The sequence below is a fragment of the Scomber japonicus genome, chromosome 23, assembly GCF_027409825.1.
Source record: "Scomber japonicus isolate fScoJap1 chromosome 23, fScoJap1.pri, whole genome shotgun sequence".
Lineage (NCBI taxonomy): Eukaryota > Metazoa > Chordata > Actinopteri > Scombriformes > Scombridae > Scomber > Scomber japonicus.
In genome coordinates this window covers 13,551,147-13,613,042 of record NC_070600.1, presented here as the reverse complement: position 1 = coordinate 13,613,042, position 61,896 = coordinate 13,551,147, and the positions used below count along the sequence as shown (strand labels likewise).

General features: G+C 40.2%; 2 protein-coding genes and 1 non-coding gene across 5 annotated transcripts; all 3 read right to left on the bottom strand.

The window, feature by feature from the left end:
• Nucleotides 1-1,302: 1,302 nt before the first annotated feature.
• Nucleotides 1,303-29,451, bottom strand: adipor2 (adiponectin receptor 2). Of its 3 annotated transcripts, XM_053344083.1 has the most exons (9): nt 29,358-29,451; nt 16,485-16,544; nt 16,109-16,410; nt 5,578-5,754; nt 4,242-4,413; nt 2,627-2,813; nt 2,333-2,520; nt 2,034-2,227; nt 1,303-1,932 (listed from the first exon to the last, which is right to left on the bottom strand). In XM_053344083.1, the coding sequence occupies exons 3-9, from the start codon at nt 16,193-16,195 to the stop codon at nt 1,804-1,806; spliced, it is 1,134 nt and encodes a 377-aa protein (XP_053200058.1). In that variant the 5' UTR covers nt 16,196-16,410; nt 16,485-16,544; nt 29,358-29,451; the 3' UTR covers nt 1,303-1,803. The 3 variants fall into 3 exon arrangements, with proteins under 3 accessions (XP_053200058.1, XP_053200056.1, XP_053200057.1); XM_053344081.1 differs by having other exon boundaries at nt 2,034-2,520; XM_053344082.1 differs by lacking the exon at nt 29,358-29,451 and adding an exon at nt 24,371-24,603 and having other exon boundaries at nt 2,034-2,520.
• A 10,801-nt stretch (nt 29,452-40,252) lies between these two features.
• wnt5b (wingless-type MMTV integration site family, member 5b) lies at nt 40,253-52,037 on the bottom strand. Its single transcript, XM_053344085.1, has 6 exons — nt 51,862-52,037; nt 50,570-50,657; nt 50,002-50,161; nt 46,035-46,327; nt 40,683-40,841; nt 40,253-40,552 (listed from the first exon to the last, which is right to left on the bottom strand). Exons 1-6 carry the CDS (start codon nt 52,035-52,037, stop codon nt 40,253-40,255), a joined length of 1,176 nt encoding a protein of 391 aa, XP_053200060.1.
• Nucleotides 52,038-55,783: 3,746 nt separating this feature from the next.
• trnal-caa (transfer RNA leucine (anticodon CAA)) lies at nt 55,784-55,894 on the bottom strand. Its single transcript has 2 exons — nt 55,857-55,894; nt 55,784-55,829 (listed from the first exon to the last, which is right to left on the bottom strand). It is a non-coding gene; the product is annotated as a tRNA-Leu (tRNA).
• Between the last annotated feature and the right edge of the window lie 6,002 nt (nt 55,895-61,896).

Sequence of the window (61,896 nt, the reverse complement as noted above, 5' to 3'; positions counted from 1 at the left end):
TCACTGTGTAGTCATCTTAAAGTGAAGTCTCAGTTTCTGTTGATGTGCCTTTAAATTACTCTTGAGAACATCTCCAGGTGTTTTAAGGAGACTTCATGTTGTGTTTTTAGAGTAAGAGGTACCAGATACACCTCACATGATCGCTGAACAGGATATATAACGGATGAGAGAAATTAAAGCTTCAATGAAAATAATAATAATAATAATAATAATGATGATGATAATAATAATAATACCAAAAACATTGGTGGATAAAACAAAACCACAATCCATACCAATCAAAAAGAAAAGCATGTTTTTAGACATCATCGGTCTGTGAGGAGGTGAAACATATCAATCGCCACAGATTACGAAGACTACAATGAACTGAATGAGTTATGTATTGATAACTGCCGATTTGGGGCCTTTTTTTTTTAATAGAAAATATCATTTAGTCATCCTTGGTGTGATTTAGCGAATAAAAAAGAATAAACTTGTATCGGTGGCATAGAAGTTAGGTTCATCTTTACACGTCAGACAATTTACAGTAAAAAGAGAAAATGAAAACGGCTACATATTAGGATGATTCTTTTATATCATCATAGCTTTGACTTAAGATTTGGTTTCAAGCACAAATGTTCACATGAGAACGTGTTTATTCATGAGGCCCATGAGTCTTTTTTTTAGAGAGATTTTAAAATAAGCGATGCTTGACGAGCACGAGGCCACAGGTTCAAGACAAAAGTGAGAAAAAAAAGAACTCTTGTTTGGAGGTCAGAAAAGTGACATTAAGCTCACTTCACACCTGCACTGGAGACAACATAAGATCCAGATGTTGTGCCTTATATTTCCTCCTTATCGCTTATCTTTGCATATTCAGACTAAATTAAGTTGTTTGAAGTGTTTCCCTCCAATTTCAGAACATATTATTCTGTCCACTGCACCTCTCCTCCTCTTCTTTAATTGATTTATTAACTAACATATTTATTTATTCAGTATCTTGCCATCATCGTATAACATCTTTTTTTTGTTCTTTTTTTTATATATATTTCATACAAATCTATAACCCAAAATTTAGAAATCTTATTTACATGGAAAAGTTTTTTTTTCTTTTAAAAGTGACTATTAAGCCCCCCCACACAACCCAAACATCATCCCCAACAAGTCCCCGCATTTCCCCCTTGAAACCTTCACAATCATGTAAAGAAAGACATTTTCCACTTCATTCTTTTTCTTTCTTTTCTTTCTTTCTTTCTTGTGTTTGAATGCTCTGAAGTGTGACTTGGAAAACAGCATTCAACAAGGAAACACCCCAAAAATGTCTTTCTTTTTTTTTTCATAGCCACAATTACGCTTCCTCTTCAAATCAAACCATGAAAAAGTCAGAACTCAACACAGAAGAAAATGAAGAATTATTGAAGGGAGGTTTTGAGCGCCTCCCGAACAAACGGAGATATTTTCCCGGAAAGAGTCTCGAAAACTGCTTTAGAAAAACATGTCGCCTTTAAATTGGATTCATAATAGGAGCAAAAGAGCCACAGGAGGTGGGGATGGACAGACAGATAGACAGACAGACGGAGGGACAGAAAGAGAACAAAAACCCTTGTCAGTCAGTTTTAATAGCGCCCCCTGGGAGGCCATCCTGTGTATTACGCACACAGACACACACCGGACAAGCTGCTTCGGCCTTCAGTTTGGGGTGGAGAGCATGTGTGTGCCTGTTTAAAGAGCATGTGTGTGTAACTCTGTGCATATTATTAGAACCAGTGCCTCCCTGTAAAATGTGTGTGAGTGAATGAGTGAGTCAGTGTGTGTGCATGCGTGTTAAAGAGTGCCGTCCTCAGCGCAGCCCGCTCCCGCCGTGTAGCGAAACTCCTGCAAGTTGGAGACTCCGTGGAAATGAACGAATGCCCCGGCAACCACCAAGATGTGGAACAACTGGTGAGAGTGGAACTATAAAGAAAAGAGAAAGGTAAAGTCAGTCAGTGAGTGTTTTAGATTTAACAAAGGCAACAAATACAAGATAACAGCGTCCACTTTAAAGTTGCACCCACCCAGATGTCGCACTTTCCGGGGAAGAACCTCTCGGGGATGCGAGCGGCGTACAAACAGGCTCCAGTGATGTAGAGTGTTGCCATCAGCAACAGCCAGCCCATCTGACCCATGGTGGTCGCTTTGATCAGACCCTCGCTGATGACAAAATGCAGGGTGGGAACAACGCCGCTCAGACCCAGACCCACAAAAACACCTGAACAGGAAGAGAGGCGGTGAATACTGAAACCTAAACATCTGAACGCCTGATGTAAAGCTTTAAAAGAAAATAAATACTGATCCCATCGCTGTCTCACTGTACCTGCTCTGACTCCTCTGTACTGTGGTGTGGCGAAGAAGTCACACTGGGAGACGGTGATGGCAGACAGTCCCAGGATACACACCACCATCAAGTAGATGAAGCAGGGCTGAGGAGAACAGTAGAAGGAGTAGTAGAGCCAGGGCACGAATGAGCCCATGATCAGGAAGGCGATCCCACTGTAGTCCAACCTGAACACAGAAAACAAGCAGTGAGCATTTATCAGTGTTTTCTCTTGTCCCTCAACCAGCCTATTATTTTGTGTTTTTGTGTTCTAAAGTTTCTCTTTTGTCTTACTTGGAGAAGATTCTGGACACGCCCTCGGAGTGGCAGTAGACTGTGTGAAAGAGCCAGGAGAAGGAGAGGCAGAGGATGGCTCCCATGAAAAAAATACCAATCACCACCTTCTCCTGGACCGGCGCCACGAACGACATGTTGGGCCTGAACATGTACATCAGACCCAGACAGAGGAAAAACAGACAGCCTGACAGAGAGACAGAAGGGGAGACAAAAAGAAGAATGAGGGCACGCATGAATGAGGGTCCTTTGCTGCTGTCACAACCCCCTCTCTCTCTCCCATGTTTCCTGTCTGTCCACTGCTAAATAAAGGCGTCTATGCCAACAAATTTATTAAAAAAAAAAAGAAGAATGAATGAGTAGTAAATATCTTAATCTAGATAAGTAATTCTAAACACATCGCTCCTCCAGTGACAATTGTAGGAAAATGTTATGTAATTTGGTAGTATGTAAGGAATGTGCTCAATATGGAGTATTTAAGAAAGAAGTTGAACATATGTAGAATATATTGAGTAGGGAGTTCTTCCCTTAGATGCGAGGTGATTGGCCCCCTACGGCAGCAGCTATAACCCCCCACAGTCCGTGGTGATAATACTTCATTGTACAGTTTTGCAGCAGTTATATATTTTAACAATTTGAACACTCTCAAAAGGTTTTTATGTAAGAATCATTTGGATGGGGAGGAGTGGTGGCATTTTACACAAGTGAAGTTTCCATTCACATGATGAGAATGAAATGAAATAGATTTTTTTTTTTTTTTTTTTTTTTTTTTTTTTAAAGGTATTGAATGAAGTACTTGGTATTGGTATCACTTTAAGGGTATGTACCAATTAAACCAATACTTTCTTTCAGTTTTTTAATATAATTTGTGCCAAATTGCATCACCCTCTCTGTAACATAAAATATCTGCAAATTTCCCTGAAATAAGTATAACATCAAAGGTAAATTAAAGTGTTACTCAAACTCAAAAAGAAGGGAAAAACACATTAATGTTTAAAGTTCCTCCTATCAAAACAACATAAATATCATTAATAGTATTCACTGTTCCCACAACCTCACTAAGATCAAAGACATTTTAGTTGCAGTATCTCTGTTTAACCACTAGGTGGGAGCAGAAAATCACAAAGTTATCTCCAATTGAAGAGAAACTTTACGGAAGAAAAAAAGATGCTTTGGTACATGTAGAACCGAATTATTTTCTAAAATGGGACAAAACCCAATGTTAGCAAATCCAAATCCAACTAATACCAAGCAGTTCACTAAAAAGGTCAGAAATAACACCCTCTTACACCAACATGAGCTCAGCTTTCGACACGGCAGTGCTTACAAAAGCTAATAAGCTGGAATCTGTTGCCTGCCTCTGTGATATATTACAGAAGTATGTATTATGTAACTCTTGTGGTTTAACACAAAGGTTAAGTAAAGGATAAAAACATAGATTTATAAATACAGTGACACATGACAGGTCCAACTTTTAACTTTATTACTTCATTCAGATATTAGAGTCCTTAATCCAGGCTGTAATACAGTGTGTGTGTGTGTATATGTGTGTGTGTGTGTGTGTGTGTGTGTTTGTTCTTGTGCACCTGTCGTTAAGTTTGACTGTGTGTCCTACCTAGCAGGTGTGTCCAGATGTTTCCTGTCTCTGTGTGGATTCTGAAGATGCTCTTGAAGCAGGCGCGGAAAGAAGGCATGGGTGGCCTGTGGCCGTGGAGCAGGTAGTCGTTGTCCTTCAGCCAGTCAGGGAGCACGTCGTGAGGTATGACACGCCACCGGCCCTCCCACATCTGATTGGTTGATAAAAAAATCAACATCATATTCAAATTTGGAATGGGAAATGTGGAAAATGTGAATAAATAAAAATGACTTTTAATAACATTCAACTCAAAAGCAGGTGGTTGTTTACTGGAATGGGAGGTGTGTGTGTGTGTGTGTGTGTATGTGTGTGTTGTACAGTATGTGATCATAAGTATGTGTAGCAGGTGTCAGTGTCAAATGAATAGCATCGGGGTCAAGTGATGTAAATAAATAAGCTGAAGTCCGATATGGCAGATCCCCCTGACTGAGAGAGAAGTGAGAGAATCTTTTGACAGTTTCTCTCCACAGTGATTAATTTGTAATTTACAACCTGCTGGTTGCAATTTCAGCAGACTCCCTGTGTGTGTGTGTATGTGTGTGTGTGTGTGTGTGTGTGTGTGTGTGTGTGTGTGTGTGTGTGTGTGTGTGTGTGTGTGTGTGTGTGTGTGTGTGTGTGTGTGTGTTTATTATTCCAAGCTGGTGTGCTCTGAGTTCATGAGTGCACATTCCAGTTCAACAGTGTCATCTTATAAGATACCAGTTTAACTCTCCATGTCTACTTGTCATTTTAAATGAATTACACAGATTTGACTAAAAGAAGAGGACATAAACTCGCCTCTCAGAAGTTGTTGTGAAATCATACAGTTAGAGTTCCTCAGAACAGCAGAAGGGGACACCTATTTTTTTTAATAGACCTTTACCCCAACACAATACACTTTTATCACAAATGAACAGATTATTTTTAGTGTGTTTTGGACAGTTTCCAGTCTAACTTGCCTAATGAAACTCGTTCTGCTTTTAATACAACATGAAAAATGGTAAACTTAAGCATGTGAGGTTTGCCTTAGGATAACATTCTGTAACCACTCTGTGTTTTTATGGTTTCATTGGTTTCTTTCACTGTGAAAGAAACAAAACAAAAACAAAGACATCACTATTTGGAAGATAAGAAATGTTATAAGTGGTAGAATTAAAGGCGTGGTGCTCCACAACGTCTGTACAGAATAGATAAGTTTCCATTTTATCTGTTTATGAAAGGGGAAAAATAAATTGACTGTGTGTGTGTGTGTGTGTGTGTGTGTGTGTGTGTGTGTGTGTGTGTGTGTGTGTGTGTGTGTGTGTGTGTGTGTGTGTGTGTGTCTGTGTGTGTTTACCTTATGTACAAATTCCTCCATCCTCTCCATGGCATGGTGAGCCTGCAGCAGCGGAGTCATTCCCATGAAACCTTCATCACTGCTCCTCTCATCCTCTTCCACCTCCTGGACCTCTCCTTCTCTTCCTCTGTCGTCCTTTTCATTTTTTCTTCTCTCGTCATCGCACTCTGGGACACCCTAAAAAAACCCCCAAAAAACAGAAAGCCACAATGTTAAAGACAGCAATTTTAGAGGGATGACACCTGACACATTTTTATCAAGACAAAAGAAGAGCCAACAGGAGTTTTAAAGCTCACAAAAACAGTCTCATATTTAATTTATGAGGGCTTTTCCACTTTAGTAGATGAATGAAATGGAGAGCGACCGGAAAACAGAGGTGACATTTAATCTGAGCCCGCTGTGATTACATGGTGCCCACTTCAGACATGTGTGAGACTTTATTGATCCCAGCTTACATCATCCTCTTTTCAATTGCAAATGAAATTCAACACAACAACAGAACTGTCATCCAGCTTCATCACTCATCACACAGCCGCTGAGCCTCACAACACAAACACAACATGCATCAACAATCATCATCAATTTTGTGCCCATGTTATTGAATCCAAATCATTCTAAAGTGACAGCTGCGCGCCCGCTATCAGTAATTTGCATATTACCACGCCCCCATTTCTCTATATAAGGGAAGCTTTGTTGGAGCAGAGAGAGCCGTCACTCACTGCAAAGAGGACTGTGATGGTAAAAATGTAGAAAAACGTGTACTGCTGGTCAAATGCAAATAATAAATTCACAATTAGAAGCTTGAAAGGCAGATTTGGCTGATAATTATGTCATTGGCACAGCTGTTTGGAGCACGATTGTGAATCCTACCACGCAGTACGGCCATAACAATATAAAACTTTGGTAAATGTGTAGATTAGTGGAGTTGATCTGAATAAATCTCTACTACTGTGCCAGGAGTGTATCGTGTTTAATCTCTGTCCACAACAGACCGTGATTTATCTTGCCAGCCCTGCGGTGTCCCGACCCCCAGGTTGAGACGATGAAGACACAGTCTGTCCAATCTTACATTTGCACATGGAAGATTAAACAGTATTTCCTCTAATAGTGGCCAGGACCTTTATTTATTGCAACTGCAGAGGATATCAGGCCTTCATTGGAAGCAGGTTTATATGAGAAAGAGGCCTTTATTTGTAATTCCCTCTATTTGATGAGTATATTTGCTTCTATTTTAGTACAAAGCCTATTTGTTTTCTGATCGGCTTCTGTTTGCTCTGTTAAGTCTTGTTAGCATGCTAAAGGATGTACAGTCACGTCTTCTCCACCATCCTTCCCTGCCGTGGTGGTCGACTACAGGGCTACACATGTACTAATAGAAGTAACTACTACTAATGCTTAACTGGCATGCACATTATATAACAGGCACCAGGAGTTTATCCACCCCTGTTTTTTCCTCCACCTGTTTTTGCTGCCGGACTTTATTTGTTCATGTCAACCACACAGTCAGTCCATTACTGGAGGCCCGGCTTTTAACTGACCACCATCTGTTATTTGAGGAAATACGATAACATGGTCACTTGGTGACAAATACACAATCTTTCATAACTGACACACAAAATAAACGAAACACTGAAAACAGTGATGTTGTGTGTGGAGACTGAAGTGGACAAAATCAATCATGCTTACAGACGTACTTCCATAAAAACATGCAGACAAAGAGGTGTCACACACACACATACACACACACATATATTTTTATTTTCTTTAACGCCAACACAAGCACGCAAACTCCTCCACACATTCTGCTGAAAGGAAATGATTAGATAAGATGTGTCCTCTGTTCTTTTTATTACTCAGGATGAGGGGGGTGGGGGGGTGGGGGACAAGAGCGAGACAAGAGTGAGAAAATTAGGGAAAAGCAGCGAGACAGAGACAGACAAGAACTGCAGAAAAAAAGAGAGAGAGAGAGAGAGAGAGAGGAGAGAGAGAGAAGTCCTGTTGTATTTATAATGCATGACTAACCCATTTTTAAGACCCACTAGCAAAATAAACTCCAACAACATGGTCCCTGTGTGTGTGTGTGTGTGTGTGTGTGTGTGTGTGTGTGTGTGTGTGTGTGTGTGTGTGTGTGTGTGTGTGTGTGTGTGTGTGTGATGTATCTTCAGCAGACTGTCGACACTTTCAGATTCCTAAAGTATAAGTTTGTAAGTCTTACATCTGCCTGTGCATTTTGTGTGTGTGTGTGTGTGTGTGTGCTTTCACTTGCTTAATCATGCATGAGGATGAATCTCAGACGGCTACTGTTTATGTGTGTGTGTGTGTATGAGAAAGGGACACACACCCACACATACACCATTTCAATCACAACTGAAGGCAAGCAACTGTAAAACCACATTCTCATAAATCCACTGTGTGTTACAAAGCAGAGATAAAGGTGACACCTGTCATCGATGTTGTGTGTGTGAGTGTGTGTGTGCGTGAGGGTAAGCTTCAGTGATTGAGGATACTATGCAAGCAGAGGGTATCTGGGTGACTGCCAGGTAGTCACGTGTGCTCTGCGGTCTTTGTGTGTGTGTGTGTGTGTGTGTGTGTGTGTGTAATAGCCTGTCTTGTGTGTCCATGCATGCATGTAATAGAGTTGCAGGCTCAAATCCAGATGCTGCCAGTTTTGCTGTGGATTGCGAGGTTATTCTTAGTGTGTGTGTGTGTGCGTGCGTGCATGTGAGTGTGAGTGTGTGTGTAGGGTGGGGACAACTGGGTGTCCTCTAAGTGTACTCAATGTGTCATCACTAAATCTTTTCCCCATGAGAAGCCATACCATCACTGATTATACTGAGACAAATAATGAAGCATTGTCACACACTCACACACACACACACACAAACACACACAAACACACACACACACAAACACACAGGATGGGAGTCTGTGCACTGAAACATTAAAGGCATTCAGGACAGACAGGTATAGGGGATAGTGTGTCATACGCACACACACTGCTTCAGTTAACTTTTTTTTTTTTTCTTGTTTAGTTTTTTTGTTTGTTTGTTATATATTTTGTAAAGCGTCCTTGGGTTTGTGAAAGGCGCTATATAAATCACACCTATTATTATATGAAAAAAAAGCAGTAGTGACAGAGATAAATGAGAGGCATTTAACCTCCAACCTGTACGTTTAAGTGGTTTACTTCTCCAGCTGTTGGGCTACTGTACGGTCCAACTTTATGTTTATTTAAGGGTTTATTACGTCAGTGTTGCAGACTTGTAAGCCAAAGAGACAGGACGTGTGTAAAAATGTGTCCCATCACTTTAATTTCTGAAGTAGTGTAGATTTGCGTCATCAGACTATCTCGCCTAATTCCTATCGGTGATGCCCCTATGTACAGTAAAGCAGGAAGTACATTCAGTGACTTCCTTAGCAGTGGTGAGTGCTGAGTAATCACCCGAGCTGCTCTGTGTGGTGTAAACAAAAGGCTCGTTAATGTATGTGGAGGCCAGAAAACAATTACATAATCATCATGAGAAAACTAGACTAAATGAATCATTTAATCATAATAAAAATGATCAAAAAGACCAATCAAAACTTTTAGGGGCCTGCAGTGATGTCCCAAATATATTAAAACGCTAAATCAATTGTCAAAAGCGTTTCTAATTGATCTCCTTTCCGATCCAACAATAAGTGTTTTAACACTCATGGACTCTTGGGCCTGAACCTGAGCCATGTCAACATTTTCACGTCATGATTTTGACTTCTCAAAAGAAATCATAATGCAAATAATGATATAATAAAAGATACTTAAAAGCACCAATGAAATAAAATAAAAACTGGACACATTTCAAATATCTGGTCACTAACTGTAAGTAAGAAGGTCAAAGGTTAGAAATTAGACCCCAGTTTTCTGTGTTTGAGGACCTGCTTCAAACTTGTCCAAAGAAAAATGTGTATCTCAAAATGTTTTAGCTTAAGTGTTCTTCTTTTTATTTGAGAAATTTGCATTTACTTTCTACTGAAAATGAGACTGTGTGAGAGAAAAGCTTTTTTCTCCCGTGAAACATCTGTTCAGCTGCACTAAACCTAATCTAGACTGAGAAAGCACATGTCCGGTGTTGAGGTCTAGCAGCAGCTGATGCAGAAAGTTTTGCTGTCAGCTGAAGTTGCTGTAAACAGATCTAATAACTTGGGCAGAAGATTCAGACAGGAGGACTGCAGGAGCAAAGTAGGTTACGGTTTTTGGCTCTATCCCCGACATACTAATGTACATATATTAAGGCACACACTCACACTGCTCGGACAAACACAGTGTGTCAGACGCACGTGAGTCAACTTCAGCTGCCCGGTCTCCAACAAGTCATTATGGCTGAGGCTGGGGCTGTGGAGTCAAATTTCACTCCGTGTGAAACAGAGGGTATGTGTGTGTGTGTGTGCGTGGTCAAGGATATGACTATATAACAACTCATCATGTATGATTAGAGCAGTCTGGAGGTCAGCATACGCAGGCAGACAAAAAGCCACAGTCACTGTCTTGTAATCGTCCGAGTTGTTGTCACTCTGTTGCTGAGCGCTGTTCCCTCTTTTCTGGGAAATAACTTCCTGTGATTCGCCTGGAGGAACCTCCTGGAAATGTATTTAAAGGATTTAAAAAGTGTAGTGTGTAGAATTTCCTGGCATGTAGCCGAACGGATATGGCAGAAATGGAATATAATATTCACGTGTATGTTTTAATTCATGTGTATTCACATGAAAGAGGGAGGCTTGTTCAGTTCATTGCAATCTGCAACCTCACTGCCACATGCTACTAAATTTTGCACCCTGGTCCTTTAAGAGATCAGAGAACAGATTTGATAACATCTACCAATTAAAAAGGGCAGCAAGTCTATTGGGAACAAAGTTAAGTAACATTACACTGTTCAGTGTTTTTTGCAGTGTATGTACAGTATGTGTTTTTATACTTGTGTATATGTGAGTGTGACAAAGTGTATGTGTGTGTGTGTGTGTGTGGCCTTAGGAGAGTGTGTGTCTGATAACGAGGAAAAACAGCCTTATCAGTGTGTTGCAGGCATACCCCAAGTTTGGACAGGTAGGTAACTCTATTATTTTAATGAATCAGTTTTATTTTATTTTTAAAAGGTCATATATGTGCTCATTTTTAGGAGGCAATGTGGAGGTTTAGTGAATGTTTTCCTGAAGAATAAAGAGGTTATATATACTAAGGTGATTTAAGTCACTTATCATCAAGCAGCCTGAAAGCACTGAAATATTCTGGTGTAAAGCTAAACGTTAGAAAGTTTTTTAGTGTGTTAGAGTCTGTTAACTTTACTAACAAGTACAATAAATTCAAGTTATGTTTCTACTCTGTGTTACTGAAACCACAAACGGTGTGTTAAGTTTTGGGACACAAGTTTAAACTAAAATAAAAAGAAAGACCAGATGATGGATAAATCACAATAATAAAATCTTACAGGGAAGAATGTGTGTGGAGGACAAAGTCAGGAACAACATTGGCATTAGCATCAGCTAAGCAGGTAGACGTGGATGATATACAGACATGACAACAAGAAGGGGACCAGGGAATCCCTCTAGGCACAGGTCCACTCAAAATTAAATGAGGCAGTTTTTCTTAAAAGCCCCTAAAGACCAATTTCTCCCTCCATCTCACACTCACCAACAAAAAACACATATCCTGTTCCCCCCAGACTCATTAACTATTTTTTATGTAGACCGGACTAATGAGTTTCACCTGACTTATGACCCCACACGTGCACACACACCTGAGCCGCTTTGTGTGTGTGCGCGTGTGTGTGTGTGCATGTTTTGAGGAATCCTCTGCTCCAGTTACTTCTGCAGTCAGACAGCAGAAGACAGATTTGGGTGGGAAGAGAGGAGGAGAGAGGTTCGAGGAAAAAGTCTCCATCCTCCACTGACACATGTAACTTTAGATTCAACGTAAACAAAGTCACGTGCAGTACAGTTCGAGGGCGGGAACAAGGGAAACAGTGTGTCAGCCAACAGGGATAGAGTTCAAATTTTGCTGACCAATGTGTGCAGAGCCTGAAGCTGAAACAGACCATAGAGGGAAGAGTTCACCCTTGTACACTGTAACCCCTGCACAGCGCCGACGGAGAGAACTGACATGTGACTCACACATGCACAATGCTCCCCTGGGATGATAGCGATTTGGAAAAGACGCAAGACCCTAAAAAAAACAGACAGATTGTTCCGAGAGCATGCACATGCCCGGCTTTGAACAACAGACGCTGTGCTCAGGCCACCACCAGACAAACTGTCTTCTCTGTTTCTGCCCATGACCACGAGGAAGGCATGAAAAATCTGCATTAGCATGGCAACAAAGTAACACAGATTTATATCAAACTGGTCACAGTTTGGATGCCTAAATCAGGGATCTTCAGTTTTTTTTTTCACTTCAAAGATGTTTTTTGTTATAATTTTTTCAGCCTCATCGGATAAGTACAGACATTAAACTGGAGCTGAATATCACCTACAGCAGTGGGCGATTTTAAAAGTCCAATCAGCATGTGAATCTTGTCCTGTGCTAGTTTGCAGTCTGTGCAAAGCTGTAATCAAAGTCACAAGGCTCAGACATTGTTATACAGACACATTATTAAAGAGCTGGATACCGGACCAAAAAATGGCACCCGTTCAGTCCTATAACAATTTTTCAGCTGGCACATACACCAAAAAGAGTTTCTAGCTTCCACGTTTACTTCTGGTACTGTTTCCCTCACTCAGTGCCCCCTCGGCCCACAGACTTTACATTGTGATTATGTCACCAATTTTTTTATTTGCTACAAACTACAACTATTTTGATTTTTTACCCCCCATCAACGTCGAAGGGTTTAATGCATGATGACAATAACACTGCTGGAATAACTGGGGAGTCATGATTGTGGTTGACAGGTACAATAAGAGGAAACTGTCAGATCCACCTGAGGCTAGACGTCAAGGCAACAATGTAATAAAAAAAGCTTCGGCACAAAGAGAGGATGTTTTGGGGTCCAAAATCTCATGCATTGTTCACCAGTGTTTGTTCACTGTTTATTGGTATTTCCCATGTTTTGTGTTGGCAGCTGAAATGTGTATGTAATAAAATTCCACAGCTTGTGTTTTTGGCTTGTTTCCTCTTGTAGGTTTCTGAATGTACATTACATGGTGGGGTTTTTTCAGTTTGAGCTGCATGATCACAGAGAAGTATTCACAATCCTAGTTTAAGACAAAAACACAGTGTTCAATTAGTCACACTGATAAGATTCCTTTAATAAAGAAAAAATACCATTATTAGGTTTTATTGGGTTCTTCGGTTATTATTAGTTCTAAGCAGGATCTCATTTTTATTAATTGCATCAAAACTTCCAAATGAAACTAATTTGCGTAACAGCTACTGCCAACTACAACTAATTACTTGAATTGAATTAAACAACCTATAAAAGAAACTAAACTGAACTAAAATGTCACTGAAAGTTCAGCACTAATTAATTAATGCAGGTAAAAATGTAACACTATAGTGTTTTATAGTGTTGGTGGTCCTTTATGACACTTTGTTAACCGTGATGGTTTGTCTAAAGCAATTTTTTGATTCCCACATTGAATGCTTGGTGACGTGGTTTCATCATTTTGGCAGGTAAACAGCTATTGTTTCCAAATTCTTTTCGACATCTGGGGGGGTGATCAGGAAGACACACAAATACTGGGACCACACAGAGACAATGTCAAAAAGGTCTGAAAAACAGGAAATTTTGAGGAAAAAAACTTTGTCCCCATTACAGTTGGGATTTCTTACCATACTTGTTTGTTTAGTGTCAGGTTTTCTCTATATTTTAGCATTGTGTTACATTTACACTTACATTTATGGTTAAATCAAGACAGACACATATTTAAGTTCAATTATTGTTCATTAATTGAAGTCCCAAGTTTTTTGAGTTTTATATTAGCTCAGGTCTCTTACCATGTTCACCATTCCAGGAGACAAAGGAAGAGTCACCTATTGATTTCCTGCTTTTAAACTCTTACAGGCATATCCAGTAATGTCATGGGTTAGAACAGTGATGTCATGAGGGAGGCATTTATTTCATTATCTACATGACTTGTACTTATTTTGGCTTGTGATGAGGATTATGATGTGGATTTGGTTTGTGTGAGCAACACTGACTAATACAAGTAGCCTCAGATGTCAGAACTATTTTTTCCTGTAGTAGTCTATTCTTTACAGCTTCTATAGTCTAAATGTTTCCTCCAGTGTTGCCATTAAGAGGCCGACTTTGCAGCAGGAATATTGTTTAGAGCCTGAGAGAATAACTAATGTCCCATCACTTGAGCCGCTCACTCAGCAGTGAAGCTGTGATTAGCTTGACTCTGCGGTGGACGTGACATGATTGCATTACTGGGGTAATGCAGTAAACTGTGGCAGCTCTATATGCCAGTAGTTGGTATAGGGGAAAGAACACCCCTACAAGAGATATGGCTCTGTCTATCAGATTGGAGGACCTAATTAAGAGGAGGGATGTTGGTTTAGGAGAACAAAAAATAGAAGAGTACAGTGTAGTTATGAGCAAATTTGAGTTATCCTGAGTTAAACCAATTCAATTTTACATTCACTTCTACATTTAGATTGACTTCTTCCTAACCCTAACCCTTTTTTTGAGACACTTGTTTTTTTTGTTACACTGGACAGAATAAATGAGTTTTGACTTATTCAGCAAGTCTGAGTCCGCTTCCTACCACCTTCCAACATTCATCACCCTGCTAAAATAATGAAACAGAGCAGCATCGGATCCAATTTGACAAACAGGATGTGTGATACCAACCCTGAAGCTATATTGCACACTTTGAACACCCAGTCAAAATACTGAAAAATTCAAAAGAGCTGCCTATGGGGTGTTAAGACAGCCTGCCCTTGTTGATTGGGGCAGGGGGCCTCTTTTATCCTCTCAGGTATCCGTGTTGTGTTACAGCAGGTAAAAAGAGCAGACACGATACACACACACATGCATGCTATTGTGTTTCAGCTCAGTGGCTCTATGCTGATTGCTTTTCACACTGAACAACAGAGCGGCAGCTTTGTCTGTATACACACGCAGTCTAAAAGGGAACACAAATGATGCCTCTGAGGGAAGTATGTCTGGAACGTTTGTTTGATCAGTTCGATAGGTCGCCTTCATGAGATGCTACTCACACAGATTTTTGGTAACATGTTTGCTTTCTTTCCCGTAAGCTGCCTGCATAAAGACACAACAGGTCTATTTTTAGGGGCCCAGGAATCTTGCACACATTCAATATCCACATCACTTCAAACTTGAGAGTGGGACTAAAACTGAAGATCAGGCAGACTGAGAGCCAAACTGATCATAATGTACTGTTAATTGCTATAGCGCAGAATTACTAATTGTCAAGTGTGAAAAGTTTTGAAGGTGGTGAGGGTGTCATCAAGAAGTGGAAGTAGCAGAAGTTGAAAAGCTTGAGTAAACAGACTCATGACCAAACTGCGTAAAATCTAATTCTAAGAACCTGCTGGGAAAACCCGAGAAACTGGTTACATACAGCGTTTCCATCTTCTGAGGTGCCCCTAAGCAAGGCACTAATCGCCCATCTGCTCTGGTAAATTTTTGTTCAGTGTCTGTGTATTTAGCTTTTATTTACACTGAATTGTTAGACTGAGCTCGTAATGTTACACCTTTACGACACATATCTTGTTTATTTGTTTTTTACTGTACTTACAAGCTCACAAGTTTTGAGGCCTGCTGTCGGGATAGTCATGAGTCTCTATGCTTTGCATTTAAATGCTATTCACTGGGTGAAGTGGAAATGATATACTATACTTGTATGTATTTATGTTTACTGCGTACAGCTCTAATAAAAATCCCCCCTTCAATACAAAGTAGTAATAAACACCAACTCTCACATGTTCTCCCAAAGCCTTTCTAAACCAACTTTCCTTAAAGTCTAAACTTGTTCTTTTGAGTGCTCCTGTTCAAAGTAAAGCTTAATTGTGTTTTTAAGTATCACTTAAAAACAGTGTTTAATCTATTTTTTGATTGGGAAATATGTTTTCAAGGCGACCAACTGCGGTTAACTTATTAAACCACAAAGCTAATTGCTCTTTCTAATGAACATCACTGTGTGTCGTGTGTGACTCACATCTAGTTTGCTTTTAGCTCCACAAGAGGTCCAGCGTGTGCGTGCGTGTGTACACAAGCTGCTTTGGAAATGTCTTGATGCAAAAAGTAAAAGCAGGGTCAATATTCATTTACGTCACTATATCTCTTAGACATTGTGATTTACATTTTAGAAACCCACACTGCATAGTTTATAATTTAAGCAACATTATTATACTGAATGACTCTGCTGGTCAGTTACAGAATATTATCCGTCCCTGCTAACATCCTCTATTTTAATTATTTATGTAAGGGTGTGTGTGTTTTGGTGGGATAGATTTACTGTGACCGGTCGACCCATACCACGCCACATGGCTCTGAACCAACCAGATGAAAGCATGTGTGTGTGTGTGTTTGCTACTCACCCCATTGTGTGCGGGGCACCCTGCGGTGCTGAGGTGACTGGTTGAAGAACCTGAGGTGGGTGTGTCTTCCTTCTCCCGGGGACTCATGGGATCTGTAGGCGCGCTATCTGACGTGTGTTCTAAAAGATTTGAAGTTCTGTGTCGCAGCACGAAGGCCGGGCCCTCAGGCCCACACGTCTCTCCTCCGTCCAGCTTGAAACGCTGGACCAACCCCCAACAGAAACTGGAACGAACTCAGCTGGCACCGAACAGAAGGCTGAGCGGATGGTGACAAACTCCAGAGGAGACCAAACCTGATTGGACTGAGGAGAAATGGGTGGAAGTTAAAGAGGGAAAATTAAGCAAAACAAAATGTAAAAGTGAGTGACTTACTGACCTGGACTCCACTAAGAAGGACCTGGTCTGACACTGTCACTCAGGACTTAATGGGACAGAGCTGGAGAGATACAGAAAGAGAGAGGGAGACAAAGAGAAGAAGAGGAAGAGAAGAAAAGATGGGGAAAGAAGAAAAGAAGAGTTAGCCTCATTCTGTTTATCCTCAAATTTGAAATTAAAGTAATAATATCTGATCAAAACAAAACAAAACAATGAAGAAAAACAACACTTAAGTAATAAGAGAGCTGTATAACAGATTCCCAAACAAGAAAAGATAGCAGCAAACAATGTAACCAATAAATGTCAGACATTTAAACCAAAGGAATTAAAACACAACATATATGCTGTAACATTTTGAATTTGCATATAAAACAGCCAAAGCATTGGAAAGTCTTCCAATGATGTTTATTCCAGATCAAAAATATGATGAGTGGAGGGAATACACAAAGTGTCCTGCACATAAGATCAAGAGACGTTGTTTTATCTCTGTCACTCCAAAAAAGTAGTTTATAGTTTTAAGGCCCTCAAAAGACTGCATCTATTAACACCAGCAGCCAATTAAAAGCTGCCAACTTGCTGTCATGGTGAGTTGCTTAGCGACGGGAGGTGCCAAAGACAGGAACAACAGATTCATGCGCAGGTAGTAGACGTGTTCCCTGTTGAAAAATTACAATCCCTTTTAGTTCTCTCTAAGCACTTCACTTTATATGCTCTGTTAGACGTTTATATTACAGGGAAACATCACTTCCCAGTTTGAAAACAGGGTGAAGAGCATGGTGGGACACTTCCATCCAAATCTAATCAAGTCAAAATCGACCGTGCAGCTTTTTATTCAGACATAAATCATTTTTAATGCTGGGAGGAAATTCTCATGATGGCATGCATTTGAAGTAACAGTGTGCAGGTGTTCACCACAACCTGACAAAATATGTACAAACAGGCCCCCACTAAAAGTCCTTGGACTGTTTCATATCTACCCGTTTTTACAGTAGCGTGTTTCCAAACACTCAAACCAAAGATTTAATATCCCGTGAATGATGAGAACAGCAGCTGCACATTCATATCAGCATGTCTTGCACGCACACACTGCTCGGGTGGGGGGGGGGGGGGGTAGGGGGGGCAAGTCAATATGAATTTGCCCCCGAGCACAGGACCACTTCATTTAAATCCCCTCCTGTGACACACACACTGGGGATTTTACCCTCAGGGGGTGTAAATGTTTGTGTATTCATCTTGAACTGTTTCCTCAGTTTGGTTTGCTCCAAACGATGAACGTCCAAATAGTTGAATAACTTACATGTGGTATAATAATTCTAGTGCTCAAGATCAACCCAGAACATTTTGGAAGTGTGGCACGTAGCTGTAGCATGTTCATGTATGTATTTTAGCCGGCTTAGACAAGTTGGCCTGGTTACCGTAATTAAACTATATCATGACTCCCCTGAAATTAATAATTAGTTGCAGCCCTAATTAGCATATTCTGATATTTTCCACCTATACACTACCTCATGAGATAGTGTTATAATTCACTAATAGAAGAGAAATTTACAAAAAACAAACTTGGTCGGACAGAGAAATAGCTCATTTAAAGAGTTTCACAATCCAGTGACATCAACCTGCGGACGACGTCATTTTACTCTGCTGCGATGATGATAATGATGATGATGATGAAGACTATTTGAGCCCTAGTGAGACAACTGGCCTGTGGTCGAGATCCCTAATCGAAATCTTAACACTTCTACCCGCAGAGATTGTCCAATCAACCTCACTGCATCTCCTCGCTTCTCTTTTCTCCCCCCGACAGACTACTTTTGAAAATTGTATTGATGCACTTTCTTCAGTAACTGCAACCCCATTTTCTGTCATGATGAAAAGTGAGATTTCATGCCAGGCCTTTAATAGCAGGAGGAGGGGAGGAATAAGAGGAACAAACTACTTCTGATGGTGGCTTTTTTTTTTTTTTTTTTGCTGCTGTAGTCAATTCCCGAGATAACAGTCTTGTGGCCTGATTGCCACACAAGAACAAACAGCTCTCTCGACAATTGAAGTAGCTGAGAAGTTGAGTTCTGTGTGAGTCTGATGTGAGTTTGGCAACCGGGGGAGAGGGCACAAAAAAAAACAACTTGTACAGACCGACCACACGTGACCGGCTCTCCCTCTAAAAAAATTACAACCCACACACACAGTTTGTGGGTTTTAAAAGATTCCTAACACAATTTCAATGCAAGTCTATCTAAATTAAATCACTCCTGTTTTTCAGCAGTTTTGCCTTCATCAGTGGCGTCTAGGATTGTGTAAAGTTCCCTTATATTCAGTCTATTGATCAGTCATGTAACTTTGATGTATAGAGCAAAATAGACACAAAATATACCAAAATTATCTTCATCTTTTTTTTTTAATTCCTTGTAAATATTCAAGAAATATACATCCATAAATACAAATCATCCTTTTCAAATATTCTTTAGCAAATATAATCTCTCATCTTGCCAAGGCGGTTATTAAATAACAAAATATACAGCACTCTTTTAACATCCTTATTCAAAACCACATTATTTCAACACTCTTGCTAACTAATCTACAGCTGACCTCCAAGGAACTGTGTACGAAGAAACCGGAAACAACCTCAGACGCCACCCTGATAAAGGGCAAGATAACCAAAAAATGTTTGCTGAGGCGAATAGAGGATGGGTGTACTGGCCTGGGCAACAATGCCTGCCTGATTGTTGGTGCTCTGCTTGCAGTCCTTGTATCACGTAGCCAAGTTCATACAGCACATTATTCACTGCAGGGAAACAAAAACACTGAGCACGCTAATTGGCACTGCTTGCAAGAAGGGACTGGATGACCACAGTAGCAGAGCAGAACAGACTGACCCCATATTGAGATTAAAGGCATCACGTTGTTGGAACAAAAGAGAGAGAGAGAGAGAGAGAGAGACAGAGAGAGAGACAGAGAGAGAGACAGAGAGAGAGACAGAGAGAGAGAGAGAGAGAGAGAGAGAGAGAGAGAGAGAGAGAGAGAGAGAGAAAATGATACAGAAAATGATAATTTTCACATATCCAGACGTAACGGGGCTTCCCAGGGTCCGAGCCAACTCCACATGTCAAGGTTTCATTTCTGAGACAACAGCTGGCACATGATGCCTGTCGACAACAGGATGCAGGATGACTCATCAAGAGGTTTAATTCAGAGCAAATATGATCACAATTTTCTCAGCTCATAAGAGTTTTGCGGAGGTCTAACAATATACAGTCTTACCCCCCCACCACACCACCCCCCATTTAAATCCCTGTGTGAGCCACAGATAGCTGCACAGACAAATTTACCATCTGCTTCGTATTTTCTGCAAGTTAGAACAAGAAATACCATCAAGCTGACCCTGAGTGACACTTTAACCTCAGGGAGAGACGCATGAAGATAAACAGAGCGGCAGCAGCCTAAAGGAACCAGGCTTGTGACCTGCCGTGTAAACCGGGGTGAAGAAAGGGATTAACCAGTCCCAAAAAAAAAATCTCTGCTTCTTCTGCTCATTCATCCAATGAAACAGCTCAGTGTTTATATATTTGAAAAGCAGTCTTTCAGTATACTTCCTCAATTCCTGATGTCATTTTTAAAAAATTCTAGGTCTCTTGACATTATAAACCCGCCCCGAGGCTACAACAGCGACGCCATTAATAAACATTACTGTCCTTTCATGATAGACGCTATTGAGCTTTTGCTATTGATGCTTGACCCAGAGGTCCACAGCAGTAACTGTGTGTGTGTGTGTGTGTGTGTGTGTGTGTATGTGTGTGTGTGTTATAACTGTCTAGCAGGCTGTGAGTAATGCCATGAGGGGAACAGACAATTTTAAAATCTCGTTGTGACGCAGGGGGTATTATCGATCTTTAAATTAATATCACTGATGTTGACTCTTGATCTCGATTAAAAAAGTCGTCAGGTTACAGTTGATGTTGATGGCTTTGTGAAAGGTTTCTGAGATGATGATGCTATACTGGAAACCCCGTATATTTTTGTTTTGGTTTTCCTTTCATACAGAACATCATATCTGCACTGCACACAGCTGCATGTTTGGACAGAATTCGATGTATCAAATCTTTGGACAGCTTTACAAAACAGTAGATGAGAGGTTGCTTATAGATCCTGCAGATGTTTGGCATTAATTATTCATCATTAAGTGTAGAAGCAGGGGTTCAGCTTCTTCTTGCCCAAAGACACTACAGCAGGACGTTGAGGAGATAAAACTTGTGATATCATATTACAACACATTTATAGCCAAACACACTCATCTTTTCATTGCATTTATGTATGTGGTAATGATGCATTGCATAATACAAACCACCTTTAGTTACCTTTCACCCATATTTAAACCACCTTGAGGCTCTAAGGATCACAAGGCATTGATGTGTTGGTGCAGTACAGTCCAGAGTAACATATTTTATCTCAAACCCTATTCAATATCTCGCCATGACAGCTGCTTAACACATTTGTGGATTCGGGTGACCTAGTGACACAAATGAGCTTTTACATTACATACATGTCAGGATACCTCTTAAAACCAATGACTAAAACCAATGATTGAGTTTAGCTGCACTTTGAGAATAATGGTGACCGAATCCTAACAGTGAAACACAAGGTCATTTATCAATGTGAGCTTTCTACACGCAATGACTATGACCGATACTGGATTTTTGGGACCGATACGGATACCGATATTAGAGAGTAAAAAAAAGAACAACATGTGCGCAGGGTGAGAAAATGACAACTGCACCGGGGGAAACTATTCTGAATGTAGCATTTTCTGATTTAAGACAAGTGGAATAAGTTGATATTCTCCAGGTTTTAGGAGCATCTTTTGGACGTGTACACAGCGTTATAAATGAGGTTTTTTTAACCGCAGTCTGAGACACACGGCCTTTTGCCTGTTGACGGTCAGCTCTGTGCACTGTAAACGAACCAGCTAGCCAACAGTTTGCAAGGCTGGTCTGGGATAGACATGCATGACGGGGCTAGTTGTGTAACGCACCCATGCACAGGCAAAAAAAAATGACATATGCTTGGAGCAGGGAGGCTGACAGAAGAGAGGAATAAATGGACTGAGGAGAGCTGCTCATGGGATTGGTCTTTATCCTGACATGGACTGACGGTCAGGACGCCATGTGATGTAGATACTGGATGTGCCTGCTGTAACTATAAATTTCTAATATTAATCATATCAATATCATTATTATTATTATTATAAATATCAGGCAGCAGCTCACTGATGTTTTCACCTTGCTGGTTCACCTCACTGCCTGCAGAGATCATGTGATTCCCGTTCCCACTGGAGCAGTGGGAAACCCTGCATGTAAACGGGAATATTCATTTTCATTAGCCGTGTAAACAGCATAGTAGGAATATGGGGAGGGGGGTTCTTGTTAACGTTTTCACGGTCACCCCATCTTTCTTTTTCTCTCACACAGACGAGCAGGAAGACAGCGGACTCCACTCTAAAGCAGCGTGGAGTCATTGTCACTGTAGAGCTGTGAAGAGGAGGCTCTAAAAATCGATCCTGGCAACTGACAAACCGAGACAAAATAAAAAAAACGACAAAAAAAAAAAGAGAAAAATGAGAAGAAATGTCAATGGGAATTGATTTGTTCTGTCGTCTTTTTCTCCTCATGGGAAACAAAGAGTGAGTCGCAGTTACAAAAAAAAAAGTGGAAGTGGATGAAAAGGAAAGAGAAGTATCCAATTTTGGCTCCTTAAACTGTCGGCTAAGGACCCAAAGTGGCATATCTGTCTTGATGGTTGTGACCATTTAGTATTATAAAATCCAACCAATAATTACTTTGTGTATAAATCATGTGTAGTATAGAACAGGCTTTGGCAGGTGACCTAAGTGGCAACGATAAAAATGTTACTATGCCGTATAAATATGAGGCAAACAGATCAGGGAGTGAAGGGAAATTCACTGCAGACAAAGGCAGCGGACAGAAGTGGGTGAAAGTTTTACTTCTGCTAACTGAAGGAGCAGAAATAAAGAAGGAGAGAGAGCAAGGGGGAAAAAAAGGATGTTAAGGAAGGTTAGAGGATATGAATCACTAAAATTTGCTTTGGTTGTTAAAAACACGTAACTACGCCCGATGATGACACGTTATGTTGCAGATCAAAAAGCTGGGTTTACTTTAATTTAATAGAAAACAAATGTGGGACAAAGGTCAAACAGTACAGTAAGAGTACACATGAGGAAACCCGAGTGAGTGAGAGTGGAATAAACTATGCCAAAAGAGAGATGAAGATAAAAGATTGGACAGGAGCGTTACAAACATCTACTGTAACCATTCATTGTAAGATTTTAACAGCCTGTGTTTTAGCAGTTTCTCACTTTGACTCGTGCAGCTGTACCTCACATGACGACTAGAGACCCTTATGAACCTGTTAATTTAAGTTTATAAGTCTGACAATTATGCTTATTTCTATACAAAAATGTTTAACATACCTCTCATTATTGAATTCTAGGAGTGTTTCACCTGAATCTTTAAGTATGTATTACTAGGAAGCTCTCAGGTGCTAAAAAGGACTCTTAATTAGCTTTATGAAGAACAGGTGTGTCAGATGTGGATACTATACTGTTGGCTGCTATGAGACCTTTATTAGAATGATTTAAAGTCAAACCTGTTCCTCTTGTATTTTTTATTTACATAGTATATAGGTCATTTACATATTACATATTACACTTCATTATTTGAAGCAATGTTAGATGTTACATTACAGAGCAATGTGCATACCTCCATATTTCTCTGTGTACTATGTAATGTGCTGGTTCTGTAGCTGTGGACATTTGTGGTTGTAAACCAACATGACTTTTTGCCTGCAATGTGTGTTTACTGTCTGAGTCATTTTGTCAGATATGGCCCGAGGCCTGTCACCTGCTCTGTCATTACACACTCTCTCTCTCTCTCTTTCTCACACAGGGAAGTAGTGCATACATTTCTCTCCATTACTCTCCATTCCTCATACACACGCACACATTTGTACTATATGCAGTGGTCTAATTAAGGCTGTTGCAGTGAAGGAATTTTCCCTGAGGTGATTCAGGGTGGCTCAACAGCACAGTATACAGTCTATATGGTCCTTTTTTGAGTGTGTATGAGTGTGTGTGTGTGTGTGCGTGTGTGTGAAAGTCAAGGTATATTAGTCTAAATATGTGTCCGCCGATTGGAGCAGCAGTACCTGATGAGCATGGAGACTGCTTTAAATCATGTTGTGGCAGTAAACAACGTTGGCCTACAGCCGAGTCCCCTTAAACCTGCGATTTATGAACGGAGTCTGGCTGCACGCGCCTTGAGATTTTACGATTGCTTGAAAACTACTTTACCCCACAGGTTAAATGGCAGCCTGCCCGGCCACATGCTGACCTGGGAGAGATTTAACATTATAACTGAGACAAAATATTCACACATGTATTTTTAACTAACGAGCATCAGCACCGTGTGAGATGCTGCGCTGGGAACAAACTGGACCAGGGGAGCCGCCGAATATTCTGAAGCGCAGAGCCTCATGAAAAAATGAACACCACATGAACATAGAGCAGGTGTGGTGGCTGCTGCGGGATTGCAATACTGCATTAATTGCGACAGCCTTTGGTGTCATTTTTACATCAGCACTGATATGACTATGAACCACGACAGAAAGTGTAATAAAATATCCAAGTGTTGTTCATTATGTAATTAAAATGGGCCAATCACACTTTATTAAATCTGTCCTTATATTTTTTAATGACGTTATAGCAGGTAAGACATTAGAGAAGCAAGGTTTACTATTATTTAGCTTTTTATTTTTAACCGAGGGCAGCCTTAATAATGATGCAATGCCATCGAACTTCTAATCCAACATTTCACTGACCTTGAGGTTTTCCACCTGGTGTTTTAGGTGAGACAGACGCAACAGTCAGGTGTGTATGTAAAAACAAGTTCCACAGGCTGCTGAGTTGAAAAAAGTTACGTTGATTCCACAACTTAAAGCAAAAATGTTTAAATGTTTAGATGCTTCCTGAATGAACAGAAGAGCATTCGACAAAAAGTGTCTTCAGCAGTGCATTTGAGAGAATTTGCTGTTCCTCATTTAGCTCTTTTTAATCAATACATCAGCTTATCAACAGCGCAAATACTTCGACTTTAGACAGTGAGCAGAACACATTATGTAAGATAACTGCTTCATGTTACAACACATCTACTTTGCACATTGCCCCTTCAACAATATGGTTCAATGTTGACCTGATGTCACGCCTCCTGTAGCGTCTGAACGTAACCATGTCCTTTACCTCAACAAGTCAAGGTGTGTGTGAGGTGGTAGCTGCGATGGGAGATGATGTGAGAGTATCAATGAAGGTATTTTTTCTTCGTTACTCTGTGGTGATGCCGTGAACCGTTTTGCAGGGGTGGGCATCATGCTTAGTTTCCCAAATGTTCTCTTACTCTTAATTAGCTGGAGTTCACTTCACTGTGCTGTATGTGTCCCCCCTGTGTCAGGAGGTCGCTGAATAGGCCTCCCTTTGTACTTGGGACAGCTTTACAATGATGTAAACCTGCTGTTGGAGACCACATGACTGGTTTTACTGTTCACTGGGACTGTGCGGTCGCAGCGAGACCTGCACTTAAGCATAACCACACACACACACACACACACATACACACCCTACTATAACATTACTGAAAAACACACCTTAGGATTCTCCCTCTCTTTGCAGCCACATCTAAAGACTAGTCAGTGTACATAATTAAACATGTATGCTACTTGTAGATTGAGATGGGTGGGGTTTGTTTCCTTAGAAAATTTGTAGTAGACACTTCCCAGTATTTGTAGTTACATGTTGTTCTACATCCAATACTGTCTTGGTTGCTTTTTTTATTTTATCACACTGACCTGATAAAAAGCAGCAATAATAGTAGCAAGAAATAAATCTTAGTAGCTATAATTAGAGTTTCAATATAGCATGACATGTAGGGTGTGTTTGTGTTAGTGAGTGTCCCCTGGTGACCCCCTTGGTCCTGGTACAGCACTGAGTTACTGGTGGGGCTGCCAGCGGTCTTATGATAGAGAGATAAACAAAGAGAGCCAGTGTGAAGTGAAAAACACACGCACGCGCACACAGACACGCACACACGCACACACAAACTCATTCATAGTTTACACAGTATACACTCCCACACTTGACCGGCAGTAGTGGAAAGTCGAAATGTTACAAAATCAATATTTCGTAACTATGTAACAGGTGAAAATTGCATTTCTCCTAAACTGGTTTCATAAGAAGACAATCAAACACACAAGTCACAAGCTAGATGACTTTCAGGTGTCCTTTTAGAGAAGATGAGCCACATTTTTCATCACCGTTGAAAACACAAAGGAAACAAACACACTACCTTTAAAACACACGCACACACATATTTTGTGACCTTTGTTGTTTAAGTTCTTCACTAACTCTGACTTAAGATAAAAAAAACTGACCTTAAAAAAAGATCAAAATGTTCCAGGACACCACCACAAAGTACCAAATTCAAATCCTGTCTGTGAGTGGTGCTGAACCAACAACCATATGACACAGACTACAACAAGGTCAGTGCGCCGTTGGCACTGCTGGTAAACACACAGCGCTACCAAATACAGTGGTTTTCAAGCACTGGGTGGTATCCACTGTGGGTCACGTGTAGATAAAAATAGACCCCCTTTAACTGTTCTGATGAAAAGGGAACCTAAAGAGACTGACTATATTAAGATATCAGTGCCTTCTTTTAGTCTCTGCAACATGAAACGGGATGAATAAAACACAGAGGGGTGACTCTACCATTCATCTTGAGCGTGAGGCCATTCAGTTTATTGTAAGCTTCCTCTCAACTGCACACCAAGGTGGGGAATTTGGTTGTTGTGTATAGTAAAAAAAAAAATTGAAAAATAGTGACTCAGATGATCTTGTTTTAACTAGGATTTTTTATGACTGGGAAGTGAGCATGGGTAGGGCATCCTCTATGACCTTTACTTGAGCTTGATAATAGGAATTAATCCTTACATACACACCCATGTCTGCCTTTCCACTTACAAATGTACAATAGTTACAAACCAAAATACACCAAACTTTAGCACGTATAAAAGCTGCTGCTGCACACACACATATTCCTGCAGACTCACACACACACACAGACATAAACAAACATATTCTGTCTGTTAAAGCTGATTATGCTCACAAGTGTTTAGGCTGTAAGATACTTACTGTGCCTATGGACAAACTAATTAACTAGTGACAGGCTTATTTAGGAGGGCGTGTTGCGTTGTGTTGTTATTTGTGGACATGTTCACTTAGGCAACGACATAACAACACGAACCAAAGAGAAAAGGCACATTTTGTTTCTTTTTGTGCTGTACACACCTCACACATAACAACTTAACACACACAGGCTTGTTTTGAGAGTTGTGAGAGAAAAGAAAAGAAAGCAGAGACAGATATAAAAGAAAGAGAGAGAGAGAGTAGCTGTGCAGTCTTGTGATCAATCAATTTTTGCAATGACAGTTCTCTACTATTCTTAGAAGCTATGTTTAGCTGCTCCGCTACCTGGCACACTGTCAAACACTGACTTCATTATGCATTAAATTCTGTAGAGTTGTAATTCCAGTAAAAAATATGACGTATTGCTCGACAGCCATCCCTAGCAGGGTGAGACTTGGTGAACACACAAACTCAGCGAATGGGTGCTCTGAATTCCTTCTTTGTATAATTGCAAATCAATATCTTCCAACAGGAAATTACTGCAAGTTTCCCACTGTGGCATGTGTTAGATAGATAATGTACCCTATGTGGCAAACATTATCTGTCAGTCCTCAGTAAGAGATTATTGTGGTCTGTGCACACCTTTCTTTTACTATATGATTACTGCTCTTATGCATAAAAATGATGTGGGTTTTATCAAAATGATGTCAGTGTTGCTATGTTTCAAAGCCAAAAGGAAACATGAGTGCAATGTGAGAATAATAGCCGGATGGAAATGTGTGATATTTACAGATCACTGTTTTAAGTTTCTTCCGGGGGTTGTTAGGTTGCTTAGGAGCAAACCTAGACTTGGAAATAATGACACTGAGAAGCCCCGAAGGGTCAAACTACACAAGAATACAGTGATTAAAAATGCAAAACCGGTTTCAACATAAATACCAACTACACTATGCCATGAAATATACACGGGCTAATCTCAGGCTAAGGGACAGCTGGGAGTGTTTCCGTACATTTAAAGTTTGGGTTCAAGACAAATAGGCTATCAGCTACTCAGCCCATATAATATTTATAAGATGACCTCATGCTTTTTGGCAAACCGAACAACCAAAAAAACCTCACTAAAATGGGATGGACATACATTTGCAGAACATGTGCATTCAGCGCAGTTTAAAGGAAATATAATATAATAAGAAATTAATACCCAACAGTCTACTGAATGTACTAACTAATACTCAATTGGCATTGGTCAAATGCTGTGAACAACAGCTGCTAAATTTGATGATGTTTCCTCCCAATGATGACTCATGGACAAAACCACCTTAAACATCATGCTTCTTTGGGAAAATTGCTTAAGTTATAAAAAAAATATTAGCTTCTACATACTGATGAATTTAAGCAACTGTTCAACACAACACACTCATAAGTTTACTATGGTGTGAAGCCCCCACACACGTTCAGTATCAGTCAAAGGTTTGAACACAATTTCTCATTCAAGTGAATGTGAAGATGTGTCCAAACTTTTGACAGGTACTGGGTATAAATTAAATGAATAGAATTCAGAAAACAGCTGACAGGAACTTCATTTGTTGATGAAAACATTTACTGCATCGTCCAAATGGAAAGTTTTACAAAAAAATTTAAATAGTCATGTTGTCTTGATCTGACGAGTCGTAACAACATGATTATTTATATATTTTATAATTTAAAAAGAACAAATTATGTTACAAAAACACTGCCAACTCTGGCACAACTGATAAGCATATATCAAATATTTTGCAAGACATCTAAATACATTAAAGCAACAATCTGGACGCGGAAACATGCATTTGGGTAGTAGATGGACCAAAAAGGGCTGTCAGGTTATTAAAAAATTTGCTTTACAGTATATAGGTGCATCTTGTTGTTCTTCCAAGTTGTCTTAACCACTCAAATGCATCGAAATGCGCCAATAAACCTGGAAATGGAGCCTAACTCACTGGTGAATGTCATCTGCAAAACTCAGACAGACACAGAGTACACTGGAGTCAAAACAACAAGGCGAGCAAGCAAGACAAAGAGCTCCCCAAAAAACTCCAGCAAGACTACCTTTTTGTTGACAGCATCAACACGCACACAAAGAAGCGTTTCTATTTGTGTAACGTTATGCCAAAAAATGTCACCTTACATTTAACAAAAGCGGTGTTGTCACAACTAAAATAAGAAGTAGACTGCAGCCCATCGACAGGCTATGGTGATGGTTTGTTTACACCGAGCTAGCGAGCTGGCTAGTCCGCTAACAAGAGCTGCCACAACCCGAAAGAAGCCAGATAACTCTTTAACTGTGATTGTGTGTATTTTGACAGTTTCCCACAATGACCTACCTGCCTTTATACATCCCAAATATGAGTGATAACGCTTCGTTAGGAGAGAGGGGAGCTGTGCTTTCTTGCTGGCTAGCAGATTATATGCTCCTCTCTTGTTTTGACAGCCAGAATTAGCTGGATAGCAAAGCTGCTAGCTGGCAGGTTACGTTCACATAACGCCAGGCGCTAACATTACGCTCGGAAAGTCGCGGTGAATTTAACAGTCTGAAACAAGACAGAACAACAACAATAACAACAAATAGTGACACATATTAGTTGTGTTATTCACCTCGTCTTTGTGTCTCTAATTGAATCCGTCCTCTTGGTGATGAAACACAGTTGACAGAGTTGTAGACGTCGCTCTGCTCCTTTCTACTCTGAACGGTTACTGACTGTCTCTACACCAGACTGGACTCTGCGACGTAGCCCCTCGCATGAGCGCCAGTCGACCAATCAGATTGCTCAGGGAGGAGCCGACTAATAATCAATGGTTGTCGACCAGGAACAGGAAGAGACGTTCAGTAATAGTTTTGTAGTTCTTAATCGTTTTGGCAGATTCAACATTGGAAAAGTGTGGAAACAAGTAGATAGAGCGACATTTATGAGCTGAAACAAGTAAATGAAGCAGTGAAATGAGCCATACCAATCTATAATTGCTACAAATGGTGTTTTAACTGCACTGTCGGCAGTCTTTCAGTTGCAAACTTGTTTGGCAAGCATCTGCCATGTGGAAATTGACCAAATTTCAGCAAAGTTTGGTCAGACCTAAGTCGGGGCAATTTTATTTGTGTAGCATTTTCCGTGCACAATGGCAGTTCAAGGTACTTAACTTAAGCATAAAAGCAATTGACCAACATGATTTAAAAAAAATAGTTTTAAAGCAAAGTTTAAAAATACTATTAAATGAACATAAAATCAAGCACACACATTTCATCAAGAAATAATAATACACATAGAAAATGTAAATAAAAGATTTAAAAAAGGTTGTAAAAGCAGTTGTCCAGCCACACCACAGGTACAAGAATTGGCAAACCATAAAGGCTGAGAAACATGGAAACAGTCATAACTAATGTCATGTTATCTGGAAATCTAAAACAAAAGACAGAGCTTATTTATTATACATTACATACACATTGTGTTATATACAGATTTAGGGAACCAATTCGATTTTTAATTAGCTGCAATTATCAATACTAAAACATCAAAGAGGTAAGTGTTAAAGTTTACCTGGGTGTTCTTCTTTGCTTACTCATATGTTTGTCATTTTCTTCTTTACTATGCTTTTTCAGTTACTGGATAACAAGTTTCTTACATGTGTAAATATGTCCATGGCCTATACCTCCTCAACGGGTCAATGTGTAATTAAGAATTCTAAAGAAATCTAAAAAAAAGTCTCTTTCATCCATTTGATTGTTTAGTCTATCAGATATTCTAAAAGTAAAAGATACCAATCACAATTTCTCTGACCGCAGTGTGACATGTCTTCTATCCAAGAAAATGAATAAGACATTCACATTTTAAAAGGCAGGAATCAGCAGATGTCTGTCTCTTTGCTTCATATACGACTTAAATAATTAATCAGGGTTGTTGAAGATTAAATTTCTCTGGAATGACTTATCAACTAATCATGTCAGCGTTTCACATATCATGCACATTTTCTAAGAAAAAGTAATCTCAACTTATTATTATTATTTTGAAGCAGAAATAATAGTATTATTAGTAATGGTACATTAGTGGTTGTTACTGACATGCCTTAAATCCTACATTTGACTTTGACAACTAAAAATATAAAACAGATGCAGGTCATGTGACAGCCCAACCACCATAGCTGCCTATATCCCGTGTTTATCTGAGCATGTAGATGGAAGTATGCAGTGTAATAAAAAATGAGTTCATACTGTGAATCACACCACCATCAGATCACCTGCTGTCTGTCCTCTTTGCTCCCTTGGCCTGAGATGTACAAATTCATGGGTGCACCCTGCAACCCAGAACACACACACACATATACACAAACACCCTGCTGGGCTGTAATTATGGTTAACTGTGATTGCATGATTGTGCAAATGGATTTATTGTGATGCAAGGCTGTGGCGGCTGGGTGCGTTGCACAGTTCAACACAGTTCAGTTCAGTTTCACTTGGTCTCTCTGTAAAACAAGTTCAACAACATTTTCAACAGATACCTTTTTGTTTTTCAGGGAGGAGACGCCTCAGAAATACCATTTGTATTCATAATCTGGTAACTCCCTAACCTGCTGCCTCTCTCTCAGTGCCTCTCCCCCTCTCCCTGTGTGTGTGTTTATGTGTGGTTTGTCGGAGCCAGAGCAGAGCCACCAGCTAGACCTCATCACCATTATTAAGCTCTCTACAAATACCCAGATCTAGTGGCAGAGTTGGCACTAGATCTGCCCCCCCACACACACACACATAGCTTCCACCTCAGGCCTCCTCCTGCCTGTATTACCAGCTTCCAGTCCAATCACCAGTCCCAGGTTCCTGGTTTCCAGCCCACATTTTCTCAGCTACCAGCCCAAGGTTCCCCAGGCCTGCATTCCCTTTCCCTTATTTCTTCTTATCAGTTTGCTCACAGTTGAGTGTCTGCACTTGGGTACACCCACTCTGCCCCACATAACTGTACAATCTGTCCAGCCATGAACCCTGCAGAGACTGACCAGCGCCCTGTTTTTTGGCCTTTATTTCATCCAAATAATTCTGATGGTGAGTTCAAAATCAAGTTTTTTGGTCCCTCCCTAAATAGGACCCTGCTCTGGCTAAGAGGTTGATGGCAGTTTGGTGGGAGTCTGTGAACCCATCCAGCCTCCTTGGCCATTACCTCACCTAAATCTATCAATGCTGGTTTCATGTCCATCCAGCTTGCACCACCACTTTGTCTGGAGCCAGCTCCAGTCCCACTAATACCCCACTAACCTGCTGTTTCTGTTTGGCAAGAGACCACATTCTACAGTCTCTGCCTGGCTGGCAACCTTGTAGTCTTTGGTGCCACAGCCCTCTCAGTCTCCTGTGCATCTGCTTCAGTTCCCATGCTGCAGCAATGGCCTGTTCCTGAGGTCCAGACGCCAGTCCTGCACTCCAGACCTCTGGTCAACCTCCAGAGTGGCTTCACACGTCTGGTCATCTACTTGCCCGTATTCCAGAGCTGCTCCACCTATCTGGTTGCCCTCTAGAGCAACATTGGACATTTGACCTGCTTTCCAGTTATGATTTCTAGGCCCTGCTATCTGGATCCAGTCTCCAGGACCCCACCTTGTGTCCTCCCTATCAGCATCAGTTTATCTTATCACATTTGGTCTCACTGACAAGACCTTTCATCTAAAATAGCAGTGTAAATGGTTTAATTATGGAGGAAAACATGATAACAACTTTACAATATAGTGTACAAATTGACATAGTTATAGTTATATAAAGCTATAAAGAAACTGGATGTGACTGCTGCACCCAACCGCTAAGTTTACAAAACAAAGAGGTCTGGTTTACAGTATTTTCTGAACTCATGACAGGATCTCACATAACCTATCATGACTAGACAGTTCTATTTTACATAATTCATTATTCACTCAGTGAACAGTTTATTGACAGGGGTTTCAATTGAACTGACTGGTGTCGAGTTTGTTACCTCATGCTTCAAATCAATGGTTTCTTTTACAATAACTGATGTGTCTTCAGTGCTGTGCTAAGAACTCAGTATACACAGGCACATACTGTGATGTGATTTTAACCTTGTCTTGTACAGATCTGGTCAGTCTGGTTCAACATGTTTTTCTATAAGGACACAAGATAAGAAGCTTTGAAATACAAGAATGTTCCACTAAACTTGTATTTCAGGTTATTGTTATCAAGTGATCTAAAAGTTTGCTGCAGTTATCTGTCTTTCTTTCGAGAAAGGCAGATTATACAGGATGACTAACTAGTAGGATAGCTATTAGGAAAAATGAAACAAGAGAACACAGCATCATTGTCAACATGAGACCTTCAGCTCCACAGCCCAACAGTGAACTCAGTGAAGCAGTATCAACCTGCACTCAAGTTGGCAGGATATCACAGTGTGTTTGCACAGCCTTGATTTCTGATTGCATGACGTTCGCATTGCTAATCCAGCTCTTAAATGTTTCTTTGTTGCTCAGTCTGCATCTATGTGGGGGAACATTTATGCAATGCCCTCCTTGGGTAATGTGGACATTTAGCTAATCTGTTTTTGCTGCACCAACTGGAGCATTAAAGCAGCTTGATAGCTGCAAATATTATTTTAGATTTTTTTACTCTTTACTTTTAGATTAACTGATAGTCTATCTTTCTAAAATACAAAACTGAAAAACTGAATAAAATGCTTACAGTTCATTAAATTGTACTCCAGCTCAGTATACATTTAAAAAAAATAATAATAATACTGGTTACTTTTGGTTCATTAGCTAGCAGTAAATGGTGTGTGTTGATGCTGGCATTCACTCAGGTCTGACAGGTCACAACCAGTAGGTCTAACAAACCACACCTGACATCAAGTGTGTTTGTGTTTTGTGTATTTTGGATAGCAGCATCAGTGAAAGGTGAAAAATGTTGGCATAATTCTTCTGTCTGTTACAAATTGTATAATAGTTTTAGAAATGTAAAAGCAAACACTGAACAAATGAGGGGATAAAGTTAAATCCATCTTCGGTAAACGCTATGGAAAGAGTATGAGTATAAAGTATGGAGACTATAGATGCAGTAACAGTGATATTTTCCTCAGCAAAACCCACCTGAATGTAGCACACATGATCACATGCACTGTCACTATCATACTGATGAAACACACATGTGCATACAGTGTGACAGTAGAGAGAGGCACATGATACCACACCTCCTGAGGTGACCACACCTCATTCTCTCTTTCACAGGTCATGGAAAATTTCATTACCGGCTTACTTACATGAACTTCACACTAAGGGGAATACCTTATAAATCATTAACTGTGTTGTTAATCATGTGTAAGGTAGGTAGTGCATGAATAATACAGTCCGTGCAAATTGCATTGATTGAATGGTGTGGTATGGTATGGCTTAAAAGCAATGAAGTGCATAACTTTTGCATTCATTGGTGTAAAAGGGTGATTCCATATGACACCATGTCTTCAACTGCTGCTTGTAACAGTTATTATCGGAACATTTTCATGAAGCCTGTTGTGACTTGTTGAATATCTCCTGGTGTCACAGTTACATTTTAATTCACTTTTCATGGTTGCTGTCCTGAATTCCTCAAAGTAGTTTGATAATAGCTCCATTAATACATTTAATTTGCAGGTGATGATGTTTAACATTTTCATTTGCAGGTAGGGTTAGCTATTTCAGGTGTTGTTGCAATGAAATACAACCTAAATACATAGAAAGGTCAATCTAGTTATATATTTTGGACCCCTAAAAATATAACCTTTTAGGAAACAAGATGAACTTAAGTTAAGGAAAATGTGTATCTTACTTAGAAATAATTATAATATTTATAATAATATTTGATCCTGCAGCAGTAGTTCATTTTACATTAGTGGTCAGGAATTTACCTACTCACCTTTTTTTAAACCCTGGAATTACTCCTGGTGTTTGTCTGGTCTGTGGCCTGTGTGTGTCAGGTGTGTCTAATTTACACCAATAACAACAGAAATCCAGTGATTCAGACACATGCTACCATACATGCATATTCAGTGAGCCACTATCTGCAGCTTCGTGTAATGAATTAGAACAAATTATAGAGTATTGGATCTTTTTGCGCAAACTAGAGAGTTAATAATCTGGACAGGTTTCAGGAGCATTTTATGTTTGACGTGGTCTTTGAGCTGTGTGTGTGTGTGCATGTATTTTTGTGTATGTGAGAGAGAAAATGAGGTTGTGTCTCCTTTTCTTCAGCTACATCAGATCAGTAAGTTCACCTACAGACATCTTAACTACAACAGTTGCTGGCTTATCTACACACATACAGACACACACTCACATAAACACACTGTGCAAGACCTCACTGTATAGTTTGCCTTGGGCATTATGTACAGCTGCAGTAAAAATGATCAACAGTAGCTGACAACATTGAGTTATAACTGAAAATACTGCTGTATCACAGTGACATCTTTACACTTTTCCATTTTTCCCCTACTGGACACAGCAGAGGGAGCAACCCCACTTCCCAAAACTTCGTCTCCTGCCTCAACGTAGCGGGAACAGGTTTTAGAGGAAATGATTCCATTCCTCAATGCCATAACAACGCAGAAATGAGAAAAGAGCCTCTCTTCTGAAATCTAGTCCAACTCCAAGCAAAGCAACTAATGCTGCTAAGCAGGTTCAGCTACATACAGTTGGCAGTCAAACCCAAAAACACCCTTCAAGTACACACCTGAGGGTCAAATCAGAATTCAGCTGGGTCTTATAAATGCTGCCCTAGAACTGTGCTGGTGTTTTAGAGGTACTTTTTGGTCTTTTGGTGAGATCAGCAGCTGGATGTTTAGTCCAGGTCTGCTGCTAAGCTGTGTCTCAAGGATGAGCACAGTCTAAACCATTAGAGGAAGATAAGAAGAAAGGCTTAAAACCATGTCAAAACTGCAGGTGAGGCTCAGATCACCAAACACCTGGAGAAACACAAGTCAAACTTCCAAGGTGTTAAAGTTGTTTGACACTGATTATTTTTTTCCAGAAAGTGCCCCTTTAAGGAGCCTGTAACAGGCTGGGTTAAAACAGAAAACACCCCTTCAAAAGTGTGTTGTTTCAACTACCTTTAGGTTGTGTCTGAGAATACTGGTAAGTATGTAAAATAAACTCGAGGCACCAGCCTGCATCCACGCATCTCTCCACACGACACATACGACACCAGAAACATAAGACCAAGAAAAGGCCTTATGAGAGACAAATCGCCTGACTAAAAATGTGTTGTTTTGTTCCAGAGATGAGTACAATCAAATTAGTGGCATCACAACAACAGATGGCTGTCAGGCGCCAAGGATTAGAGTAACCATCAGATTACACTTTCACTAGTCTAATCTTTACCAAACACACCACACATAACATGCATGTGCACTTCTTGACACTATATCAATGACATCATCATCATTGCAAAATGAAAGCATTAAGTCTTTTTTTTTCTTTCTTTTTTTAAGGAATAATCAGTAATAGGAGTTTTGTATTTCATGAGAAAGAACATGAAACACACACACACTCAGAGTCCTTTATCAGGTGAGGAGGATTACACAGATACAGTATTGTAGGACAGTCATGCTGCTCTGGTCAGTGGTCTAATCCAATTAGTGGTGAGCAGCTAAAAGTAAGGGGATTGTTAGTCAGGTCACTGTACAGTGAGCCATGACTGCGCTTGACATTCAGTGCTTAAAATTGTTAATGGTTGTTCAGCATAGAGACTGAATGTTTTATAGTGTTATAGAGAAGAGCTGAGGTCACGCTGCTGGTATACAGTAGCATAAAGTATAAATGGTTTTGATGGAAAAATATGTAGAAAAATGTAGTAGGAGATACAAACACAGTCTCCACAGAGAGTTACTGTTCAAGCAGGGATAAACAAGCTGGATGTCCATCTGGGACGGGAATAGAAGTCTTACGCAGGCGTGAGAAAATAAAGTAGGAATGACTATGAGAAATGATGGGAATTAAAAAAACAACCTATACAATCAACTGTGAAAAATCATATTATGAAGAAGACAGTGTACAACTTCACAGCCACACCGATTACTTTAATATTTTATCTTTTTTATGGGAAACAATACATATATGTACACACAATGTGATGTAGTATTGAACATGGAAACTTTCTGATTATCTGATGATGTCAGTGCTGTAATACTGATACATGTTATTTAGTATAACTTGCTGAATTGGACTAGAACTAAAACTGGAGAGATAAAGAAATAGTTATGAATATTTGGTTTGGAGATTGTCTGATAAGAAAATATGCCAAGTATGTGTTTAAAGTAAATAAGAATACTGGACTCAATGTGTGGTGACAGATGTTGTCTCTAATGAAGTATTTACTGTCTACACATAATAAAATATCACAATATTTTTTGACCTTGATATCAATATTGTGACAATATTGTAGGGGTGACTTGGTGCTTTCACAAAATATTGTACACAATGAGACTTTTGATAAATAATCATCAGTAATGTAGTTGTAATGACTAAGTGATTAAAAGCAAATAATAGAACAGTCTGGAAAGTTCAGAAAATTATGCAACTTTATCGTAATTTAGCCTTTAAACCAGGAAAAGACAACACTAATGGCATATCACAATATTACAATATCCAAAATCTAAAGCAATATCTCACCTCACATCATGATATTGATATATCAATACATTGCCCGGCCCTAATTCTGCACACAACTGAGTATATAACAAAGTATTCTCTGTCTCAAAACATGAGCGTAGCTACGAATAACTTCATTTGTCTGTTTGTGTTTGATAAAGGCTTAAAGAGTCAGTATGAAAACATTCAATTTATTGCCATTCCTTCCTGAATGATTAAAGATTTGTGAACTAATATATCCATTAACGTTTTAGTAGCGTTACTGTCAGATGATTAAGATAATTTCGAGGCCTTGCCACACCAACCAAAGACACAAAACATGTCTGCTGGATTTCATTACTTGCTTAATCAAGAGTGTTTTGGTGTTCTCCTTAAAAATGTGTCATTCAATACAGCTAATCTATAAAAATTGATTTTATAAGCAAATTCTGCTTCACTGTCACATCTCTGGTCACTGAGGCCTTCATACAAGTTACTTCTGTACTTTGAAATTTTGTTGTTTACTCTATATAACATTATAAATAACTGTTTTCTGTAAAATTACAGACATTAATGCAGTGCTCCAGCCATTATTGGCCCATTTCTCATTTCATGCCATTTGAATGTTTTCTACATTACTTGCGGTTGACTCGTTCCATTTATACAATTCAGATTTTTAGTAGCTTTTCAGTCACTTACAGTAACTTGTCCCTGTCTCATGAATGGCCGTACTGTAATTCTGTTTTTTGTGACACTTTACTTCCTAACCCTATTTAGCAATTGCATTTTCCAAAACAGCCGCCGAACAACAAAGACTTGTCTGTAGTTGTCAAGTTAGTAGGGAACAGAGCAAAAAATGTTGACCAGTGCCAGACTCATCCAAAAAAGAACTGCAGCAGACTCAAAAACGGAACAAAGCCTCATTGTCGAAGACTAGTTTATCAAAAGAATACACAATAATACTCATGTATAAAACATAGAAAACAGAAAATGAAAAACAGTAATAAAATATACTTTCTTTTCTGATCTACTATTTTTTTTAAGTAGCCCATAATAATAAATTGCAGTCCACTCTGTTTCGTATTGTCCGTGCTCACACATTCATTTTTCCACAGCATGTTCAAGTCCTCTTCTGCTCACTTTGTCCTGTTTGTTATCACCTGTATTCATTGACTGGATTACATTATAAAGTTACAATATTCTCAATACAAGTGTAAATATTGCTGATGTGAAATGAGCTGTTAAAACAATACTTCATTTGAAATATTTTTGGGCAAACTATGAGGAACAGAAATGTGAGGCCACAGTGTCATAAATTTGTGAATAAAACTTCTTGGGCAACTTCTTCTTCAGCTTCCTTGAAATTTATATCAACTTGTGAATTGATGTGATTGCTTTCAGTAGTGGAATAATTTAGCAGAAAACTCTTAGCACACTTTAAAAAAAGAGACATTGTTGACCAAACTGCCTAATAAACACCAACTGAACAAGTTGCATAACAGCATGAGATGAAGAGGTCCACACACAGCGAACGTGTCTCTTAGTGCGGCTTCATTAAGGCAGATACACCACATTAATCTCACTAATGGAGGTTTTGCTCATTTTGTCGTCAGATGAAGGTCACAGAGCCGGGCTGCAAGAGAGGGCTGCTTGTTTAAACAGCCGTGGTGTCAAGATGGCCGCTGCAAGTAGCGAGCCTCATTAACCCGCACAGACATACTTGTCAGGTCACAGGCGTAGGAAATCTGTTCTGGTAAATCAGCTAACAGCAGCAGTTACACTGAGATAAACGGATAGAGTGTGTACTGTAAGTCCTTTATGACATGAAGATGAAGTGGGTTTTTTTTCTGCGTTATTGCATTATTGAAGAGAAATTTCCAGCTTGATCTTCCAGTGCCTAAGTTTCCCAATCAGCTGTGGCTTTGTGAAACTGTCCCATAACGGGTTTTGCACAATCATGATCCAAAATCATCCTCATTTGTATTTTTCTTTTTAATTTTTCCATTCATTTCTCTTTTGCTCTCCCCAACAAGTGATTCCTCTTTGGCTCATTTGTCTGTTTAAGTTTGGACTTGAACCCCTGCTTTTCTGTTGTTGTCTGCATGTATGGCGAGTGTGTTTTGAGCAACATCAGCACAACTCACAGATGCCAGAATTTTCCCCCTGCAAGGTTAAAGGTCAAAAAGTTATTTGAAACAGGCACGGTGACATCACTCAGCACTGGAATGGGTCCAAGCTCCGAATTCTCGAAACAAGTGAACAACGTGAGCGTTTCAGGTCCATAAACTGTGTCTCATCAGCAGAGTCTCTTTAAATAACCATCAAAGTTGTATGTTTATTTATTATTTAATTATATATTTATTTCATTTATTTTGTCATCATCTCACACTATGTGTTCCCCTTTTTTAGGATCCAGTTGTTCCACCTGCACCTCCTAGGTCTGTTCATCCTTACATGTCCTTCTTTGTTGCTCCATTGTTTGTCCTTCAAGCACCTTCCTCTGTCAGGGTTGTGTTATTATACAGGAGAGCAGAGAGTGATTATGGATCAGTGTGAAAACAGGAATCTCTATTGAGAAATAAAAAGCTGATTCCTCTTTGCTTCCTACTTTTGTCTATCCCCATCCTTCTGTTCTTCTTCCCAATCTACCCGTCCATCATTCTGCTATTCACATACAAAAAACTGGCCGCACAGTTTTTGTGTGGCTTGATGTGAAAAGACAGGAGATTCATAAACAGAGAAGATGAGGAAACTAGTCAAAAAATGGAAACTGGTGTGTCTGAACTCATCCTGAACAAAACCCCGGAAAACCTGTCATCTATCCTTCACCCTTTCTTTCCTATTACCTTCTCCCTCTCTGTCAACACCCACCTCTCCTTTTTCATCCCCCTCCTGTCCGTCTATCGTTCGTCAGCGTGCTATTTACACACAAACTGGTCCACGAGTGTCGTGCAGCGCTTGCACTTGACGTAGCAGCACCAGTGGAACTTGCAGTGGCAGCGCTCATGCTTGTAGGTCTTGAACTGGTCATATCCTCTGCCGCAGCACATGAGCTCGCAGCCGTCCATGCCCTCCGAGGTTTTGTTACAGAGGCGGCCCTGCGTTCCCAGTGAACCGGTGGTCTCGTTGCGGAGGCAGTAGTCTGGACTGGGGTCAATGTATGCCAGGTCCTCCGGGGTCGGGTTGTTGAAGCGCTTGTCTACCAGCTCCAGCTTGCCCTGCAGTGAACAAAGGGACGAGAATTAAATGTGATGACGTTTAAGATTATTTTTCAAGGTGATTGTGTTCAGCGCTGTGTTCATTGACTCTCCGGGAGGTGAGGTGATGGATCTGCAGTGAGTTCAGTACCTTTCGTCCGATGCGCATGGCAGCAGCACTGTCGTACTTTTCCTTCAGAAACTCTCCAACACGTCTAAAGTCAGCCAGCTGGAGCCAACAGGTCTTCAGACTGCAGGAACCTGAGACTCCGTGACACTTACAGGCCACATTTGCAAGATTGTAGGCCGCCTAGAGGGGTAAGAAAAATTGAAGAGTCAATCATTTATTGCCACATGAACTTAACAGGTGATTTGGAATTTGTTAGAGATCACAATAGTAAACATATAACCACACAACACCACAAGAAGACACCACAAAGACTTATTATTGCCATTATAATTACTATTATAATTATATCTGATCAAAAACTGAATGCTTGTGCTGTTTTGTCCAAACACTGCTACATGAAACATGTAACAGGAACAAAAGTTTGGAGGTCTGATACAATGTGAAAGTTTTAAAACTTTGTTCTGAGTGTGTTTGACAACAGGTTTATATTTGTTGCTACACTGCTGCCATCAAGTGGTAACTATATGTAACTACACCTTCCCAACACATTTAGCAATAAATCTTAAGTAGACATGAGGATGTGGATACATATAGTCTTAGTTAATGTTCCTCTCATTTTTCATGCCTTGGTTTGACCACATGCATGAATATATGTCTGCTGTCGCCACATGAAATGGTGCTAAAAGTACACTGAATAGTTGTGTGAATGTGGCAGCTGTGCACTTGTTCATTTCCTGAGGGGCGTTTCTTCTAAAATTAGCTTCATACGGCTTTAAATCTTGCCTTTTCCCATTTCTGTCATCATTGTGTGGCAGTGTCGAATTCCCTTTTGTAAAAATGCGCCTAAAGACAGATAAACAAAAGGGACAACGCACAGCAAAGAAAAGCAAAGAAAAGGTTTTTTGCTCCACCAAACTAAAACAAACAGCTGGCTCAGAATAGAGGAAACGTGGCTCTTTTGTAAATCGACTTTCCCACACGGTCTCTACAGTATATAGAAGGGAGTTATTTAAAAGAATATGTGTGAGAGAACTATATTATTAGTATATACAGTGCCAATCATAATTTGGAGAGACTTTCTCATTCAAGTGAATGGGAAGGCGTGTCCAAACTTCTGACTGGTATTGTTTATATAAAGCAGTCAGGATTACTTTCATTATTTAACCAGGAAAACTGAGACGTTGTAACTCTACTACTTTAGCCAAATTGTCCCATCATGCATTTTCAGGCATTTTGTACTTGTGGGTGTGTTAAAAAACACAACAGGAAATACAGGATTTATGGTCATGGTAACCGTGAACTTTAGGGGGAGTCCAGGCCAGTTGTATATGACCCCCTTTCCCTCCTCGACACACACACTCTTACACACATGATTGCGTTATGTTTGTACCTTTGCCACTATAACAAGACCTCTCACACTGTACTTTCTGAATCAATCATTTTCAATTCTTGACCCCCACCTCCTCATCCCCCGCGACTCACACAAACCCATCACTCTGTCCCCTAAAATTGCCTGATCTCAATTACCTTCTCACCTCTGGGAAACCCTGCCCCCAAACACACCCCACGACCCCCACCTCTAACCTCCTCTCCTTTCCTAGCCAGCAGGCATAGCACTCGGCACCCTCCAATCCTGTGATTCAACCTCTGTGACCTCTCCAGCCAGACAGGGGACAATGACATTTTGTAGGAGCAAAAAAGGCTGTGTTTCGAGGGTGTGCGGCTCTGTTTTACATTTATTTCTCACATTTTCCAAACAAATTTAAATCAGAAAAGAAAAAGTGCATCTTTCAGACATTATTGACTACTACTGAGCAGTGTATTGAATATTTTTCTTTCTACCCATCTGTTGTGAGTGAGTAAGTTTGAAAAAGCTTCATACGTATATCACCTGGAGGAAATCCTTTTATGACTCTTTGTTTTATGAGCCGTCATGTTTGCTCAGATCACCCACTGTGAGGTTTATTAGAAGGTCAACACCACAGTAATGAGAAAATAAGGAATTTTTCTCTATTCATCAATGGTCCCAAACTATAGCTAACGTCTCCAAGGATATGAGGGAGCTAAAATCAGAGTTTTTTAAGCAACAGCCAAGAACTGGTGTATTTCAGTTAGTTTCCTTTGTGCTCCTTTCAATAGTTTTATTAACATAACAGCTTTTTTCAACATGATCTTTACTTTTTTCTTGAATTTGAGCCACATTCTTCATATTACATAAACAGTGCTATAGTAACACTTAATTATTGTTATTATTCTCACTGGCTGCCAATAACCTCATGCTGTCAAATCAAACTAGGCATGTGTGTGTCCAGAATCACACTGAGCTATTTGGTGGGTCGTGCCTGCTGGGTGCAGATTCACTGGACCTGATGAAAACACACACGCGTGCGCACACACACACGCGCACACACACACACGTTCAGTCATCCGTGGTGGAGACACGGTCTCTGTGTCAGGCACAATAGGTTCTGCTCAGACAGGGTTAGGGGTGAGGAGCCGTGTGTGTGTGTGTGTAGAGAGTGTGTGTGTGTGTGTGTGTGTCAGAAACAGAAAAGGTTAGAAATAGAGAAAATAACCCACCTTTTGTGAGCAGTGAATGAGGGGGGACAATAATGGAAAAGAGGGAAAGATTCTCCTGCATGATCTTCTTGTTTTCACTTTAATATTATTTACTTTAATCTTTGTCTTCCTTTTAAGTCACTTTAATTCTAGTTATACTTCCAAATATATTGGCCAATTATTGATCAATATACGTCTTGTTTGTTGTTGTTGGGAAACTGATTTTCAAATTATTTATTGGTCTACTGATTCAATCTAACATTTTAAAAAACAAAAAAGGTTTCTCTAAAACTGTCAGGCAGCTGCTTTTGTTTTCTTTAATCTGACCATGATGTTATTTTGTTGACTCACTATAGGGCTATCAGTCCATAAAATGACTATGGTTAAAAAATAAACACACTGTGGGTGTGTGTGTGTGTGTTGCTTTTAATTGAGTGCTATATTAATAAACTTAATTGTTTGCTCAGAGTCCAAGTTGACGTCCTCAAAAGTCTTGTTTCACCCTGACCAACAGTCCTAGAGTCCACAACCCTAACAGATTTACTATAATGAAAGACTAAAATATTCATTTGTATTATATTATGTTCATTTTAAAAACTGAAACCAGAACATTTTGGCTTTTTTCTTAAAAAGATGACTCAATCATCAAAGCAGTTGGTTATCAATTGGACTAATCAACAAAGTTGTTGCAGCTCTAACTCACTTCAATACCACAAAATGATTTTTAAAAATGTCCTGTTTGATAATAACATGAGAACCCGTTTTTCTTTTTAAAGTTTGTTTAAAAGAAAAGCTTCAAAAGAAAAATAATGTTTACACTGTATCTGCTTGCACCAACATTAAAGATGTCTGATTATTACATTTTTATTGAGTGAAATATTTTCCTCCAAGATGCCATTTTTAATGATCTTGATTAAAATTTGAAGTAAATGAATTACTTTACTTTGCTGCTTTTGCTCTCAAGTGACAATCAAAGTGAAAAAGTGCTTAAAGTAGACACTTTATTTGGGATCCAAGCAAAGATTAAGTGCTTGTCTTTTGCTTGGACTATTTCCCAAAACTTAACAGTTACGACAGCCTGTTATAGTCTTTAGACTGTGAATGTTTTTGTCTCTATGTGACGAGCACTGCCTCATTTGATTTGTGTGAAACGGAGACAGTGAGCCTAGGTGAGTGCGTGCGTGTGTGTGTGTGTGTGTGTGTGTGTGTGTGTGTGTGTAGTTCTTTGAGAGTCGGGGGAGTGTGACGGAGGTCCATCCCTCACCCTGCGTCTCTGTCTCCAGACGGTTGTACACACACAGACGACTATGTTGTCCGCCTTTTGCACAAATCAAATGAAGCTGAGCATACACACACACACACACACACACACACACAGACACACAAACCACGAACACACATGAACACACACACACACACACACAGCGGCACGCCCCTATCACCTCTACAAAAGCCCTGTGGTTTGCCTTGTTCAACCAAGCAGGACAAATCCCGCTTAGGACAAACCGGCGTGTCCGCAAGTAGAAAGAAAGAGGGAGAAACAGAGAAGGAGAGAAACTGTCTTCCTCTCACTTGCTCTCCTCCTTTTCATCTCTCTCTTCTCCTCTCTTCCATGTCGATGGACAGACAACAATGAACACCGTGGATCAAACAGGAGGAAGAAACACAGGAGGAAAAGTTAGTCAAAAAGTGTATATGTTTCAGAGAGGCCGAGAAACTCTGTGGGCGTGTGTGTGTGTGTGTGTGTGTGTGTGTGTGTGTGTGTGTGCGTGAGAGTGTGTGGCTGTTGCAGTAGATCTTTCTCTCTCATACACTCTCTTATAGCCCCAACGGGACCCTCAGCAGAAACACAACCTCTCCAGACCCTGACCTTTGACCTCTGACACACACACATACACACTCGCACGCACACACACACACACACACACACACACACACACACACACACACACACACAAACACACACACACACACACACACCTCTGTCTTGTAAACAGCTTAAACAAAGCTTCTCTAACTGAGGATAAACACACTCTCCTGATCCACCATGCGCCAGAACGGGCAAATGGACTTTTTACGAGGGCGGTGTGTATAACAGTGTGTGTGTGTGTCAGCATGAGTGTGTGTGCGTACAGCTCAGTCAAAGGTGAAAGGTTCATTTCTTGTCATGCTCTCCTAACTGAAGCATTCTCAAACAATTTGGACCTCTGACACTAAGTTTATATCTTCTACTTGTCCCTTTATGGCAACCAGTGAGATACAAAAAACGTCAGAGACCCAAGTACACTCAAGCTATCTATCTCTCCACCCATGAATCATTCTCAATTGTTCTCCTCCTCTTTTTCACAACTTCTACTCTCAAATGTCATCGCACATTAAAAATGTTTTCGTCTATTGTGTCGCTGCCTTTATATACGTGTCTGTGTGTGAGTGATTGTGTGTTTTTCAGTGTGACATTGTACATGTGTTGATGGAATGTGCATTGACTGGGTGACTCCAAGGGCGTTAGCAGTTATGCCATTTGGACCCTCCCAATAAATAACCTTCACACACACACACACACTCACACACACACACACACACACACACACACACACACACACACAAATATGACCAGGTCAGGCAATCGGGGGCCACCTTGACTCACACACACATTCCTTATGGTGTAGTGTTCGGAAGAGAAGACACATACACACTTCCTCCACTTAGTCTCACTTCCAGATGTCGAAACTTAACCTTTGTATTGATTCTTACACAAAAAGTGTCAATTTTAAAGCCTATTTAATGATTCTCTGCAGGTTTTGTCGTCCATACCTGTCTCCCTGCTTCATTATTCTGCAGGTTCATCAGTGTGCGGGAGTGCTCGGACGAACCACGGGGGTAATTCTTCTCCCTCTCCCTGGCGTCCACAAACTCCCGGGCGAAGCGGTAGCCGTAGTGCACGTTGTCGCCGCAACCGCCCCACAGCCAGTCGCGAGGTAGGTCGCGGGGTCTTGCCGCTCGGCTACAGCCACAGGTGGAGAGCTCGCCCTCACGGCATGCCCGGCTGATGGCGTTGACCACGCCGGCTGCACTGATGGCGTAGGTGAAGGCTGTTTCCCTGGAGCCTGGAGGAGAGAAGAAATACAGAATGAACCAAATTGAAGAACTGATTTAAGCATTTAAATTCACACACACAGCTACAATTTGTTATTATGACCTCTTTTATTTTAAATTTATGGTTGTGTGTGTTCAGTGACAGGAAACATGGGTAGCTACTCAGGTTAACCCCCCTCATCCACACCCAGCAAACCGCCCCACACCCCACTTGACCTAACAATAGACAATAGATGTGCTTTTAGGCTCTAACTCTTTACCTGGTTAAACCCAATAGCTTTAAATGCCAGCTCAGTGTTCACCATACAAGGTAAAATATCTGTTTCTCTAACATAAATTGGTAATACTTTTAGGTATACTTATCATAGTTCTGGCTGGTCAACCTCTATTTTAAAGTTTTGTCCATTCAGATTTTTGTTTTTTTACATAACCTTTTGGTCTACAAAATGTCAGAAAATGGTGAAAACTGTCCATCGCTCTTTCAAAAAACCCAAGATAACATCCTCCTCAAATGTCTTCTTTCATCCTGATCAACAGGCTTATGAAACCAGAAAAGTCACGTTTAAGTAGCTGGAACCAGAGAATTTAGACTTAGTTTTTTATTGGTCGTACTTTCCAGTGACACAAAGGAAAGATATGTTGCTTTTAAGCTTTTTTAAGATCATATGTATTAACAATGGGGGAAGAAGTGGGCCAATGTTAGTCAGTAGATAAACTTCATCTTCAGAGTCTGATGCTGACTCTCTACACTGTGCCGCCACCAGCTGAAAGCAGCTACACGGTCACATATCAGAGTAATATGTCTAATATTTTGACATAGAGGTGTTAGTCGTCCTGTGATCAGCTCATAATACTAGTTTATTGAGCTGATGGGAGTTACTCTTTGTAGTTGCCTGGATGCATTCAACTCAACAGACAAGTCCATATTAATGATTTCCATTCACTCTAACACCATCTAACACCGTAGAATACACAACACAGCCTGCATCTCCTATTCGCTGCATTAATACACAAACCTAGTCAACACACAAGAAAAAGGAAACACACAAAGAAATCTGCCTGACAGGTACTGTAGGAGGTTAAGTGCTCTGAAACTGCACAATTTACATGTGAATAGCAGAAAAAAAGCCTTGTAGTATTTCTGGTTGAGGCAGCGAGATCGTAGTAAGTGTTTCATTTGTTTTAATTTCAGCATTTGACTTGTTATACAGTTTTCTTTTGGTTATATGGAATTTACCCTCTTTTTTTTCTTTTGTGATTTTGAATATTTTAAGATAAAACAAATGAGTAATATATTCTTTTAACACTGTTTCATATCTTATATTGATTGTATTTTGCAGTACTTGCCTGTTTTTGTCCTCACACTATTTGTTGTTACTGTTATGCATCAACAGACCAAAGCAATTTCCTTGCTTGTGAAACTCTATTTGATAATAAACCTGTTTCTGATTCTGAACTAAAATCCATAAACATACAGAAAACATTTCACACCTCCTCTCATAAAGCCCTTGACTGATCTATACTGTATATTCATTATATCTAATTCATTCACTGATGCATTTCTAATATCATAACATTCCTATAAGTTTATCATACTTATTCCTAATTATTGTCCACTTTTTTTCTTAAGTTTACAGTGTCAAATGTGATTTTAATGTGAAGTTATATTTAAAGTCTACTGCTTATGTGTTATATAACAGGGCTTTTCCAACTAAAGCATCATAGAGAATGTTTGTTTGTAGTTGATTATATGTTGATTGTATGTGGCGACTTAAACCTTGTTTTTAAAATCTATTTAAGGGATTTTCTGTGTTATGTCTAGCCTGTAGTATCACCCCACATCATATTATAGGATTGCTGTAGTCTGGAATCAACACCAGCTAGCCAGACAGGCAGGTATGCATGCATGTTTGAGGCGTGTGAGCTATTCATCCCTGGTTTTAGGAGCAGTCAGGATGGTCGTTCATATTATGCAGGAGCAGGATAAAGAGACGGAGACAGAGAGAGGGAGAGAGAGAGAGAGAGAGAGAGAGAGGGCGAGTGGTTTATGAGACTGCGGAGTGCAGACTTCAAATAGCAGGTCCGGATCTGCCGACTCGGTGTCAGCTCATCAGCGCATTTCAAAAGAGGAGCCGCAGGACAATGGACCGACTAACACCTCCATATAAACCTGGAGATAGACTGACTGTCAATAGAGGGACAGGCAGAGAGGGACGGAGACAGAGAAAGAGTAGCTTACACCTCGTCTGGCTGCCCGCAGCGGATTTGACACTTACTTGTTGATGAGAAGTTTCCCACATCGCCTGCTGGGAATTAGACGCATATGATACTAATCCGGGATCCGAGCTACCGGGGGACATTTATTAAAATGACTGAGATAGCCTACACGACACGTGTGTTGCTCCTAATTTGTATGCGTATTGATAGCTGCCTTTCAGCATGGTTTCTACCTTCGTTTTAACTCATTACCTTCTGCGTCATTGCGCCTGCGTAAAAGCTGGGGAGTGGATTAGTGTTTTAAGAAAATACACACTGCAGCTTCATTAGATATCATGTCTATGACAAAATGAAAGATTATATTTAAAATGTAAGTGGTTTGGAACATACAATTAATAACTCTTATGAGTTATGAATAAGAATGGGTGGGGGGGGGGGGGGGGGGTTATAATATTGCACATATTTGTAACATTTTACAGCTAAACCTAACCTAATATAAATACAGTGAAGTATAATAAGGAACTTATAATAATTTCGGTACTGAGTAGCTATACCACAGCAACTGTGATTAGGCACATTAGGGCTGAATATAAAAGTGATGCTACTGGATGTTATAAACAGATAGACACTCAGAGTCAATTAAAGTAATATTATGATGATGCATCTAAAATCCAAAACCATAATATAGCAACAATATATAACAACAGTCTCTGTTGTGCTGTCCTGTTTGTGGTTCCACTACATCCGATTGGCCAAGTAGATCATGCACACTAGACTAGTTTAAATGTTAAATCTGTATTTTTTATTAGCAATCTTTATAGTGACATAGCTTTGGTGTTATCACATTAAATGTTAAAGGTGACTGGCATTCTTTTTGTTATTCTATCTTATCGCGATGTGCAATATTCTGCACCAGAGAAATATGTCAGTGCACAGAAAGACAAAATCTCCCGTTTTTTATTATTCCTAACTTGTCATTTGGCTGACCTCAAATGACCTCTGTTGTCCTGTCAAACCGTCAACACCCTGATCTACATGAGTCAACCTAACACCGGCTGTGTTTACACTGATCTTTTTATTCCACTGATAAACACCTTGCATTGCTGCATTTCTGCCACCATGACTGCAGTTTCTTAGATAAACTTGGCTCATCAGGGTGAATCTATGTTCTGCCTCATACAACTTTACTTGTCGTTGTGCTTTGATTGGAGTTAAATCAGTATTTTTAGCTTTTGCAGTCTTATATAGTAAACATTTGCTATATTGACATACTAACCAACCATGCATAGAATAGGAGGCAACAAAAACCTGCTTCTCAATCACACCAAAAAAATAAAAACAAAGGATTAGAACTTGCCAGCTCTCAAATTGAGTGACATGTCTTTCAAGATAAGAAAAGACAACAGCAACAACAGTATTTTCTGATACTGTCTCTGGTCTCTCACTTCTCACTTAACAGCAAACTCACCGATCTGCATGACCCGTCCAAACACTGATGTGTTGTCTACGGTGCTGCAGTTCCACCTCCTATGTCTGAACTGGTATTGGCACTCCTTGATGCCGGTCTTGGCTCCATCTCCGATGTAAATCATGTGGTCCTGGTACAGTTGGCACAGCTTCCTCTGTCCCTGCGGACCGCATGGCAATGCAGGAGAGATTATCAGAGATTAGAAGGTTAATGGTTTGGTTTTTATTTGGTCCCTATGGGGGCATTCTCCTGTTGTTTGACATTTTTCTTAGAATGAGAGGCAGGAACAGAACTAGGTGTGTTAGAAACTAGAAAGAAAAATCTTAATATTGTCATGTAACTGGTTAAACTTAAGGGGCTTCATCATAAATTACAAATGTGATGATGTTGCAGAGTCTCAACATGACAAGCAATGCTGTCACTCCAAAATGAACTTTGTATTCTAGCATTGCTATCATGATTCAGGAATAATCTGATGTGTGATTGCTCTGTTTAAAACCTTTGAAACTATATCTAACTGTAAGCAGACGTCTACAGCAAGGAGTGTTCTCCGGGTTCAGGAGCTTACCTGAGAGAGACCAGACAGCTGACTGCAGAGAGGCTGAGCTCCAATGATGTACATCTCTGGCCGTTGGATTGGGGTGAGAGCTAGTGACCTGTGAGACAGAAGCCATATATAGTCTAAATTTAAACTAATAAAATCAACCTGTTTAGATAATAGAGGAGTGGTGCCGGCTGTTTCAGTGTCATGTACAACTCTGTCTCTGAATAGAGGTCAGTCCTACAAAGGACAAAGTTCAAACACAGGTTTTATTTGGGATACCAACCAATAAACTGTAGATAAATAAACTCTTGTGGCGTACGTATCTGAAACCACTCGTCTCATGTTACCTTTTGTCCAACAAAAACAACCAGTTTAATGATCTGAATCATGTTTGCCTTAAAAGGAAATGACAGAAGCAACAATCCTCCTAAAACATAGGAAATACTGTATAACAGATAATGCGGCTGTAAACTCTGTGCCTCAGATTGGCCCTGCTATTTAAAATCTCTCTGAAGAAACAGAAATCAAATTGTATGAATATCTTCCTTATCAAGAAAGCTGCAAAGGACATCAGGTCTGTGCTTCCTAGATATAAGATACATGTTACACTCATGAAAATATGACCCTAACCCTTTTAGCAGTTAGAGTGCATTTGTATGATTATGTTTACTGCTGAGGTGCATATTTTGATGCTGTGTTATCTTGTGGATAAACTGACAGGAAGCTGACCTCCACAAGCATCCAAACTAAACTGCACACACCCTCCACTACATTATCACACAGTCAACCCAACAGCATTAGTTGTTCTGTAAGTCAAGAACAAGTGTGGCTGATTGAAGGCCCTATAGGCTGCTGTGCCAGCCATTTGGGGCTCAGGCAGGGTAAATATTGTGACAGAGCCTTCACATTTGTTCTAGTCGCTGTTAGTGTTCCACCACACGACTGGATCGCGGCATGATGCAAAACGACCCCCCAAAACACACATGCAGACAGTAGAGGCAACACAAAGTGGCATCAATGGCTTACATTTTTTCCATTTGTCATCTTATTAGTAGTCCTAAAGCAAAAAAAAAGATGTGCGGATACGATGGGAATGTGAACCATAAGTCGTGCGTAAATCCACACATGCGCGCACTTTAGGGGCCATTCACAGCGAAACTCTACAATAGGAAAAAATCTTACATGATACAAAGTTTGTGTAAGGTGTTTCTGAGAATCTGCTAATGATCAAATTGAGGCCAGAGTTTATTCACGTTTTATTCGCCTCAGCATGTCTTTTAAAACAATCGATGCTCTGCCAGTGTTCAGTTACTCACCACCATGAGTTGGCATCCACCACCAGCAGTTGAGAGCTGCAGGCTAGGAAGGCGGCTGCAAGCAGCAGATGTCGGACGGCACCGGTTCGCCTTCTCCGGACAGACCTGTTGTCCATGGTCCGCCGCGTCACCGCCACACAGCCGGTTTTGGGCAAAATGCTCTGCTGTTGAGACATGGGCAAAAAGAAAGGAGGCGTCTTACTCGGTCCTTCTAGATCTTTGGGTCAGGACGCAAACCCTGCAATGGGTCCGAATCCGATTCAGGTGTGTTCTGTGTTTTCCCACACTCTATATTATCAGTCCACAGTCTTTCCTCTCCTCCCAAGTTTCTAGTGTTTAAAGCCAAAAAAAGTCAAGCATAGAAGGGAAACTTTGTAATCCTCATAAAGTTTCACTGAGGATGAGAAGGTACAAGCAGAGCCCTAGTCGATATGTCTGAATCCGAAATTACAGCAGCATGTGTCCAAAAGGTCAGATCCTGCCTGTAAAATATATGAATGCTGTTAAAAGTCCAATCCCAGGACGTGCGTAAAAATGGTTTGGTATCAGTCGGGTTTTACGCACTTAAGACATGAAAGTTGAAGCGAAACAGAGGCGACTTCTCTGTCTCTAAAAGAAGAAATAAATAAAACAGAGCAGCAATGTGAAACGTGTGAACAGTGGCTGTCTCAGAGAAAGATTAACAAGGAGATTAAAACGCTAATTGAACAGCAAAGCGACTGTTCCTTTCCCTTCCTGTCCCCTCGCGGCCACTCCACATCTCCTTCTATCCCTCTCCACTACACTCCTCCTCTTCTCACCCCCACTTCACCTCGGAAACCCTCTGTCCTCTCCCTCCCTCCCTCCATCCCTCCCTCTCTCCCTCCCTGTTTTACTACCATACATTGCGCGTGACCGTGTTTGTGCGCGCGGCGAGTAAAATACCAAATGGGTTTAGGACACAGTCAACGATGAGCCAAGACCAGGAGCATCTGTGATGCTGATGACCTTGCGCCCAAAGGGTTTGGAAATTAACAAAATAAGTTGTGATCATATAGATCATTTTAATATATTCAGGATACATGACATTGTTTTTGGTTTGGGGACCGTGATAACTTCCTACAAGTGTTTTTCTGAAGAGATCTCATTGCTTATTAAATCGAATGTACAGAAATGTTAAGATCTGGCAGTATATTTAAAACTTAAATTAATCATACTTATGTTAATCAACATAAACACATAGTAATGTAATCGAAGAATTAGTCTGGGCTATGTCCATCCCCAAAACAGAAAGACAGGAGGATTACAAGTGCGAGCTGTGTGGGGGTTGAACTTTTTTTGGAAAACCTCAATCAAAGTTCACGTGCGTCAAATTCCTTCTATTGGCTGAAGTGAATAATTTGTTTGAATAAAAGGTGAGCGCCTCAAAAACACATAATCCCCTCTTCTTTGGTCTGAGAAAATAAAGGGCAACACACCCCCCCCCCCCCCCCCCCCCCCCCCCCCTTCACACACACACACACGGACGGACGGTCAGGAGTCCTGAAAAGTCCTGATGTAAAGAAAAGGCGTGTTGAAGCGAGCTCTATCCAATTCATAACCCGGTCAAAGACAAACTGCGGCTGGGTCGGTGGGCGGTGAACCTGGAGAGGAACAGACTCTTTGATGTGACTCAGTGCTCCTCCAAAGAGTGCGTCTACAACCAAAGGTGCGCAAAATAAGATTAGACTAAGCCCCCCCACATCTCCTCGAATTAAAAACATTAAAAACTACGCTTCCTAGGGATAAATTAGTTTTAGTATAGCCTATTTTACACCAATAACAGAATGTCCGAATATTATGACAGAATAATAACAATTACGCATTGTATACGTATGATAAACGAATACCCCAATTTCACAATGGCACTATTTCATTTGTTCTGGGATGCTGCTGAAATACATTTATATTTAGTTTGCTATCAAGTGTGATATGCAATGATGCACATGTCAGAATCACGTGATTTTCATTTGTCCACATTTCACAGTTTAGGGAAAGATATTAACATATAATGCAGGTTTTAAGAGCTTTGAATGAGCTTGAAATTTGAGTGAGCACCAGAAAAAAAGGCTAATTTGAATGTACTATATATGGCATTATTAATAATTTCTTATCAATAATCTCATGTGATGTGATATTTTGTGTCATGATTCATCTCCATCCGTCTACCCCTCACTATAGAATTTCTAAAAAAAAGAGGAGAGTAGCAACAGAGGGTCGGATGTCACTCGTCCTGCATGATAATAGACCCACAGCAATGTTAAGCAGAGGCCGCACACCTTTCATCTCCCGGGGGCCCTAAACTTCCCCACACACCCCACCCACACAGACGAACACAAACACACACACACACACACACACACACACACACACACAGCTCTATGTATGTAGTGATCTAACTGGCTGACCTTAATATACATCTGATTGATACTCTGCAGTGTTTGGTGTGTGTGTGTGTGTGTGTGTGTGTGTGTGTGTGTGTGTGTGTGTGTGTGTGTGTGTGTGTGTGTGTGTGTGTGTGTGTGTTTGTGTGTGAGTGAGTGTGTGTGTGTGTGGGCAGGTATTGGGTCAAAATCAGGTGGAATAAACAATGGAATACAATGCAGATTATGTTGCAACACAAAAACTAAACTGTTTCAGTCAGGAAGAGACTGGATTCAATCATTTTCTTTCTGCTTTGAGTCGGTGTGTCCCTGTTTTTCCACAGACCCTAACCCTCCATATAAAGTGAAGCACCTTGTATGGCTTGTTTCAACGTGATAGACGCTCAGGAAGTTACTGTGACAACAGCGCCTTCTTCTGGTGAAATCTAAACATTGACTTCTCTCAACATGAACTCAAGTATGACACCACAAGAATCTACTTTGGTCATATTTTTTATTTTTAGAAAAAGTATTTTCTTATGACTTAATATACAGTATTTCTGCTGCTGCTTGACAGAGACCAAATATGGTAATGAGGCAGGTTGGCAGTGTAGTGGTGAATTGATCAATTTAAACAGAATTAAACAGGTCCCTATTATTGTCAGTCTGTTCCTGCAGTGTTACTTATACGATTGTTATATCTGTCCACTCCATTGTATCTCTGAAAGTCCTCTAATCTGTGGTAGAGAATGCTGTGCACACCGTAAAGCCTTTTTTACTTTTCAACATTTTTAATTGACTTAAGTTGAGCTAAATGAGGAACTTTGTGCATGCCATTTGAGCCCAGCAGGCATTTTGTGCCCCAAAAATGCATTTTAAAGGTCAAATAGTCAGGTGTCTAAATGTATCGTGAAGCAGGTGTTTCTTGCCGTAATCATTCCTCCTGTTCATACTCACCATTAGAAGATCCACTACAAATGAGCTTACAAATTAGGTGATGGGAGACAAAATCCACACAATCCTCCTGTGCAAAAATGTATTTAAAAGTTTATCTGAAGAGCCTTCAGCCATCTGTTTTGGTCAAAGTGAACACATAGCTCCCACAGTTACAGCAGTCTTTTTTCTTTTTTTTTTAATTAGTAAAAAAATGTCAGTTTTTGTGTCTTGATGGACAGTTTATTCCTGTTGAGCTGCAGCAGAAGGATCATAACATAAAGTGGGAATTTGGCACATAAAAGACTCACTTTGAAAGATATGGACTTGATTTGGCTCATTCAGATGGCTGAAGCTTAATTTTAGCGTCAAATAAACTTTTAAATACACTTTTGGATGAAAGGAGAACTGTGGATTTTGCCCCCCATCACTTACATTGAAAGTGCATTATGAAGGGATATCTTAATGGTAAGTATGAAAAGGAGAATTTCAATTTTAAAAAAGCAAAGCTATCTTTTAGGCCCTTTTCTTTCATTTGTCTACATGACATTATCAAGGAGAAGCCTACTTAATGAAACTACAGGGATGAATCATGGGAGCAAAATCTCTGTCAGGAGTGGGATTTGAACCCACGCCTCCATGTGGAGACCAGAATTCCCTTTGTTCAGGAAGGAGTCAATCCTTGAGTCTGGCGCCTTAGACCGCTCGGCCATCCTGACAACTGAGATCTGTGGGTTGACAGATCATTGCCCATTAAATCAGCATTGATTGCATTACAGTGAAGACAACATGCTAGTATGTAAGGAGGACTGTGGATTTTGGCCCCCATGACTTATACTGAAAATGCATTATGAAAGGATCTCGTAATGACCAGTATGAACAGGAAGAAGCAAGTAAACAAACAAATAAAACGTGTCAGTGTTCATTTGAGCACTTGACTGCTGTTTTAGGTTAGACTTGAAAAATTGTCAACCTATCCTTTAAGAAACCACAATCCCTATAACAGCTTTGCAAGTTAACATTGCATTTTAACCAAAAATGGAAGGATCCTGTACAGCTAGCAAACATTGTGGCTCACCATGGAGAATGTCCTTGTATATTGTGTCATGCTTTAAGTATGTTTAGCTTGTCTCTGTATATTATTGTAGCAGCTGAAATATTTGGCGTAATGAAAGGCTGGGACGCAGCAGTGACTCAGGATAATGATAGAGCAATCAGCTGTGACCCTGTTGTTAAAATGTACAATCTGTAAATGACATTACATCACCCCCTGCTGTTGCCTTACCATGCAGTCTGCACTTTATAGATGTTGCAAGAATCTGCAGAAATTCTGCTCCATCTTCCTTTTCATGTATGTGGCCCCTAATGTTTACACGGGGTAAAGGTTAGAGAGAAGACTCATTAAAATTGTTGTTTATGTTTTTCCATTACAAGAGAAAGAAGGATCTGAAGTTTGGTTGAGATATCTGTGCCAAACTGAAATAAATAGGGTTCTCCTCCTGGGATTTTGGCTAATTAAAACATACTGATTGTCTCTTCATCGGAACTAAAGAGAAACAGGCCAACAACTTATTCTGGGACATGACCTAGAGCTTCAGAAATACTGGACTGGAGCAGTAATGCTGCTCAGCAAGATTTACTGGTAACTTGTGATGTACCGATGGAAACACAAGGAGGAGCAGTTCAGCCATGGTTCAGACTGCAGCCAAAGAAAGCGGGTAAAACGAGATAGGGAGGGGTGAGGGCATGGAGAAAAACTTGGACCAAGTGAACTAAAGAAAGAAAGAAAGAGGTAGGAGGGTAAAACAGAAAGAGTGAAAGAGAGAGGGAGTGTCCAAGTAATAGATACAGAGCGAGAGAGACAGACAGACAGAAAGAGGGATAGAGAGCGAGAGAGAGGACTAGTCCCTGGAGGATATGAGCAATAGCCATGCAACAGGGAGCAATGCCTGAGAAACTCGGCAGCTCCTCTCTGGATTAACAGCAGCCTTGCTTTTTATTGCCTACAGTGCCAGACTACAGCGAGCAAACCAGCCAGTTTCTCCTGCAGGGAAACCAGCTGCGGTCGGCTGATCAAGTCGACTCTGATCCCCTGGAAGGTGCTCATGCAAAAATGCTAAATATCAATTTTTAGAAATGACTGTCACTTGAAAGTTGATCACCCTCTAGCTGGAGAACAAAACATCCTCAGAATGTCTGGGGAGGCCTAGGGGGAAATATACTTGTATACTTGTACTTGGGACACAACCATTCCCCCCTCTCTTTTCTCTAAGACCCCTTCAAGGAGAGGTCTCCCTCTTTTCTCTGAGCTGCCTCTATCTGAAGGTCAAAGGTCAGATTCACTGATAGACCCCTGGGGCTTGCAGGGATTTAGGGTCTTTCTCAAGGACATTGCAGCACAAATCGTTCAATACTGTAACGATTACAGAATTCCATGTATGTAATTAAAGGGGACATAACTATAACTATAAGATAAATACATTTAAAAATATACATATAAATCATCATAATATCACAGTAGAGCCCCGGAATAAAAAGATAAACCTGGAAATGTTTATATGTTCTTATTAACACAAACACCATCTGCAAAAAACATTCAAACAGCTTAATAAATGGTTTACAATGCAATGGGTTTTTATCTTCTTTAAACTTATTTGTTTTATCTTTCTTCTGTTGCGTCATATTACATTTATCCGCTAACAGTGATTAAACCGTTTTAAGCTTTTATCTTACCCACTGCTTAATGGGTGTGGTATTTTCCTTTTGAAATCATAATGAAAAACAGGACACAAGCAACATGGGAAGATATACCAACTAACTGAGAACTCTCAGCTTTATAGTTTCTGTCTCAACCAAACAACACTCTGTTTTACGCCTTCAATAACTTTGCTCGTGGTTTGTACACTCCTACTCTACCTCACTGCATTTTTAAAACTTCAACTATTTTGCCTTGTCTTAAATGTAATGATCCTATAGTTAATTTTATTATATGTATTGTGTATTCTAGTATATTCTTTATATTTATGTTGATTTCTCTATAGATATTTCTCTCTTGCAGTGTTGATATGCATATTTTGTGTGCTGCTGGAACATAAGAATCTATCTATCTATCTATCTATCTATCTATCTATCTATCTATCTATCTAATCTATCTATCCATCGACACATTTGTCAGCACTTAATAGCTCAAAACTACAAATGCAACCACAGCAAACCCATGGGGTGATGGAACTACCTATTCCACCTGCTATAGATATGTCTCTCTCTTTCTTTCTGTTAGTCGTTCTTTGTCTCTCTTTCTTCATTTCTGTTCCTCTTTCAAAAACACATGTACACACACACACACACACACACACACACACACACACACACACACACACACGTCCCCTGGGGGAAATGTAGTGGGACTTGGAAGCAGCTGAGAGCAGCCTTAGGCTTCATATCTGCCTCTTTGTGTTTTTCTTTCTCCATGCGTGCGTGCATGCACAATTGTCTTTTATTCACCACTTCTTTCCTCCATCATCCTCCCTTCCTTCCATTCTCATGCCCCCCTTTCTAATTTTTGTGTCTTCTTCGTCACGCATGCTCTCCCCTAGTTCACCCCTTCCATCTCTCCCTCCCCAACTCTGTCCATCTCCTCCCTCTCTCCTTCCCTCCATCCATCCTTCTGTCAGCTGGCAGAAGATGAGTCATGCCTCTAGCTGGGAGGCTAAAACTCTCTCTCTCTCCCCCTCTCTCTAAATATATCTTCTCTATACTTCTCTACCTCGGTCTTTCTACATCTCTTTTTCTCAATCTCTCTCACACTTCTCTCGCTCTGCATCACCATCTGTTTCTCCACATCTCTCTGCTTTGTTCTAGCGCTCCACTACGAAGCACTTTTTCCTCCTCTCTCTCAGTTTCTCTCACGCCTTTCTGTTTCTCTCTGTCAGTCTGAACGTCAGATTGCTAATTTCTTTCCATCCATTCCTTTTTCTCTCCCTTCCTCTCTTTTCTCACACCAACAGTGTAATCGGGCATCCATAAAAAGCTGTTTTCACCATTCCCTATCTCTTAACTGTGTTGATATCAGCACACTTTCTCACTCCTTGTTCTTCCCGTGATACAATTTGTAGTTCAACTACTTTTACATCATTTGACCACATTGATTATTTTTTTAATGTACTTGGTAGATAAATACAGATACTGTGTGTTAGTCATCCAGCTCTTGCTGGGGGGAGGCTGTGACTGAAGAAGCTCAGGAGGTAGAGCTAGTTGTGCACTAATCGGAAGATCTGCGGTTCAATTCCCAGCTCCACCAGTCCACATATCGAAGTGTCCTTAGGCAAGATACTGAACCCCAAATTGCTCCCAATGGCTGCACCAGCACCCTGTGTGGTAGCTTGCTGCCTGCTACTGGTGTGTGAGTGTGTATGTGAATGAATGAGTATGGCATGTAGTGTAAAAGTGCTGTGAGTGGTGAAAGACTAGACAGATGCTAAAGGTGCCTTGTCTTTATATAGTGGCTTTAGTTTGCTCACTTTTGTATGTCTTCATTCATATGTTACTGTAACTTGTTCTCTAGGTTGCAGTATTTTGAGACTTACTGGCTCAAATTACTGGTAAAAGTTTGTCTTGTTTCTGTGTACTGGAAACAGCATGCTCAGATGATTAGACCAGTGTTAAAAACTGTAACTATGTGCTAATTGGTTGCATCTTTGATTTACAAATTGTGTTAGGGTATGCTAACTTTTTAGTCATTTGAGACAGTGCACAGTGCAACATTGGCCTTAGGTTCTTGAAATGCCGAAACCTCACTTCATAATCCATCCTGCTGAAGTGCTTCCCAACAAAAGTTCTTGAATTCATCTCATTTGGTTGAAGATTAGAATATAGCGGGAGTCTAAACTACTAAATCAGGCCAGACTAGTCCTGTTTGGCACCTCAGTGGAAATGAGATAGCAACAGTATGTCTGGCCTCGTTTGGCACTGGACTGGAACCCTGGGAGAGGATGAATCCCTGATCAGGAAGCCAAGGGAGAAGTCACCGAGGCTGGGCCAGATCCCCTGATTTCCCCCTGGTGCTCTGGATCTCTGCTGGTCAAACTACACTGGTCTCCTGATCCCTTCCCTGGAGAAATTATAGTAATAAACACACACACACACACACACACACACACACACACACACGCTCAAACATGCAAACAGATTTACAAGCATAAAGAGAGATACACACACACATATTTGCTCCCTCCCACTCACACACACACACACATACGCACGCACGCACGCACGCACGCACGCACACACACACACACACACACACACACACACACACACACACACACACACACACAACCTATAAAACTGCAATCATACACAACTACAAAAGACATACAAGTAACAAATCTTCAACTACAAAGTTAAACTAAGACAATTAGTCACACACACACCTAAGATGTGGATCAGAGAAGCTTTCACATGTTCATCAAGGGATGAAGTGGTGCAAGTCTCGGCTGGTCTGGCCTGATTTACTGCTCATCTCCGAATTGATTCATTCGGCCTATAAATCCCCAGGAAGCCTTGTACTGTGTCAGGTCAGAAAACACACACACACACACACACACACACACGCTGGTGCACAAAAAAAAGTGTAAAAGCATGAAGATCCTTCCTTGTAATATGTCCCAAATTTTGTGGTTTTGCTCATTCAGCTCATTGCTTTGTATGTTGACTTTTAATCTTTACCAGTGTCTTAATTTTCCTTAATCCATAATTTTTTTCAACCCATCCTCTCTTCTTTCACTGCTTAGTCATAAATTCAGAGTTGTGATGTTTAATTCAGATGCAAATAATGTATTTGGATGAATTATTCACAGGTTGATCATCAGCACACAAAGTTACAAAGTTCTCTTTTCTTCTTCTCTTCTTCTCTCTATATCTGTCTGTCTGTTTGGCCAATCCCACACATACAAATACTATATAGTTACTGAGGTAGAGGACCATAAAATTGATTTATTTGTTTTCTGTTTGTCTTCTCCATGTTGATCTCTTGGACTTGCTGGTCATGAGAGGCAGTGAGTAATACCTGAAAACACATGATGAAATTTCCCACAACAAATTTGACATTACTTAAATGTGTACTACCTAAATTTGGACTTAAATGTCTTTAATTATTTTAAAAAAAAACATTCATTCACTGATGAGTCATGAGTTTGTCTTGATGCTTTGCTCACTTGCTGCTGTTTATGGAGACAGTATATTCCACTCAATATTACAGATATTTCACCTATAGTGCCTATAATGCCCCTGTCTTTATTATTATTGGCATTTTTATTTACAATTGTCTCTGTCTTGAGCACTGGTTTCGAGCTGTTTGATTTTCACCCAAATCCAACTATGTTTTTAGTACTCAACCTGCACCAGAGATTTTTGTCTTGAGGGTAACAGGAAGTAAACAAAACACAAAAAGTTGAAGACAGTTCCCCCAAAGAACTCAAAACTCTCCAAAAGACCATCTCTGTTTAATATCAGCAGGAGATTTGACACTGGAAGGTGAGGACTTGAAACAATAATCTATTTATGTTTCTGATTGACAGTAGCAATGGGGAAAAGCTATTGGAATAGTGTCCAGACGCCAGATCCTCACATATAATCCTCCAGTAAAAGGCTGAGGAAGGTTGGGAAGAAGACAGTATTTTATTTTGATGAATAAAAGTGTGACATGGACATCTTAAACTGC

Bases quoted from the DNA above. Each gene is read 5' to 3' on its own strand.
- adipor2 (XM_053344081.1), bottom strand. From the start codon at position 16,195: ATGAGTCCCCGGGAGAAGGAAGACACACCCACCTCAGGTTCTTCAACC. The intron at 4,414-5,577 runs GTAAACACACAC...TCAACCAATCAG, and splicing joins TGGAGGAATTTGTACATAAG to ATGTGGGAGGGCCGGTGGCG. The intron at 2,814-4,241 runs GTAGGACACACA...TCTCTCTGTCAG, and splicing joins CATCTGGACACACCTGCTAG to GCTGTCTGTTTTTCCTCTGT.
- wnt5b (XM_053344085.1), bottom strand. From the start codon at position 52,037: ATGTCTCAACAGCAGAGCATTTTGCCCAAAACCGGCTGTGTGGCGGTG. The intron at 50,658-51,861 runs GTGAGTAACTGA...TCTGTCTCACAG, and splicing joins GTGGATGCCAACTCATGGTG to GTCACTAGCTCTCACCCCAA. The intron at 46,328-50,001 runs GTGAGTTTGCTG...TCTCTCCTCCAG, and splicing joins TGGACGGGTCATGCAGATCG to GCTCCAGGGAAACAGCCTTC.